This window comes from Triturus cristatus, chromosome 7 (genome assembly GCF_964204655.1).
Source record: "Triturus cristatus chromosome 7, aTriCri1.1, whole genome shotgun sequence".
NCBI lineage: Eukaryota > Metazoa > Chordata > Amphibia > Caudata > Salamandridae > Triturus > Triturus cristatus.
In genome coordinates this window covers 1,805,229,445-1,805,301,533 of record NC_140590.1, presented here as the reverse complement: position 1 = coordinate 1,805,301,533, position 72,089 = coordinate 1,805,229,445, and positions in this window count along the sequence as shown.

The following is a 72,089-nucleotide window of genomic DNA, read 5'->3' as shown; positions in this document are numbered from 1 at the left end:
TGACCCTCCACCCCCCATCGCAAAATGTAATGCCCGTGAAAAGGGTAAGTGGACGCAGTGTTATATAGAACATAGACCTGAGAGCACGATTGAAAATGAAAACTAGATATAGTATATGGTATAAACTATGCAGCAAAAAGTGTGATGTAAGATGAACCGGGGTGTGAAATATAACATGCAATACATTGTGCGCAATGACAGATTCATTGGATAGCGCGAGATAGCACAGGCACTAGCGCGTGCTATGCGATATGCGCCTTGGAGTGTAATATGCACAGGGCAGTGTTGTGTAACCTAACTAGTCTCTAAAGTTGAAATATAAAATATTTGCTGGGGAGTGTAACGTTGCATATGCACTGTGACAAAGATATGGATCCCAGACTGTAATATGTACGGCATGTGTTGTGTAACCTAACTAGTCTCTAAAGTTGAAATATAAAATATTTGCTGGGGAGTGTAACGTTGCATATGCACTGTGACAAAGATATGGATCCCAGACTGTAATATGTACGGCATAGCGCTGTGCGTTATAACATAGGCATCGAGGAAGGCACGTTAGATGGGGAAATATAACCCGTGCGAAGGCAAGTGTGGCATGACATATTCACGAGGTGGTGTTACAGTTCACCTGGGCTAGAGAGTGTCATAGCATACGCACTAGCTTGTGGAACACAACACAGATGTGTGTGGCACTCGGCGGGCACTGGTGGGTGTAACACAGCTCAGCCAGGAGCATGCTGTGACTCTCAAGTGAGGTTTGTCTCCTTTCTAGAGAGTAAAATAAAAAGTATTACGCATCCGGCGGTGGGTGTGTGTTTTATTAACCGTGAGGGGGGTTTCTTGCATAGTTTAGTCGAATTTTTGTCGAATCTCCTTTGAATGGCTTGGTGTGCGTGTGTATTAAATGTGACCGTCAATAGGTACCGATGTTTGTATAAATCAACAACAAGGGTGTCTACTTGGAGAATGCCCACCGGCGGGGGCTCCGGGATTAGGCATGGTAGAGCGTCAGACACGTCAGAGCTTCACTAGCGGTATAAATACATTCCACGTGGATTCATCGTATGCATAGTCGCCTTTTAATGAATATCACGCAAATCGTCATGGTAATAGGTACATACGGTTTGTCCGGCATGTCCTAGGTGTTTCTATAAATATATATTTTTTTAAAATAATAAAAAACAAAGGCCGGCGCCGGGGGATGGGGTCCCCGGGGCCATAAGTGGCCGGAGGAGGGTGCAACGCAGCCCCCCTCCTAAAGAATTAAAAAAAAAAAAAAAGCCCATGACCCGGGAGTTGGGGTCCCCAGGGCTGATTAAGGCCTTGGGAGGGCTAAATTATTTTTTTTCAGCAAAAAAAATGTGGGTGCAGGCCCTTGGGGATGGGGTCCCCAGCGCCAATAAATTAGAAAAAGAAGGGGGGACACACAGCCCTCCTTGTTAAAAAATAAAAGAAATAAAAGACCGGCATCGCGCCGGAGGCCACGCCCCTCCTTGCAGCACTCTGCAAAGGCACCCCCTGGCCAGTTGTAAGTTGGGGAACTAATTCCCCTTCAATACGGAGGGTTCCTGAGGGCCAACTAGCCCAACAGGTATCTCCAGTATGCGCCAGGGAGCTGCGTTGCAGACAGGTGTCCGGAGGCCACGCCCCTTTTTACACCTCTATGCAACGCAGCTCTGTGGCGCTTACTGGAGGTACCTAGTGGGCTAGTTTGACCCTAGGGACCCGTAGGATTCAAGGGGAATTAATCTCTCAACTTAAAAAACGGCCACAGGGCGTGTTTACACAGTGGGGAAGGGAGGGGACGGGGCCTGAGGTGACGTTTTAAGAGGCAGTTTTAATCCCCTGCCCTATTATATACTAGGGGCTTACAGAGAAGGTCATGCTAATCACAGGGGGACCCCAACTCATAGTGTTCCCTAGTGTATGTGGGTGTTTTCACTGTATTCTGAGTATCTTTTAACATAGCACTGGCTCTAGGACTGGTTATTCAGACTCAGTTACCACCAGTATCCGTCTGAAAAAGTTTAGGGTACAGGATGATTTTGCAACCAGGCTTCTTTCTGCTCTTCTGTTTGTTCTTTCTGCACGTTATCCTTCTTCTTGCACTTTTCCTCGTCTTTTAGGACTTCTGTTGCTTCTTTCTGCATTTCTTTTTTTTCTTACTGTTCGTTTTTTCTTCTTTCTTCACATGTCCTATCTCTGTAGGCATAGTTAGAAATTAGCATTTAAAAAACCTTTGAAATTCACTGAAAAAAACATAGGTTTCAGGCACGTTATAGTTATAGTTAGGAATTAGTATTGAAAAAACCTTAGAAATTCACTGAAATAAACAATAGGTTTCGAGGGCGTTATAGTTAGCTGGACATTTCACTTGTTATAGTTAGTTCAGCTAACTATAACTCGCGTGCCCGCAATGCACTGCTGATGACGTCACATATTACATTACTGATGACATCTCAAATGACATCACTGATGACATCATCCTTGTGATAGAGAGGCAGACCTCCTCTCCCCCTAATATAACCTTTAATACACACATTCAAAAATAGAAACTAAAAATTTCAAAACAATGGACATACCAATACCAGTTACAACAACCTATTCAGTAATTCTAAGATCCACATACACTCATTCACCAACAGTCCTATACAGTCACTCATACATGTACTCACTCATCATATGTACTCATACACCTATACACTCTGTTACACAATGCCACTCATCCATAGAGTTAATCACACACATAGTCACTCATGCTAATAAAGAATGAAACATCCATTTACTTGCATATACAGTTATACACACACCACCAAACTTACTTCTACAGAAACTTACACATACTTAGTCTTTTAAACAATCACTTATTCATACAGGAACTCTTTCAATCTCTCCCTCTCACATATACTCACTTATATACACCAATAGTCATATACACTAGTTTAAAACATATGTTGTTACTCATAAATACACTATTGAGACAGTTATTCACTCACTAACACACCCATGCACACACTCATCCAGCCATACAGTCCTGCACACATGCTGTCTTCAACACATACAAACAGTGAGTCACTCATTCATGCACCTATGCACTAGGTAATACCCCCCACCGAACCATACAGACACTCATACTGATACCCAAAAAACCTACTAATAACCTATATAGACACTCATATAGCTACTCACCAACTCATGCAGCCACTTATACACAGGGGGTCCGATTCACAGAACTAACTTAAGACAAAATCCTGAACTTACTACCATTTTGGTATTCACAGAAGGCACTTACTCATTTTGGGATTCACAGAAAGCACTTACTCCTTTCGGTATTCACAGAAGTTAGGAGTCCTAACTTTAGGACTCCTAAATGCCTTCTGTGAATACCGAAAGCCTTAAAATTAGGATTTTTCTCAGTTTCGTAGTATATAGTTAGGACTTCTAACTTTAGAACTCCTAAATGCCTTCTGTGAATATCAAAGTCTTAAAATAAGCATTTTTCTCAATTTAGTAGTAGTAAAGTTAGGACTCCTAACTTTGGGACTCCTAAATGCCTTCTGTGAATACCGAAAGCCTTAAAATTAGGATTTTTCTCAGTTTAGTAGTAGTATAGTTAGGACTCCTAACTTTAGAACTCCTAAATGCCTTCTGTGAATATCGAAAGTCTTAAAATAAGCATTTTTCTCAATTTAGTATAGTAAAGTTAGGACTCCTAACTTTAGGACTCCTAAATGCCTTCTGTGAATACCGAAAGCCTTAAAATTAGGATTTTTCTCAGTTTAGTAGTAGTAAAGTTAGGAGTCCTAACTTTAGGACTCCTAAACTGAGAAAAATCCTAATTTTAAGACTTTCGGTATTCACAGAAGGCATTTAGGAGTCCTAAAGTTAGGACTCCTAACTTCTGTGAATACCAAAGTGAGTAAGTGTCTTCTGTGAATACCAAAATGAGTAAGTGCCTTCTGTGAATACGAAAGTGGTAGCAAGTTTAGGATTTTGTCTTAAGTTAGTTCTGTGAATCGGGCCCAAAGTGAGAGACTGATAGAGATATTTACATATTTAAACATTACTCACCAAGCCATGCATTCACTAAGATACACTTAATCAGTCAGTTATACAATCAATTTTTCAAAAACAAATCATCCACTTAGACATTTATATACCCATTAATTCTTCCATCGACCATGAGATATACATATTTAAAACATATGTAATTTTCAGAAAAACACACATTCACTGGATGATGTCATCAGTGATGTCATCAGTGATGTCATTTGAGATGTCATCAGTGATGCCATGAGTGATGTCACTGACCATGTCATGAGTGATGTAATATGTGACGTCATCAGCAGTGCATTGCGGGCGCGCGAGTTATAGTTAGCTGAACTAACTATAACGGGGGAATATCAATGGTTTTGTACGAGTGAAAAGTCCAGCTAACTATAACGCCTCTGAAACCTATGGTTTTTTCAGTGAATATATATATATATATACATATATTATTTACTGGCGGTCGCCAGTAGATAGTTATAGTTAGGACCTTGTTTCTATTCAAAAAGCGTTTTTTCTTCTCCCAATAACTTTGGCGCTGGTTGACGAAGCTTCGCGAAATTTTCAAAACCTCAGTCCCGCTCCAGTCAGCTCCTATCCAGACAGTTTCGGGGTGATTCACCAAGTGGAGGCTAAGAAAAAAGGGGGGTCCCAAAACACGTTTTCTCCATGTTATTTCCCATAGGAAACTTTAGACATGACTACAGCTCTAACTGCTGAACAGAATTCCACCAAATTTGGCAAAAAGGTAGCCCTTGGTTCAGAATGAGACCTTTTTTTTTAAATGGTGTAAATCCGTTCAGTAGTTCCTGAGAAATTCAAAAAATAAAGATAAAAAAATTAATTTCCCATAGGAAACTTTAGACATCATCACAGCGGAAACTGCAGAACGGAATTACACCAAATTTGGCAAAAAGGTAGTGCTTGGTTCAAAAAGTTACCTTTTTTTAAAATGGTGTTTTTGAGATATTAAAGGAAAAATATCTTTATATATCTGGGCGGGACCTAACTACACAAGCACAAACTTGGCTCTAATTGGCTGTCAACACTTCAATCCAGGAAGTGTTGCCAGCCATCTTGGTGCAATGCTTTTTAGGTCTTGCATAGCGATGCAGCGCATGTGCAGCCACACTACACAAACACAACTGCACTGGCCTAAACCCTAAAACACTACCCCAGCACGACCCCAAGCACTGCCCGAACACCACTGCACTGCCCTAAACCCTGAAACACCACCCTCAGCACAAACCCCTACACTGCCAGAACACCACTGCACTGCCCTAAACACTGAAACACCACCCCAAGAGTGACCCCCTACATTGTCTGAACACCACTGCCCTGCCCTAAACTCTGAAACAACATCCCCAGCACGACACCCTACACTGCCCAAACACCCCTGCACTGACCCAAACCCTGAAACACCACCCCCAGCAATACACCCTACACAGCCCGAAAAGCACTGCACTGCCCTAAACCATGAAACACCACTCCCAGCATGACCCCCTACACTGCCTGAACACCACTGCCCTGCCCTAAACCCTGAAACACCAACCCAGCATGTCCCCCTACACTGCCCGAACAACACTGCTCTGCCCTAAACCCTGAAACACCAGCACCAGCATGACCCCCAACAGTGCCCAAACACCACTGCTCTGCCCTAAACCCTGAAACAAAACCCCCAGAACAACCCCCTACACTGCCTGAACACCACTGGACTGCCCTAAACCCTGAAACACAAGCCCCAGAACAACCCTCTACACTGCCCGCACACCACTGCCCTAAACCCTGAAACACCACCACCATGCAAGATCCCAACACTGCTCAAACACCACTGCACTGCCCTAAAACCTGAAAGACCACCCCCAGCAAGACCTGTTACCCTGCCCGAAAACCACTTCCCTAAAACCTGAAACACCACCCCCAGCAAGACCCCCAACACTGCACAAACACCACTGCACTGCCCTAAACCCTAAAACACCAGCTCCAGCATGACCCCCTACACTGCGAGAACACCACTGCACTGCCCTAAACCCTGAAACACCAACCCCAGCACGACCCCTACACTACCCGAACACCACTGCACTGCCCTAAACCCTGAAACACCAGCCCCAGCATGACCCCCTACACTGCCAGAACACCACTGCACTGCCCTAAACACTGAAACACCACCCCAAGAGTGACCCCCTACATTGTCTGAACACCACTGCCCTGCCCTAAACTCTGAAACAGCATCCCTAGCACGACACCCTGCACTGCCCAAACACCCCTGCACTGACCCAAACCCTGAAACACCACCCCCAGCAATACACCCTACACAGCCCGAAAAGCACTGCACTGCCCTAAACCATGAAACACCACACCCAGCATGACCCCCTACACTGCCTGAACACCACTGCCCTGCCCTAAACCCTGAGACACCACCCCAGCATGTCCCCCTACACTGCCCGAACAACACTGCTCTGCCCTAAACCCTGAAACACCAGCACCAGCATGACCCCCAACAGTGCCCAAACACCACTGCTCTGCCCTAAACCCTGAAACAAAACCCCCAGCACAACCCCCTACACTGCCCGAACACCACTGGACTGCCCTAAACCCTGAAACACAAGCCCCAGAACAACCCTCTACACTGCCCGCACACCACTGCCCTAAACCCTGAAACACCACCACCATGCAAGATCCCAACGCTGCTCAAACACCACTGCACTGCCCTAAAACCTGAAAGACCACCCCCAGCAAGACCCGTTACCCTGCCCGAAAACCACTTCCCTAAAACCTGAAACACCACCCCCAGCAAGACCCCCAACACTGCACAAACACCGCTGCATTGCCCTAAACCCTAAAACACCAGCTCCAGCATGACCCCCTACACTGCGAGAACACCAATGCACTGCCCTAAACCCTGAAACACCAGCCCCAGCATGACCCCCTACACTGCCCGAACACCACTGCACTGCCCTAAACCCTGAAACACCACCCCAGCATGTCCCCCTACACTGCCCGAACAACACTGCTCTGCCCTAAACCCTGAAACACCAGCACCAGCATGACCCCCAACAGTGCCCAAACACCACTGCTCTGCCCTAAACCCTGAAACAAAACCCCCAGCACAACCCCCTACACTGCCCGAACACCACTGGACTGCCCTAAACCCTGAAACACAAGCCCCAGAACAACCCTCTACACTGCCCGCACACCACTGCCCTAAACCCTGAAACACCACCACCATGCAAGATCCCAACGCTGCTCAAACACCACTGCACTGCCCTAAAACCTGAAAGACCACCCCCAGCAAGACCCGTTACCCTGCCCGAAAACCACTTCCCTAAAACCTGAAACACCACCCCCAGCAAGACCCCCAACACTGCACAAACACCGCTGCATTGCCCTAAACCCTAAAACACCAGCTCCAGCATGACCCCCTACACTGCGAGAACACCAATGCACTGCCCTAAACCCTGAAACACCAGCCCCAGCATGACCCCCTACACTGCCCGAACACCACTGCACTGCCCTAAACCCTGAAACACCAACCCCAGCACGACCCCTACACTACCCGAACACCACTGCACTGCCCTAAACCCTGAAACACCAGCCCCAGCATGACCCCCTACACTGCGAGAACACCACTGCACTGCCCTAAACCCTGAAACACCAGCCAAGGCATGACCCCCTACACTGCCCGAACACCACTGCACTGCCCTAAACCCTGAAACACCACCCCCAGCACGACCCCTAAACTACCCGAACACCACTGCACTGCCCTAAACCCTGAAACACCAGCCCCAGCATGACCCCCTACACTGCCAGAACACCACTGCACTGCCCTAAACCCTGAAACACCACACCCAGCACGACCCCCTACACTCCCCAAACACAACTGCACTGCCCTAAACCCTGAAACACCACCCCCAGCACGACCCCCTACACAGCCTGAACACCACTGCACTGCCCTAAACCCTGAAACACCAGCCACAGCACGACCCCCAACACTCCCCGAACACCACTGCTCTGCCCTAAACCCTGAAACACCCACCGAGCACGATCCCCTTCACTGTCCGAACACCACTTCACTGCCCTAAGCCCTGAATCACCACCCCCAGCACGGCCCCCCACACTGCCCGAACACCACTACACTGCCCTAAACAATGAAACACCACCCTCAGCATGACGCCCCCTACACTGCCCGAACACCACTGCTCCACCCTAAAACCTGAAACACCACCCTCAGCTCGTCTCCCTACAATGCCCGAGCAACATTACTCTGCCCTAAACCCTGAAACAACAGCAGCAGTATGACCCCCTACACTGCCAGAACACCACTGAACTGCCCTAAACCCTGAAACACCACACCCAGCACGACCCCCTACACTCCCCGAACACAACTGCACTGCCCTAAACCCTGAAGCAGTACCCCCAGAACGACCCCCTACACTGCCCGAACACCACTACACTGCCCTAAACCCTGAAACACCAGCCACAGCATGACCCCCTACACTGCCGGAACATCACTGCTCTGGCATAAACCCTGAAACACCACCCACAGCATGACCCCCTACACTGCCCGAACACCACAACACTGCCATAAACCCTGAAACACCAGCCCCAGCATTACACCGTATACTGCCCGAAAACCACTGCTCTGCCCTAAACACTGAAACACCACCCCCAGCAAGACCCCTTACACTGCCCGAACACCACTACTCTGCCCTAAACCCTGAAACACCATCCCCAGTACGTCTACCTAGAGTGCCCGAACACCACTGCTCTGCCCTAAACCCTTAAACACCAGCACCAGTATGTCTCCCTACACTGCCCGAACACCACTGCTCTGCTGTAAACCCTGAAACACCAGCACCAGCATGAACCCCTACACTGCTGAACACCACTGCTCTGCCCTAAACCCTGAAACACCAGCACCAGTACGTCTAAATACACTGCTCGAACACACTGCTCTGCTGTAAACACTGAAACACCAGCACCAGCACAAACCCCTACACTGCCTGAACACCCTTGCTCTGCCCTAAACCCTGAAAGGCCACCCCCAGCAAGACCCCTAACACTGCCCATACACCACTGCCCTAAACCATGAAACACCACCCCCAGCATGACCCCCTACACTGCCCGAACACCACTGCCCTGCCCTAAACCCTGAAACACCACCCCAGCATGTCCCCCTACACTGCCCGAACACCACTGCTCTGCCCTAAACCCTGAAACACCAGCACCAGCATGACCTCCTACAGTGCCCAAACACGACTGCTCTGCCCTAAACACTGAAACAAAACCCCAGCATAGCCCCCTACACTGCCCGAACACCACTGCACTGCCCTAAACCCTGAAACACAAGCCCCAGAACAACCCCCTACACTGCCCGTACACCACTGCCCTAAAACCTGAAACACCACCTCCAGCAAGACCCCCAACACTGCACAAACACCGCTGCACTGCCCTAAACCCTAAAACACCAGCCCCAGCATGACCCCCTACACTGCGAGAACACCACAACACTGCCCTAGACCCTGAAACACCAGCCACAGCATGACCTCCTACACTGCCAGAACATCACTACTCTGTCATAAACCCTGAAACACCACCCACAGCATGACCCCCTACACTGCCCGAACACCACTACACTGCCATAAACCCTGAAACACCAGCCCCAGCATTACACCGTATACTGCCCTAAAACCACTGCTCTGCCCTAAACCCTGAAACACCACCCCCAGCAAGACCCCTTACATTGCCCGAACACCACTGCTCTGCCCTTAACCCTGAAACACCATCCGCAGTACGTCTACCTACAGTGCCCGAACACCACTGCTCTGCCCTAAACCCTGAAACACCAGCACCAGTACGTCTCCCTACACTGCCCGAACACCACTGCTCTGCTGTAAACCCTGAAACACAAGCATGAACCCCTACACTGCCCGAACACCACTGCTCTGCCCTGAACCCTGAAACACCAGCACCAGTACGTCTAACTACACTGCCCGAACACACTGCTTTGCTGTAAACACTGAAACACCAGCACCAGCACAAACCCCTACACTGCCCAAACATCCTTTCTCTGCCCTAAACCCTGAAAGGCCACCCCCAGCAAGACCCCTAACACTGCCCATACACCACTGCCCTAAAGCATAAAAAACACCACCCCCAGCATGACCCCCTACACTGCCCGAACACCACTGCTCTGCCCTAAACCCTGAAACACCAGCACCAGCATGACCCCCTACAGTGCCCAAAGACGACTGCTCTGCCCTAAACACTGAAACAAAACCCCCAGCACTGCACCCTACACTGCCAGAACACCACTGCACTGCCCTAAACCCTGAAACACAAGCCCCAGAACAACCCCCTACACTGCCCGTACACCATTGCCCTAAACCCTGAAACACCAGCCACAGCATGACCCCACAACACTCCCCGAACACAACTGCACTGCTCTAAACCCTGAAACACCACCCCAGCACGATCCCCCACACTGCCCGAACACCACTGCTCTGCCCTAAACCCTGAAACACCCCCCGAGCACGACCCCCTTCCCTGTCCGAACACCACTTCACTGCCCTAAGCCCTGAATCACCACCCCCAGCATGACCCCCCACACTGCCCGAACACCACTACACTGCCCTAAACAAAGAAACACCACCCCCAGTATGACGCCCCCCTACACTGCCCGAACACCACTGCTCTGCCCTAAAACCTGAAACACCACCCCCAGCTCGTCTCCCTACAATGCCCGAACAACACAACTCTGCCCTAAACCCTGAAACATCAGCACCAGTATGACCCCCTACACTACCAGAACACCACTGCACTGCCCTAAACCCTGAAACACCACACCTAGCACGACCCCCTACACTCCCCGAACACAACTGCACTTCCCTAAACCCTGAAGCAGTATCCCCAGAACGACTCCCTACACTGCCCTAAACCCTGAAACACCAGCCACAGCACGACCCCCTAAACTGACAGAACACCACTGCTCTGCCATAAACCCTGAAACACCACCCACAGCCTGACCCCCTACACTGCCCGAACACCACTACACTGCCATAAACCCTGAAACACCAGCCCCAGCATTACCCCGTATACTTCCCGAACACCACTGCTCTGCCCTAAACCCTGAAACACCACCCCCAGCAAGACCCCCTACACTGCCCAAACACCACTACTCTGCCCTAAACCCTGAAACACCACCCCAGTACGTCTACCTACACTGCCCGAACACCACTGCTCTGCCCTAAACCCTGAAACACCAGCGCCAGTACCTCTCCCTACACTGCCCGAACACCACTGCTCTGCTGTAAACCCTGAAACACCAGCACCAGCATGAACCCCTACACTGCCCGAACACCACTGCTCTGCCCTAAACCCTAAAACACCAGCACCAGTACGTCTCCCTACACTGCCCAAACATCACTGCTCTGCTGTAAACACTGAAACACCAGCACCAGCACAAACCCCTACACTGCCCGAACACCCTTGCCCTGCCCTCAACCCTGAAAGGCCACCCCCAGCCAGACCCCTAACACTGCCCATACACCACTGCCCTGAAACCCTGAAACATCACCACCATGCAAGACCCAAACACTGCCCAAACACCACTGCACTGCCCTAAACTCTGAAAGACCACCCCCAGCAAGACCCCTTTCAGTGCCCGAAAACCACTGCCCTAAAACCTGAAACACCAACCCCAGCAAGACCCCCAACACTGCCCAAACACCGCTGCACTGCCCTAAACCCTAAAACACCAACCCCAGCATGACCCCCTACACTGCCAGAACACCACTGCACTGCCCTAAACCCTGAAACACAAGCCCCAGCATGACCACGTTCACTTCCTGAACACCACTGCACTGCTCTAAACCCTGAAACACCACCCTCAGCACGACCCCCTACACTGCCCGAACACCACTGGACTGCCCTAAACCCTGAAACACCAGCCATAGCACGACCCCCTACACTGCCAGAACACCACTGATCTGCCATAAACCCTGAAACACCACCCACAGCATGACCCCCTACACTGCCCCAACACCACTACACTGCCCTAAACCCTGAAACACCAGCCACAGCATGACCCCACAACACTCCCCGAACACAACTGCACTGCTCTAAACCCTGAAACACCACCCCAGCACGATCCCCCACACTGCCCGAACACCACTGCTCTGCCCTAAACCCTGAAACACCAGCACCAGCATGACCCCCTACAGTGCCCAAAGACGACTGCTCTGCCCTAAACACTGAAACAAAACCCCCAGCACTGCACCCTACACTGCCAGAACACCACTGCACTGCCCTAAACCCTGAAACACAAGCCCCAGAACAACCCCCTACACTGCCCGTACACCATTGCCCTAAACCCTGAAACACCAGCCACAGCATGACCCCACAACACTCCCCGAACACAACTGCACTGCTCTAAACCCTGAAACACCACCCCAGCACGATCCCCCACACTGCCCGAACACCACTGCTCTGCCCTAAACCCTGAAACACCCCCCGAGCACGACCCCCTTCCCTGTCCGAACACCACTTCACTGCCCTAAGCCCTGAATCACCACCCCCAGCATGACCCCCCACACTGCCCGAACACCACTACACTGCCCTAAACAAAGAAACACCACCCCCAGTATGACGCCCCCCTACACTGCCCGAACACCACTGCTCTGCCCTAAAACCTGAAACACCACCCCCAGCTCGTCTCCCTACAATGCCCGAACAACACAACTCTGCCCTAAACCCTGAAACATCAGCACCAGTATGACCCCCTACACTACCAGAACACCACTGCACTGCCCTAAACCCTGAAACACCACACCTAGCACGACCCCCTACACTCCCCGAACACAACTGCACTTCCCTAAACCCTGAAGCAGTATCCCCAGAACGACTCCCTACACTGCCCTAAACCCTGAAACACCAGCCACAGCACGACCCCCTAAACTGACAGAACACCACTGCTCTGCCATAAACCCTGAAACACCACCCACAGCCTGACCCCCTACACTGCCCGAACACCACTACACTGCCATAAACCCTGAAACACCAGCCCCAGCATTACCCCGTATACTTCCCGAACACCACTGCTCTGCCCTAAACCCTGAAACACCACCCCCAGCAAGACCCCCTACACTGCCCAAACACCACTACTCTGCCCTAAACCCTGAAACACCACCCCAGTACGTCTACCTACACTGCCCGAACACCACTGCTCTGCCCTAAACCCTGAAACACCAGCGCCAGTACCTCTCCCTACACTGCCCGAACACCACTGCTCTGCTGTAAACCCTGAAACACCAGCACCAGCATGAACCCCTACACTGCCCGAACACCACTGCTCTGCCCTAAACCCTAAAACACCAGCACCAGTACGTCTCCCTACACTGCCCAAACATCACTGCTCTGCTGTAAACACTGAAACACCAGCACCAGCACAAACCCCTACACTGCCCGAACACCCTTGCCCTGCCCTCAACCCTGAAAGGCCACCCCCAGCCAGACCCCTAACACTGCCCATACACCACTGCCCTGAAACCCTGAAACATCACCACCATGCAAGACCCAAACACTGCCCAAACACCACTGCACTGCCCTAAACTCTGAAAGACCACCCCCAGCAAGACCCCTTTCAGTGCCCGAAAACCACTGCCCTAAAACCTGAAACACCAACCCCAGCAAGACCCCCAACACTGCCCAAACACCGCTGCACTGCCCTAAACCCTAAAACACCAACCCCAGCATGACCCCCTACACTGCCAGAACACCACTGCACTGCCCTAAACCCTGAAACACAAGCCCCAGCATGACCACGTTCACTTCCTGAACACCACTGCACTGCTCTAAACCCTGAAACACCACCCTCAGCACGACCCCCTACACTGCCCGAACACCACTGGACTGCCCTAAACCCTGAAACACCAGCCATAGCACGACCCCCTACACTGCCAGAACACCACTGATCTGCCATAAACCCTGAAACACCACCCACAGCATGACCCCCTACACTGCCCCAACACCACTACACTGCCCTAAACCCTGAAACACCAGCCACAGCATGACCCCACAACACTCCCCGAACACAACTGCACTGCTCTAAACCCTGAAACACCACCCCAGCACGATCCCCCACACTGCCCGAACACCACTGCTCTGCCCTAAACCCTGAAACACCCCCCGAGCACGACCCCCTTCCCTGTCCGAACACCACTTCACTGCCCTAAGCCCTAAATCACCACCCCCAGCACGACCCCCCACACTGCCCGAACACCACTACACTGCCCTAAACAATGAAACACCACCCCCAGTATGACGCCCCCCTACACTGCCCGAACACCACTGCTCTGCCCTAGAACCTGAAACACCACCCCCAGCTCGTTTCCCTACAATGCCCGAACAACACTACTCTGCCCTAAACCCTGAAACATCAGCACCAGTATGACCCCCTACACTGCCAGAACACCACTGCACTGCCCTAAACCCTGAAACACCACACCCAGCACAACCCCCTATACTCCCCGAACACAACTGCACTGCCCTAAACCCTGAAGCAGTACCCCCAGAACGACCCCCTACACTGCCCGAACTCCACTACACTGCCCTAAACCCTGAAACACCAGCCACAGAACGACCCCCTACACTGACAGAACACCACTGCTCTGCCATAAACCCTGAAACACAACCCACAGCATGACCCCCTACACTGCCCGAACACCACTACACTGCCATAAACCCTGAAACACCAGCCCCAGCATTACCCCGTATACTGCCCACACACCACTGCTCTGCCCTAAACCCTGAAACACCATCCCCAGCAAGACCCCCTAAACTTCCCGAACACGACTACTCTGCCCTAAACCCTGAAACACCACCCCAGTACGTCTACCTACACTGCCCGAACACCACTGCTCTGCCCTAAACCCTGAAACACCAGCACCAGTACCTCTCCCTACACTGCCCGAACACCACCGCTCTGCTGTAAACCCTGAAACACCAGCACCAGCATGAACCCCTACACTGCCCGAACACCACTGCTCTGCCCTAAACCCTGAAACACCAGCAGCAGTACGTCTCCCTACACTGCCCGAACACCACTGCTCTGCTGTACACACTGAAACACCAGCACAAACCCCTACACTGCCCAAACACCCTTGCTCTGCCCTCAACCCTGAAAGGCCACCCCCAGCGAGACCCCTAACACTGCCCATACACCACTGCCCTAAACCCTGAAACACCACCACCATGCAAGACCCAAACACTGCCCAAACACCACTGCACTGCCCTAAACTCTGAAAGACCACCCCCACCAAGACCCCTTTCAGTGTCCGAAAACCACTGCCCTAAAACCTGAAACATCAACCCCAGCAAGACCCCCAACACTGCCCAAACACCGCTGCACTGCCCTAAACCATAAAACACCAACCCCAGCATGACCCCCTCCACTGCCAGAACACCAATGCACTGCCCTAAACCCTGAAACACAAGCACCAGCATGACCACGTACACTGCCTGAACACCACTGCACTGCTCTAAACCCTAAAACACCACCCCCAGCACGACCCCCTACACTGCCCGAACACCACTGCTCTGCCATAAACCCTGAAACACCACCCACAGCATGACTCCCTACACTGCCCGAACACCACTACACTGCCATAAACCCTGAAACACCAGCCCCAGCATTACCCCATATACTGCCCGAACACCACTGCTCTGCCCTAAACCCTGAAACACCACCCCCAGCAAGACCCCCTACACTGCCCGAACACCACTACTCTGCCCTAAACCCTGAAACACCACCCCAGTACGTCTACCTAAACTGCCCGAACACCACTGCTCTGCCCTAAACCCAGAAACACCAGCACCAGTATGTCTCCCTACACTGCCCGAACACCACTGCTCTGCTGTAAACCCTGAAACACCAGCACCAGCACAAACCCCTACACTGCCCGAACACCCTTGCTCTGCCCTCAACCCTGAAAGCCCACCCCTAACACTGCCCATACACCACTGCACTAAACCCTGAAACACCAGCACCATGCAAGACCCAAACACTGCCCAAACACCACTGCACTGCCCTAAACTCTGAAAGACCACCCCCAGCAAGACCCCTTACAGTGCCCGAAAACCACTGCCCGAAAACCTGAAACACCACCCCCAGCAAGACCCCCAACACTGCACAAACACTGCTGCACTGCCCTAAACCCTGAAACGCAAGCCCCAGCATGACCACGTACACTGCCTGAAACCCACTAAACTGCTCTAAACCCTGAAACACCACCCCCAGCATGACCCCCTACACTACCCGAACACCACTGCACTGCCCTAAACCCTGAAACACCAGCCCCAGCATGACCCCCTACACTGCCTGAACACCACTGCACAGCCCTAAACCCTGAAACACCAACCCCAGCATGACCCCCTACACTGCCCGAACACCATTGCACTGCCCTAAACCCTGAAATACTAGCCACAGCACGACTCTCCACACTGACCGAAAACCACAACACTGCACTAAACAATGAAACACCACCCCCAGTACAACCCCCTACACTGCCCAAACACCACTTCTCTGCCCTACACCCTGAAACAACCCCCAGCACAACCCCCTTCACTGTACGAACACCACTTCACTGCCCTAAGCCCTGAAACACTACCCCCCAGCACGAACCCCTACACTGCCCGAGCACCACTGCTCTGCCCTAAACCCTGAAACACCACCTCCAGCACGACCCCCTACACTGTCCGAACACCACTTCACTGCCCAAACCCTGAAACACCACCCCCACCATGACCTCCTACACTGCCCGAACACCACTGCTCTGCCCTAAACCCTGAAACACCACCCCAGCTCGTCACCCTAGAAATGCCCGAACACCACTACTCTGCCCTAAACCCTGAAGCACTACCCCCAGAACGACCCCTTACACTGCCCGGACACCACTAAACTGCCCTAACCCCTGAAACACCAGCCACAGCACGACCCCCTACACTGCCAGAACACCACTGCTCTGCCCTAAACCCTGAAGCACTACCCCCAGAACGACCCCTTACACTGCCCGAACACCACTACACTGCCCTAAACCCTGAAACACCAGCCACAGCATGACCCCCTACACTGCCGGAAAACCACTGCTCTGTCCTAAACCCTGAAACACCACTCACAGCATGACCCCCTACACTGCCCGAACACCACTACACTGCCATAAAGTCTGAAACACCAGCCCCAGCATGACCCCGAACACAGCCCGAACACCACTGCTCTGCCCTAAACCCTGAAACACCACCCCCAGCAAGACCCCCTGCACTGCCCGAACACCACTGCTCTGCCCTAAACCCTGCAACACCACCCCCAGTACGTCTCCCTACACTGCCCGAACACCACTGCTCTGTCCTAAACCCTGAAACACCAGCACCAGCATGACCCCCTACACTTCCTGAACACCAATGCTCTGCCCTAAACCCGGAAAGACCACACCCAGCAAGACCCCTTACACTGCCCGTTCACCACTGCCCTAAACCCTGAAACACCACCACCATGCAAGACCCCAAAACTGCCCAAACACCACTGCTCTGCCCTAAACCCTGAAACACCAGCATGACCCCCTACACTTCCCGTACACCAGTGCTCTGCCCTAAACCGTGAAAGACCACACCCAGCAAGACCCCTTACAGTGCCTGAAAACCACTGCCCTAAAACCTGAAACACCACCGACAGTAAGACCCCCAACACTGCCCAAACACCGCTGCACTGCCCTAAACCCTAAAACACCAGCCCCAGCATGACCCCCTATACTGCCAGAACACCACTGCACTGCCCTAAACCCTGAAACACCACCCCCAGCATGACCCCCTACACTACCCGAGCACCACTGCACTGCCCTAAACCCTGAAACACCAGCCCCAGCATGACCTCTATACTACCAGAACACCACTGCACTGCCCTAAACCCTAAAACACTACCCCCAGCACAACCTCCTACACTACACAAACACCACTGCACAACCCTAAATCTATCCCAAGCATGATCCCCTACACTACACAAACATCACTGCACTACCTTAAACCCTAAAACACTACCACCAGCACGACCCCCTACACTACACAAACACCACTGCACTATCTTAATCCCACAAACACTACCCCCAGCCCAACCCCCTACACTACACAAACACCACTGCACTGCCCTAATCTAAAACACTACCCCCAGCATGACCCCCTACACTACACAAACACCACTGCACTACCCTAAAACCTAAAACACAACCCTCAGCACAACCCCCTACATTACTCAAACACCACTGCACTACCCTAAACCCTAGAAAAGTAACCATCACCCCATGCCCAATCACCCTTACCTCTCACTCCTCGTGTTTCCACTCTCCTCATGGTTCCTGCTTCAGGTTGTCTGTGAGGGGGGGTGCACATCGTTGTGAGGAAACAGAACAGACTCTGTTTCCTTACAACAACGACTTTAGATCATCTAAATTTTTTTAAAAATCATGGTCATTTACCCTACATACCTTTACAACAAAATTTGTTGTAAAGGTATGTGTTTTAAAAGACCATGCGTTCTAAAAAATGCGTAGTAATGACTTAGGGATGTACAACGCATGCGTGGTAATGCATGCATTGTAATGGTATCGCAAAGTAAAAAATTTGTTGTAACGGCTGTTTATCGATCAAAGCTGGCCCCTGTTCTTCATTGAGTCATTTTTTTGATAAATTAGGAGGAAGGATTTTGTTGTTTTTTTTACGGAAAAGTGCATTCCTGGCTGTTGTATTGTGAAAGTGTCTGCGTGGCCTGGTTTCACTTCCGGTGAGAGAGTGGAAGAGTCTGTTTGGATCTTAAGGGGTTTTACTGTTGGACGGGGCTGGCCCGACACATCACACAGCTAATGTAAAGCGTTGTCCCCGAAGTGTGGAACAGTGCCATGAGAGGTGAACGAGTGTGCGTCCCACCACAGTATTAATGTACCGCGTGACCCATGTGCCGCCTCCAGTGTACGGAAGGCAGAAGCAGCATCCATCGCAGGTCCTTTTGAAGACCGTTGTAGCACTAATTCTACATTTTGGAACTAGGGCATTTTAACCTTGTTGTTCCCGCCAGATACAAAGAGAAGATCCTTTGTTATTCACTGCCCTTTTTACCTTTTATGTGGGTAGGTGTTCTTGTCACTAAGCTGCCCTGCCAGTGCACACAACTGGGCTCCCCACCTCGTGTGCCATCTGCAGGGCCTCTGCCCTCGGATCACCTGTTTCGGTTTCTGGAGTGGTAACATAAACAGTTGCTCCCAAAGGCCTAGGCTAAACACTTAGGTGAATATCCTCTGCACCAGCATTCCTAGCTCTCCCACGTCGACGATGATGTCATAATAGCACGGCTCCACTTGTGACACCATATGATGTCATAGGAGCCATAGGAGGACCTCATCGGCGTGCTGACATCAGTTCCACCCATTTTTTCTGTGCCACCGAGGTAAACAGGTGGACTGAGACATTTTTACGTGTATACATAGTATACTAAATAAATAAATATATATTATCTACTGGCGGACGCCAGTAGATAGTTATAGTTAGGACCGTGTTTCCATAGGAAATCCGCAACATTCTATTTGGAATAACTTTGGCGCCGATTGACGAATCCTCGTGAAATTTTAAAAAATAGGTGGGGCGCTCCGCTCCTTCCCTAAAAGTCTCGGGGGGATTCGTCAAGCGGGGGCTGAGAAAAAGGGGGGGTCCCAAAACGCGTTTTCCCCATACATTTTTCCATAGGACCTTTAGCCCAAGCTACAGCCCGAACAGCTGAACAGAATTACTTGAAATTTGGCAGAGAGGTAGTCCTCAGGTCAGGGATGTGCCTTTTGCAGGTCTGGTGTAAATCTGTTCAGTATTTCCTGAGAAAATAGCATTTAAAAGCGTATATATATCTATAGGCGCGCACCGTGTGCCAACGCGCTTCTGATTGGTTGTTAGATCTTAGTAAACATTCGAATCGGTCGAAACCAGGAAGTGTCGGCTGCCATTTTGTCTCTCGCAGTCAGGGGGGGAGAAAAACAAAGGTGGAGAACATGAAAAGGGGGCAGGGTGGACAGTTCCTGACCCCCTAGCCTTTGTCAGGGGGTCCCAGAAGGATCCACAAGGGCCCAAATTTTTTTTTTTTTTTTACGAAAAGTCGCGGGGTGCGCGCAGAGTGCGCATACTGTAGAAACGGAAAAATGACGCGAGCTGCGTAACGCGAAGCGCACCTTGCGCGCACCGTGCGCGCACCGTGCGCGCACGGTGAAAAACCTAAAAAATAATAAAATAAATAAATACATAATTTAGCATTTAAAAAACCGTACAAATTCACTGAAAAAAAACATAGGTTTCACACACGTTATAGTTAGGAATTAGCATTTAAAAAACCTTGCAAATTCACTTAAAAAACCATAGGTTACACACATGTTATAGTTAGCTGGACATTTCACTCGTGAAAAACCATTGAAATTCCCCCGTTATAGTTAGTGCAGGCAACTATAACTCACGCGACCGCAATCCTCTGCTGATGACATCAGATATTACATCACTGATGACATATGTGTCTTTCTGAAAAAAAAAAAATTGTAATATATGTATAGCTAAAAATTAATTGAAGAAGACATGGGTAAATAAGTGTCTAAATACAGTGACGTAATATCTGACGTCATCAGCAGAGGAAATCCGGTCGCGTGAGTTATAGTTGCCTGCACTAACTATAACGGGGAATATATATATATATATATATATATATACATACATACATACATGTATGTATATATATATATATATATATATATATATATATATATTACCTAGTGGCGGTCGCCAGTAGGTAGTTATAGTTAGGACCGTGTTTCCATAGGAAATCTCAAAATTCTATTTTGAATAACGGTTGACGAATCCTCGCGACATTTTCAAAACTAATGGGGCGCTCCGCTCAGCTCCTACCCTGAAAGTCTCGGGGTGATTCGTCAAGCAGGGGCCGAGAAAAAAGGGGGGTCCCAAAACGCGTTTTCCCCATGCATTTTTCCATAGGGACTTTAGTCGCAGCTACAGCCCGAACGGCTGAACAGAATTATGTGAAATTTGGCAGAGAGGTAGCCATAAGGTCCATGAAGTGCCTTTTGCAGGTTTGGTGTAAATCTGTTCAATATTTCCTGCGAAATTAACATTTAAATCAATATATATATCTGTAAGCGCGCAGCGCGCGCGCACTGAGCAAGTACTGTGCGCGCACCTTGCCGTGCACGAGCGCACTTCTGATTGGTTGTTAGATGTCAGTAAACATTCGAATCGGTGGAAATCAGGAAGCGGCGGCTGCCATTTTGTCTCTCGCATAAAGAGGGGGTGATAAACAAAGGGGGAGAACTTGAAAAGGGGGCAGAGTGGGGAGATATTGACCCACTAGGCATTGTAAGGGGGTCACAGTAGGACCTTGTAGGGCAAAAAAAAAGATTTATATTTTGAAAAAAAATATCGCCGAGTGCGCGCACTCAGCGCGCACCCGAAAAAAAACTTTTTAAAACAAATAATTAAAAATCGCATTTAAGTGTTTAGATATAAGGTGGCTCTAAAAAGAGCCCTTGTGTTTATTGTTTGTTTTTTGGTACCTACAAGTAAGTACCGATGCAGAGTCTAAAGTTCAAGAGGAAGACTCTGTTGCCTTCATCAGTGAAGTGTACACCGTCTCCTCTATAAATGTCTTGCATGTTGTAACGCAAGTTGTTGTGGTATATAGAACCCATACCATAGTCTCTGAGGAAAGCAGAAATAGATTTGTTGACGTGCTTCCTTGCTTTGTCAATCTGCGGACAAAATTGGTTGGACCAGTTCCACTTTTGCCTTTGGCATATGTTAGAATATACGAAGGCAGTTTGTGGAAAAAGTGACATCAATTGCACAAAGGTGTCCTTAATAAGCATTTCCAGACCTACCCCAGTTAAAGTGCCTAGGTCATTTCCACCACAGTGCACAATAATAAGGTTAGGCTGTGGGAGATGTAGAAAGGTTTTCACCAAAGGCATTAATTGGTGCCACTTTAACCCTCTCTGACCAATCCATTTGATGTCTACATTTGGCAAAGCAAGGTCTCTCACATACCTCTTTTTTCTGCAAATGTTTCACTCCAGAAGACATAGCTGTGACCTACAATCCACACTGTGAACATCTTCAAAGGAGATCTGGATGCACTCAGGAGGTGTCTTTCAGTAGAAAGTTGAAAAATGGGGGCACACATACTTTTTTTTATAAAAAGAACTCATTGGCTGTTTCAAACCATTCTACACTAAAAACTAGGCTGTATGTTTAAATTTTAAAAAGCATGTATTGTATTGGTTCAGAAAAATGTGTGAACAAAGAACATTAGTTTGGATTTGCTGTTAGGTTTGAAAAGTCAAGCACTCTTGCTCTTTGGAAATGAAACATTGTCTGTTGAACTTCTGACCTCTCTGCTCACACCTGTGTTCCATGACCTGTTGCTATGGTAGCAGGCAGAAGTCAAGTTGGGGGAAGGGTACATTTGGAAAGGGGTTGAAGTTTTCAACCAATAGAAATGTGTGATTTCATTTGAAAAAATGTGGGAAGCACTGAGATTTGAAATTAACATGTATATGTGTGAAAAAATAGAGGGAAACTGTGCCATTAACTGGTTCTGCTGAGAGGAGAGAGGTGTTCAGCTCAGAGATTCTGGTCTGATAAACTGCTGTGTGACTGCCACATTTCTTTCACAACTAACTAATTTTAAAGGTGAGTTATGAGTTTGAGAGGGGGTGTTTGTGGTTAATTTTGATATAAATAAAAGAATTATGATTATTTGTTTAAAGTTGTGATTTACATTTTCTGTTTTGCGAGATATTTAACTGTTTTGAATATGTAAAATATTATGGAGTATGTTTTCACCATAAGTTAATGTGTACTGGTAACAATGAGGAATACTGTTTTGTGCCTACCATCAAACCATGAGTCTGTGTGCAGAGAAGAATTGTTGACAGAGATTTAATTTGTGTTGCTGTTGAAAAGTAAGACTTGCAATTGAAAGAAAAGGACCGCTTCTTTTTAATTGTGATGGTTAGCATTTAGCAGAAATCACTTTGAAAGAAAAGAGAGGAAAATGGCAGCACATTTGAAAAAAGCATTAGTTCTGTTAGAATTGATAACCCAGGAAAGGGGCAGCCTGTGTTTTGTGCCTACCAACACAGCATGAGTCTGTGTGTATATAGGAATTGTTGTCTGAGATTTAATTTGTGAAGTTGTTGTTCAGTAAGAAATGCAGTCCTAGGAAAGGGGCAGCCTGTATTATGTGCTTAAAATGATGACATGAGTCTGTGTGCACACAGGAATTGTGGGCAGAGATTTAATTTGTGAAGATGTTGTTCAGTAAGAAATGCAGTCCCATGAAAGGGGCAGCCTGTGTTATGTGCCTAAAATGATGGCATGACTCTGTGTGCACACAGGAATTGTGGGCAGAGATGTAATTTGTGAAGATGTTGTTCAGTAAGAAATGCAGTCCCTGGAAAGGGGCAGCCTGTTGTGTTTACACAAATTATCCCTTAGCACACATGCACTGTTACATACATCCCTGCAGTCTTCATGCAGTTCTGGAAGTCTCTTTGCTCATCTGTCTTGCACCAGACAATACACAGTGTTAAGAAACACACTCTTGGCACACACGCAGCAGCTTCTCCAACACTCTCATGTGTAGTACTCAGCTCTGTGTGCTGTTTCAGATAGCACTGTGTAATGCAAACACATTCAACGTCAGCAATGCCTCATTTAAATTGATCTAGTCTAATCACTCACTCTGTAACACATGGTAAATGTCTTAAGGAGCTGTTAGGACATGTGCTGTTTTCTGCTTCTGTAAATGATAAGGGAAATTTATCAGGCTGTAACAGTAATTTGGTACTATTCAGGGACACTGTTTTGTTCCAAAAAACATAGCATGAGTCTGTGTGCGCACAGGAATTGTGGGCAGAGATTTAATTTGTGAATATGTTGTTCAGTAAGAAATGCAGTCCCAGGAAAGGGGCAGCCTGTGTTATGTGCGTACAAAGATGGCATGAGTCTGTGTGCACACAGGAATTGTGGGCAGAGATTTAATTTGTGAAGATGTTGTTCAGTAAGAAATGCAGTCCCAGGAAAGGGGCAGCCTGTTGTGTTTACACAAATTATCCCTTAGCACACATGCACTGTTACATAAATCCCTGCAGTCTTCATGCAGTTCTGGAAGTCTCTTTGCTCATCTGTCTTGCACCAGACAATACACAGAGTTCAGAAACACACTCTTGGCACACACGCAGCAGCTTCTCCAACACTCTCATGTGTAGTACTCAGCTCTGTGTGCTGTTTCAGATAGCACTGTGTAATGCAAACACATTCAACGTCACCAAGGCCTCATTTAAATTGATATAGTCTAATCACTCACCCTGTAACATATGGACATGGTCTTAAGGAGCTGTTAGGACATGTGCTGTTTTCTGCTTCTGTAAATGATAAGGGAAATGTATCAGGCTTTAACAGTAATTTGGTACTATTCAGGGACACTGTTTTGTTCCAAAAAACATAGCATGAGTCTGTGTGCGCACAGGAATTGTGGGCAGAGATTTAATTTGTGAAGATGTTGTTCAGTAAGATATGCAGTCCCAGGAAAGGGGCAGCCTGTGTTATGTGCGTAAAAAGATGGCATGAGTCTGTGTGCACACAGGAATTGTGGGCAGAGATTTAATTTGTGAAGATGTTGTTCAGTAAGAAATGCAGTCCCAGGAAAGGGGCAGCCTGTTGTGTTTACTCAAATTATCCCTTAGCACGCATGCACTGTTGCATACATCCCTGCAGTCTTCATGCAGTTCTGGAAGTCTCTTTGCTCATCTGTCTTGCACCAGACAATACACAGTGTTCAGAAACACACTCTTGGCACACACGCAGCAGCTTCTCCAACACTCGCATGTGTAGTACTCAGCTCTGTGTGCTGTTTCAGATAGCACTGTGTAATGCAAACACATTCAACGTCAGCAAGGCCTCATTTAAATTGATCTAGTCTAATTACTCACCCTGTAACACATGGACAAGGTTTTAAAGAGCTGTTAGGACATGTGCTGTTTTCTGCTTCTGTAAATGATAAGGGAAATGTATCAGGCTGTAACAGTAATTTGGTACTATTCAGGGACACTGTTTTGTTCCAAAAAACATAGCATGAGTCTGTGTGCGCACAGGAATTCTTGGCAGAGATTTAATTTATGAAGATGTTGTTCAGTAAGAAATGCAGTCCCAGGAAAGGGGCAGCCTGTGTTATGTGCGTAAAAAGATGGCATGAGTCTGTGTGCACACAGGAATTGTGGGCAGAGATGTAATTTGTGAAGATGTTGTTCAGTAAGAAATTTAGTTTCTGGAAAGGGGCAGCCTGTTGTGTTTACACAAATTATCCCTTAGCACACATGCACTGTTACGTACATCCTTGTAGTCTTCATGCAGTTCTGGAAATCTCCTTGCTTATGTCTCTTGCAGCTGACAATACATAGTCTGCAGAAACACACTCTTGGGACACACGCAGCAGCTTCTCCAACATTCCCATGCGTACTACTCAGGTCTGTGTGTAATGCAAACACATTCAACGTCACCAAGGCCTCTTTTTCTTTGCTCTACTCTAAACACTCAGCTAGGTTGCAGATACTTATGGTATGAAGTAGCTGTTAGGAAATGTGCTCTTTTCTGCCTCTGTGATTTTCCAGGTAAAATGTGTAAGGCTGTAACAACAATTATCACTTGATCTACCAGAGTAGTAAATGTGCTTTGAATTTGCAAATCAAATTCTCTTTTCTGCTTAGAAGCACACCATGAGGCTGTGTGTGCACAGAAATTGTGGCCACAGATATAATTTGTGTTGCAGTTGTTCTGTTAAAAAATGCACTTGCAGGAAAGGGGCAGCTTGTTTTTTTTCAACTGTGGTGGTTAGTACTGTGCACAAATTAGTAAATCACAAATGAGAGACAAATGGAAAAACATTTGAAATAAATGAAAAGTAAAAAAAAATATTTAAATGAATTATAATTACAAAAAGGATTTTTTTTTAGTTCCTTGCAGGTATTGCTGAGCAACAGTGAAAAAAAAATGCCTTTAAGGACAAGAAAAAGGAAAGAAAAGCAACAACAAGTATAGCTGGACAAAACTGGGAAAAAAAATAGCAGGAGAAGCTGGTGATGGCAAAAAGAAAAAGTCTACTGGTAAGCAGAGCAGAGATTTCATAAAAAAGATTTTCAAAAAACAAAAAAATGGCAAAAATAACTGTAAAACAAAGAGAGTTTTATGTACAAAGCCACAACACAGTCAACAGCAGTATGTCAAACAGATTTAACACGAAAATTAGATTTTAAAAACATTTGTCGAAAAATGTTTCAGAGAAGAGTGATGTTAAATTTGCTAAAGGATGTGAAAAAATATAAGAAAAGATCTAAATTTATTAAGTAAAAAAATGTATAGAAAATATTGTAAGTAAGGCTTTGGAAATAAAAAGAAAATTTTTTATTCTAATTTTGAATGGGATGCGTAGATTAGAAAAATTAGTGAATGCAATGAAGTCACAAAGCAAAAGGAAAAGAGAAGTGAAAAAAAGTAACTTTTGTAAAGTGTTCTTGGGAGAATGGAAACACAGTTCAAGTACTGAACCATTTTTTAATGAAGAGAGTTATCTTCAAAGTAATAGTTTGTTGCATGCAGTTGACACTAATGGTAGAGCATATGAAGTTAAGGATGGTTGTGTGATGCAAAAAGAGAAAATGGTCCCTAGAAATGAGGAAGAAGTAATGGCTGTTGAGGCTATGGGGAGACGTCCAAAAGCCCCAGTGTACACTTGGAACTGTAGTAGTATTTGTACTGTGCGTCAGGAATCTATTGATAAATTACGTGACTTTCTAAGAGAATATAGTAAAAAGAGTGTAAAACAGAAGATGAAGGTGCTTCAAACACTAGATCCATGCAGAGTGAGAGAAAATACTGGTTTGCAGGGACATTCTCTGGCTTGTCTATCTAGAAAAGTGTGTAAAAGTGTTTTTCATCATTTTAGGATGCTGGCTGTTCATCATACTGAAATGAGAAAGTTTGTGAGAACATTGTATTTTGCTAAAAGTCCAGCAGTAAAGTTGAATGAGTTGAATAATGCTCTGTTCCGTGGATCTGTATCAGATGTAGTGAAGGTTACTGATGAGATTCAGTTTTGTTACTTTGGTCCAGAACAAGAAAGTGCAGAAAAGGACACAGTAAATGAGGAAAATGAGGAACAGAATGTAGAACTCATTATTACTAAAAATTTTGAGGATGAAATGACAAAATTTACTATCACCTCTAATGAAAGTCCAAATATTACTTGTATTTGTTGCCGCAGAAGTCATTATAAAATTCAAACAAGGAGTGTTGATCTGTATAAAAAAAGTGAAAATGAAGATAATTATAAGTGGAAGGATTTTGCAACATATATATTTCTTGAAAATTGTTTTGAATTGGGTGAAGATCAGCGTATTTGTAAATACTGTTATAATAAATTAGAAGAAAATAGAATGCCGACCAGAGCTACATAATAATTTAGAATTGGATGCTATTCCTGCCGAACTTTCTGAATTAAATACATATGAGTCTATACTTATTCAATGTGTTCATCCGTTCCAGACCATAGTACGTATGGAGCCCAAAACTGGTAAATTACCTCCTTCTGATTTACTGAGAGGTTTAAAAGGAAGAGTGGTGTATTTGCCCTTGGATTTGAAAAAAAATATGGAAACTATTGATGCAGATACTTTGGAAACTGAACCATTAGTAATTCTGGTTAATGGTGTACCTACAAAGAATAAGAAGATTTGGCAAGAGCTGGTGGATGTACGAAAAGTACAAAGAGCAAATTTGTATTTGAAAAAAAATAATAAATGGTATGAATCAATTTATATAGAAGAAGAAGAAGAAGAAGATTTACAAGAAGACACAGAAACACCAACTGGTCATATTGAAAAAGTGGACAAGTCAAAGGAAGAAGAAATTTATGAACATTTTAGCATACATCCTCTTCATTCAAAAGAAGGTATGGGAGACACTATTGATCTGTTTCAGATGAAGAAAGCAAATGGAACTCCCGTGAGTGTATGGAAGGAGAGCTTGGAAGCTCGATGTTTTCCCCAGCTGTTTCCTACAGGAAAAGGAGGACGATACGATGAACGTCCAGCTTCTGAGTATCGGACTACAAGACTATATGCAGAAGATCCAAGATTTCATCAAAGTATTCCTTATTTGTTCCATCTTTTATTTGAAAGCGACTTGTCTGCATTATCATATGCAGTAAATCACATTATAAAAAGTGGAGTACATTTACAAAATGTGTCTGCTAAGGATTTTATGGAGAAAGTGCAGCACCGAGATGATCATTTGGAAACACAACTGATCAATCTGATGGCTTGTCAGCGTGGGACAAATGAATATTGGTACTGACGCCATGGTGAATTAAAATGCATGTTACGGACTTTAGGAACTCCAACATGGTTCCTAACCCTAAGCTGTGCCGAGTACGCTTGGGATGATTTACTGGATTTTCTAAGAGAGGCAAATTCAAACATTAAAAACATTGAATACAAGACAGCTGGAGAACTGTGCTCTTTGGATCCAGTTAATGTTTGCAGATATTTCAATCATAGATTTGAGGCTATGATGTCCTTCATCTGCAATAAAAAAAATCCACCTCTTGGAGAAGTAGTGGATTTCTTTTGGAGAAAAGAGTACCAGGCAAGAGGTGCTCCTCATATTCATATGCTGTTGTGGATCAAGGATGCCCCAAAGTTTGGAACAGATACTGATGAGGCAGTGTTATCTTTCATTGAAGAATATGCAACATGTGCTATACCTAAAAGCACAGAAGAGAAAAAGTTAAAAGAACAAGTTTTACGTTTCCAAAGTCATCGGTGTGGAAAATACTGTCAACGGAAGTACAAGACCAAAGATAAATTCTACACAAAGTGTCGATTTGGATTTCCTAGACCTGTTCTTTCAAAAGGAAGAGTCAACAGTTTTATGTCAGCTGTGCGACATACTATAACCAGAAAATCTCCCAAAAATACCTACAACCTAAAAAGAAATGAAGAGTCAAAATTTATAAATGACTTCAACCCAGTCATTTTAACCATGTGGAATGCTAACATGGATATTCAGTATGTGGCAGACAATTCTATTGCTGTTGCTCGGTATGTGACATCTTACATCACTAAATCTGAGAAAACAGAATTGAAGGAAATGTGGGAAGAGATTTCTCACGAGAAGACTGTCAGTAAGAAGCTGTACAGTTTCAGTTTAAAGATGTTATCGCATCGAGAAATTGGATCCTACGAATGCTCAGATAGGTTATCATCTGCAAGTCTTAACTCGAAATCCAGAAGAATAATTTGGGTAAGCTTAGGCCTTGCAGGAATGAGAAATCGGGTACTGAAATCTGTTGGAGAAATTGAATATTTGGCCGAGAATGACCCAGAAAGTACAGATATTTTGAAATCAAACATGTTGGACACATATTACCCAAAGAGAAGTCATCATCTTGAGAACATGTGTCTCTATGAAGTGCTGCAGAACTACATTTATTCACGGAAAGCCAAAGAAGACATCAACAATGGAAAATATAAAGTCATTGGTGAGGAAGGATGTTTGGTGAAGCAAACAAAAGGAAGTTTGATAAATCACAGGAAGCTGAGTTGCGACACTACTGACAAAAAGGAATTTTCTACTTGGCTCTTTTACAGCTCTTTAAACCATGGCGTTCAGAGGACGAACTACTGGGAGAATTTCAAAGCTATGAAGATTCTTTTAATGCTAGCAAAGACAGCATAGAATGCAGTACTTTCACAACTTATGTCCAAATGTTAAATGAAGAAAATGAACAGGAAGCAAAAATTGCAGCTGAAGTAGCTAGAGACAGTTCTCAAGACAGCCAAAGTTCAGGAACACTTAGTCATGATCCCCTAGGACAACCGATCATAGAAAATGAAGCTGCAGTAGCCATGACTGAAGTAGAAACGGCTATGAATCAAGCACAGGAAGATTCAATTGACTTACTAAATCTGGAAGAACAACTGAATGAAGAACAAAAAGAAATTTATGAAGAAGTCATCAAAAAAATTGATCATGGATTACTACATGAAAAGAAAGAGTGCTCATGCACATCATTTGAACCAATCAGGATGTATGTGAGTGGACAAGCTGTAACTGGTAAAAGTTTCTTAATAAAAGTCATCAGAAGCTACCTACAGCAAAAAACAGCTTCAAATTTGTCTTGTGTGGTAACTGCTCCAACTGGGTTAGCAGCCTATAACATAAAAGGAATTACCTTACATCGCTTGCTAATGTTACCAGTAGAGCATGAGAACAAAATAGAATACCACAAACTAACTGGAGAAGCATGCCTCGAAGTTTCAAGAGTGTTGAAGAAGATGCAAGTTCTCATTATTGATGAGGTGAGCATGGTTTCAAATGTAATGCTTGCCTTTGTGCATTTAAGAATGCAACAAATACTTAAGAGAGACTATGACGTGTTATTTGGAGGTAAACACGTCATAGTTTTTGGGGAGCTTCTGCAGCTCACTCCAGTTAAAAGACAACCAGTGTTTAATACTGTGACACATGAAGACACGAAGAAGTCATTAGGAAGCCTTGGTAATGCGAATATTTGGTCGTTCTTTGAGTACAAAGAACTCACTACCAATACGAGACAAGCAAACGACGAAGATTATGCAAGTATTCTGAAAGATATCAGAATTGGACTACTCACAGAAGTTGGTAAAAAAGCATTACAGAGTCGGTTGCTACATAACTTATTTCCAAATGAAGAAATAGTTGCAGAGAAAATATACCAGAATATTGCAGAAAAAAATACTGTAATCTGCTTAATGCCAACACTACGTGAGTGCTCAATATTCAATGAGGAACTTTTGAAATTGGAAAACGAAGAGATTAAGAAAATGGAAGCAGAGGACAAAATTCAGCATGAAAGAATTACTTTTACATTAACAGGCAAACTGAAAAATAAATTGGATTCACTAGAGAAGAATATTTCCAAAACAGCTGGATTAGAAAAAAATCTATATGTTTGCATGAATTGTCGAGTGATTTTAAGGAGAAATTTGGATGTAGAAAAAGGTTTAGTGAATGGAGCTATGGGAAGAGTTGTGGGTTTTATTAATTATCAGAAAAAAGAAGGAATTGAATGTTTAAAAATAAAATTTGATCAGATAGAAGAAGTTAAAGACATTTGTTGTTTTTCAGTTCATTTCATGCTTGTGAAAGACTTATATGTGCGTAGAAAGCAGTTTCCATTTTCTCTAGCATATGCTGTAACTATTCACAAGTCTCAAGGATTGACTGTAGATAGTGCTTTTGTAAACATTGGTTCTACTGTGTTCAAAGAAGGTATGGCATATGTTGCTCTGTCACGAGTAAAAACATTTTCTGGTTTATTTATGATAGACTTTGATGACTCAAACGTTAGTGCTGATACAAACTGTGTAAAGGAGTATAATAGATTAAGAAGAACCTATGCTCATCATTTAGGTCAGTATCCTGTGATTGAAAAACATGTTGTTTCTCGGAAAAGGAGATTTGAGAATATCTGTAATGTGGATGAACAGAACAAAAAAAAAAGGACCATGATGTGATAGCAAGGAAAAAGAAAAAGGACAGTGTTGAAGAGGTTGTTGGTTGCCATTTTGAAAATATCTCTGGTGTCAACTGCTATGCAAATGTAGTGCTGAATGTTGTATTTTATCTTGAAAAGTTGCTAGAACAGATAATAGTAAATCATGGAAAAAGATTGTGGTCTCTGCTGAGTCTCCTTTTTGAGAAGCTGAGTACTGATAAAACTGAAATAGAAAGTGCTACTGATGTTAGAAATCTTTTAGATGTATGTTCTGGTTCTACACAGTTTAAAGAAAATGTCCAGAAAGATGCTCAGGAATTCTTAATATATATTTTGAGTGTACTAGAAGATGAAGGAGTAGAAGTAGAAAACTTATTTGGTGTCTCTTACAAGTGGGAACATTGCTGTGAAAACTGTATGAACACATGTAGTAGTAATGTTGATTCAGAAAGGTTCATATTTTTACCATTACCACAAAGTAAATCAGTGACTTTTAGTAAATTAGTTAAAGATGCCAATCACAACATGGAATGTTCTGAATGTAAATCAGACATGTTTTCTACATTATTTTTACAGAAATATGGTCAGTATGTAATTTTAATGATGCAACGTGGTAGAACTGATGGTTGAAAATTGGACACTTTAATAAAGAAGTTTACAGGACAGCAATTATCAATTTCTGGAAAAACTTTTGTTACAGTTGCAATAATTTTTCATGAAGGACCTACTGTAACTTCTGGACATTACACAGTTTATCTTAAATGTGAAAAAGGCTGGACACTGTGTAATGATTCCCAATTGATTTTCAAGCAACGTTTGCCTTATGATTTACCCAATTCTTACTTAATTTTTCTGAAACCTAAATTTTGAAAACTAAAAACTGCATCTGAAGGAAGCATTTTTTTGTAATTTTAAAGGATTATAATTGAAGATATCACTTAAAAAGGATTTTGAAATTACTATTTGGCCTAAAGGAAAAGTAATAAAAACAATTGTGGACTCCTTTGACAGAAATTATTTTGGCATGTGTGCTTTTGCGACAAGGTTTAAAGACGGTTTGTCTAGAAATGTTTTATTCATCTAGAGAAGTAGTTGTAATATATATGTAATATTTCTAACAAGGTATATTTTAGTGAGGATAGTTTTGGGGCTTTTTTTAAGCAATCTTTCAGATTGTTTTTTTTTTGCCCGCTGTTAAATGATGAATACAATTGTTTTCACTATTTTAAGTGAAAAATAAAAAATTCTGAAAACAGCAAAAAAAGGGCAAAAAATTGCTTAGTAAAATATGTAAAAACATGTAATGCTTTTTGTAATGTATGATTGAATATTAATACTTTTTTTCTTTTTTTATCAGAACTGGAAAGAAAAAAAAAGAAAATTCTGTTCCCTTGCAAAATACTTTTTAAAAATTTTTTTTCGAAAAAAATATTTTTTAAAAAAAATAAGTGAAAAATATTAGTATTATTCAATCCTCTCTTTTCATGCTTCCATTTCTTCACCTCTTTTTGTACATTAAATTTAAAAAAAAAAAAAAAAAAAAAAAATTAAAAAAATCCCTCAAAAAATGTTTTGGGGAGTTTAGTTTATAAGTGGCTCTTCAAAGAGCCCTTGAGTTAATGGAGGGAAACAGGAAGAGAAAAACTAAAAAAAAGAAAAAACATCTATGGCCTACTTGCACTCATGTGCATCAAATTTTCTCTGAATGAGATCAAGACTGGTCTCACCCACAGAAATAAGTTTACCGCAATCAGTGCAGCATGTGGACAACCTAGCCAAACAAGGTGGTCCAAAAAAAGGTGTAGAAGAAGGCAAAGGCACCACTGCAGAAGAAGTGCTCAGCTGAGCTGCCGAAGATGTGCTCGGCTGAGCGGCTGCAGATGTCGTCGGTAGAGCAGGTGGAGGGTTTGCTCCAGAAGCTCGACGAAAAGTTACTGGATGCATTTTGTTAACATGTCTCAACATAGTGTGAATGCTAAAAGAATATTTCTTGTTAGGATTCCCACGAGATAAGACTTTATCACAAAGTACACATGTAACTTTAGGTGCATTTACCTTTTTTTGTCCCTCTGGAAAAGTGAACAACTGCCATATAAAGCTGTCTTTCTGCTTCCTGCTCCTCTGCCTCTCAAGAGTGTCCAGATCACTGTCTGAAGATGGTTGCTGTTCAGCCAGTGTCTCTCAACAACAGAATAGCTCCTTCTCCAAAGGAATCAGAACTAATAATGAGGGGAGTAGGTGTGGTTTGGGAAAAATCTGGAACTGAAAGTACTTCAAACCAATCAAAAGTGATGATTCTTGATCACATGACTTGCCATGAGGGGATTGGGTGTGGTATTGAAACAATTAGAAACTGAAAGTAATGATAACCAATAAGAAGTACTGTTTTATTATGCATAAACCCGAGGTGCGCGCACTGCGCAAGCTCCGAGCGCGCACCTCGTGATTACGTATGCGCGAACGCGTAGGAGCGCATGTGCATACGTCATATGCGCGTACCTAGTGCGCATACGTTGAACACGTGTATACGCGACCGTTATTGCTCGTAATTTTATCGTATGCACTGAAAAAACCATAGGTTTCACACATGTTATAGTTAGCTGGACATTTCACTCGTGAAAAACCAATGAAATTCCCCCGTTATAGTTAGTTCAGCTAACTATAACTCGCGCACCCGCAATCCACTGCTGATGACGTCACATATTACATCACTCATGACATGGTCAGTGACATCACTCATGACATCACTGATGACATCTCAAATGACATCACTGATGACATCATTGATGACATCATCCTTGTGATTGAGTAGCAGACCTCCTCTCACCCTAATATAACCTTTGATACACACATTCAAAAATAGAAACTACAATGTTCAAAACAATGGACATACCAATACCAGTTACAACAACCTATTCAATAATTCTAAGATCCACATACAAATCCACTCATTCTCCAACAGTCCTATACAGTCACTCATACATGTACTCACTCATCATATGTACTCATACACCTATACATCCTGTTACACAATGCCACTCATCCATAGAGTTACTCACACACATAGTCACTCATGCTAATAAAGAATCAAACATACATTTACTTGCATATACAGTTATACACACACCACCACACTTACTTCTACGGAAACTTACACATACTTAGTCTTTTAAACAATCACTAGAAATACATACTTATTCATACATGAACTCTTTCAATCTCTCACTCTCACATATACTCACTTATATACACCAATAGTCACATATACTAGTTTAAAACATATGAAGTTACTCATAGAGACACTATTGAGACAGTCATTCACTCACTAACACACCCATACACACACTCATCCACCCATACAGTCCTGCACACATGCTGTGTTCAACACATACAAACAGTGAGTCACTCATTCATGCACCTATGCACTATGTAATACCCCCCACCGAACCATGCAGACACTCAGACTGATACTCAAAAAAACAACTAATAACCTATATAGACACCCATGTTGCTACTCACCAACCCATGCAGCCACCTATACACAAAGTGAGAGACTGATACAGATATTTACATATTTAAACATTACTCATAAAGCCATGTATTCACTATGATACACTTAATCAGTCACATAATCAATTTTTCAAAAACAAATCATCCATTTAGACACTTATATACCCATTTATTCTTCCATCGACCTTGAGATATACATATATAAAACATATTTAATTTTCAGAAAAACACACATTCACCTGATGATGTCATCAGTGATGTCATCAGTGATGTCATTTGAGATGTCATCAGTGATGTCATGAGTGATGTCACTGACCATGTCATGAGTGATGTAATATGTGACGTCATCAGCAGTGGATTGCGGGTGCGCGAGTTATAGTTAGCTGAACTAACTATAACGGGGGAATTTCATTGGTTTTTCACGAGTGAAATGTCCAGCTAACTATAACATGTGTGAAACCTATGGTTTTTTCATTGAATATATATATATATATTCACTGAAAAAACCATAGGTTTCACACATGTTATAGTTAGGAATTAGCATTTAAAAAACATTGCAAATTCACTTAAAAAACCATAGGTTTCACACATGTTATAGTTAGCTGGACATTTCACTCGTGAAAAACCATTGAAACTACCCTGTTATAGTTAGTGCAGGCAACTATAACTCACGCGACCGCAATCCTCTGCTGATGACGTCAGATATGACATCACTGTATTTAGACACTTATTTAACCATTTATTCTTCCATTTACCTTTAGCTATACATATATTACAAATATTTATTTTACACATATGTCATCAGTGATGTAATATCTGACGTCATCAGCAGAGGATTGCGGTCGCGTGAGTTATAGTTGCCTGCACTAACTATAACGGGGGAATTTCAATGGTTTTTCACGAGTGAAATGTCCAGCTAACTATAACATGTGTGAAACCTATGTTTTTTAAGTGAATATATATATATCTATATCTCCTGGAGAGATTAGGTGCTTCCATCAATGCTCACTGCTCCCATAGCGGAGTTCCGTGTATCAGAACCCCCAGGCCCCCCTAATTAGGGGTGGTGCAACCCTCCGGCGGGACAGCCGTTAAACATCAAGTTACAGGGGGATTGTCCAAAATCAGAGTCGCATTCGAGGCTGTCCCGCCGGAGGGTTGCACCACCCCTAATTAGGGGGGCCTGGGGGTTCTGATACACGGAACTCCGCTATGGGAGCAGTGAGCATTGATGGAAGCACCTAATCTCTCCAGGGGCTCACGCAGAGCCAGATTTGCATTTATTTGAAAGCGCTGCCATTTGGATTGTTATTATGGACTGCAATTCCCAGAAACCACGCAGAGTCCCATACAGTGCAGCCAATTGGGGCTTGCGATGTTGCATAAAGGGAGCGGCATTCACCAACGCGCTGTTCGCCCGCAAAACCCTCTGATGAAGAGATTGCTCGAAACGCGTCAGGGAGCGGACGCTTGCTATTAATCTCCTGGCGAGTGTGGTTGCTTGGTTTGAATAAAGCTTTGGGGAAAAGCTTCTCTCTACTCGAGTGCGACTCTGATATTGGACAATCCCCTGTTTCTTGATGTTTAACGGCTGTCCCGCCGGAGGGTTGCACCACCCCTAATTAGGGGGGCCTGGGGGTTCTGATACACGGAACTCCGCTATGGGAGCAGTGAGCATTGTTGGAAGCACCTAATCTCTCCAGGGGCTCACGCAGAGCCAGATTTGCATTTATTTGAAAGCGCTGCCATTTGGATTGTTATTATGGACTGCAATTCCCAGAAACCACGCAGAGTCCCATACAGGGCAGCCAATTGGGGCATGCGATGTTGCATAAAGGGAGCGGCATTCACCAATGCGCTCTTCGCCCACAAAACCCTCTGATGAAGAGATTGCTCGAAACGCGTCAGGGAGCGGACGCTTGCTATTAATCTCCTGGCGAGTGTGGTTGCTTGGTTTGAATAAAGCTTTGGGGAAAAGCTTCTCTCTACTCGAGTGCGACTCTGATTTTGGACAATCCCCTGTAACTTGATGTTTAACGGTTTAACGGCTGTCCCGCCGGAGGTTTGCACCACCCATAATTAGGGGGGCCTGGGGGTTCTGATACACGGAACTCCGCTATGGGAGCAGTGAGCATTGATGGAAGCACCTAATCTCTCCAGGGGCTCACGCAGAGCCAGATTTGCATTTATTTGAAAGCGCTGCCATTTGGATTGTTATTATGGACTGCAATTCCCAGAAACCACGCAGAGTCCCATACAGGGCAGCCAATTGGGGCATGCGATGTTGCATAAAGGGAGCGGCATTCACCAACGCGCTGTTCGTCCGCAAAACCCTCTGATGAAGAGATTGCTCGAAACGCGTCAGGGAGCGGACGCTTGCTATTAATCTCCTGGTGAGTGTGGTTGCTTAGTTTGAATAAAGCTTTGGGGAAAAGCTTCTCTCTACTCGAGTGCGACTCTGATTTTGGACAATCCCCTGTAACTTGATGTTTAACGGCTGTCCCGCCGGAGGGTTGCACCACCCCTAATTAGGGGGGCCTGGGGGTTCTGATACACGGAACTCCGCTATGGGAGCAGTGAGCATTGATGGAAGCACCTAATCTCTCCAGGGGCTCACGCAGAGCCAGATTTGCATTTATTTGAAAGCGCTGCCATTTGGATTGTTATTATGGACTGCAATTCCCAGAAACCACGCAGAGTCCCATACAGGGCAGCCAATTGGGGCATGCGATGTTGCATAAAGGGAGCGACATTCACCAACGCGCTGTTTGCCCGCAAAACCCTCTGATGAAGAGATTTTTTGAAACGCGTCAAGGAGCGGACGCTTGCTATTAATCTCCTGGCGAGTGTGGTTGCTTGGTTTGAATAAAGCTTTGGGGAAAAGCTTCTCTCTACTCGAGTGCGACTCTGATTTTGGACAATCCCCTGTAACTTGATATATATATATATATATATATATATATATATATATATATTATCTACTGGCGGTCACCAGTAGATAGTTATAGTTAGGATCGTGTTTCCATAGGAAATCCGCAACATTCTATTTGGAATAACTTTGGCGCCGATTGACGAATCCTCGTGAAATTTTCAAAATAGGTGGGGCGCTCCGCTCCTTCCCTCAAAGTCTCGGGGGGATTTGTCAAGCGGGCGCCGAGAAAAAGGGAGGTCCCAAAACGCATTTTCCCCATGCATTTTTCCATAGGACATTTAGTCCAAGCTACAGCCCGAACGGCAGAACAGAATTACTTGATATTTGGCAGAGAGGTAGTCCTCAGGTCAGGGATGCGCCTTTTGCAGGTCTGGAGGTAATCTGTTCAGTAGTTCCTGAGCAAATTACAGTTAAAAGCATATATATATCTATAGGCGCGCTCCGAGCGCGTACGGTAAAACATACCGTACGCGCACGCAGCCGTGCGCGAGCTTAATTTTGATTGGTGGTTACATGACTGTAAACATTCAAATCGGTCGAAATCAGGAAGTGTCGGCCGCCATTTTGTGTGTCTCACACTAATAAACAAAGGTGGAGAACTTGAAAAGGGGGCAACGAAGAGAGTTGCAGACCCCCTAGCGTTTGTCAGGGGGTCAAAGAAGGACCCAAAAGTGTGAAAAATACATTTTATATTTTTTTTTTAAAAATCGCTACGTGCGCGTACGTTAAAATCGCTATGAGCACGTACGGTAAGCTTACCGTACGCGCACGGCGGTAAAAAATCATTAAAAAAAATAGAATTAAAAATCACATTTAAGTGTTTAGATATTAGGGGGCTCTAAAAAGAGCCGTTGTGTTTATGAAGTGTTTTTTTGTGGTACCTACAAGTAAGTACTGATGCAGAGTCTAAAGTTCAAGAGGAAGACTCTGTTGCCTTCATCTGTGAAATGTACACCGTCTCCTCTATAAATGCCTTGCATGTTGTAACGCAAATTGTTGTGTTATATCGAACCCATACCATAGTCTCTGAGGAAAGCAGAAACAGATTTGTTGACGTGCTTTCTTGCTTTGTCAATCTGTGGACAAAATTGGTTGGACCAGTTCCACTTTTGCCTTTGGCATATATTAGAATATACAAAGGTAGTTTGGGGAAAAAGCGACATCAATTGCACAAAGGTGTCCTTAACAAGCATTTCCAGACCTACCCCAGTTAAAGTGCCTAGGTCATTTCCACCACAGTGCACAATAATAAGGTTAGGCTGTTGGAGATGTAGAAAAGATTTCACCAAAGGCATTAATCGGTGCCACTTTAACCCTCTCTGACCAATCCATTTAATGTCTACATTTGGCAAAGCAAGGTCTCTCACCATACCTCTTTTTTCTGCATACTTTTCACTCCAGAAGACATAGCTATGGCCTACAATCCACACTGTGAACATCTTCCAAGGAGACCTGGATGCACTCAGGAGGTGTCTTTCACTAGAATAGCAATATGAAATGAAAGACAGTTGTAAAATGGAGGCATACATACTTTTTTTTTAATAAAAAGAACTCCTTGTCTGATTCAAACCAATTTACAGTTAAAACTAGGCTGTATGTTTACATTTTTAGAAGCATGTCTTGTATTGGTTCAGAAAATTGTGTTCTCACAGAAGATTAATTTGGATTTGCTGATAGGTTTGACAGGTCAAGCACTCTTGCTCTTTGGATTAGAAACATTGTGTGCTGAACTTCTGACCTCTCTGCTCACACCAGTGTTCCATGACCTGTTGCTATGCTAGCAGGTAGAAGTCATGTTGGGGGAAGGGATCATTTGGAAAAGGGTTGAAATGTGCAACCAATAGAAATGTGTGATTTCATTTGAAAAAATGTGGGAAGCACTGTGATTTGAAGTTAACATGTATATGTGTGAACAAAGAAAGGTAAACATTGCCATTTACTGGTTCTGGTGAGAGGAGAGAGGTGTACAGCTCTGAGATTCTGACTCTGATAATCTGCCTTTTGAGTGCCACATTTCTTTCTCGACTAACTAATTTTAAAGGTGAGTTATGAGTTTGAGAGGGAATGTATGTGGTGAATTTTGATATAAATAATAGAATTGTGATTCTTCTTTTAAAGTTGTGTTTTACATTTTGTGTTTTGGGAGATATTTAACTATCTTGAACTTGTAAAATATTATGGAGTATGTCTTCACCATAAGTTAAGGTGTACTGGTATCACTGAGGAATACTGTTTTGTGCCTAGAATCAAACCATGAGTCTGTGTGCACAAAGGAATTGTTGTCAGAGATTTTATTTGTGTTGGTCTGGTTCTGTAAGAATGGCATTTGTAGGAAAGGGTCAGCTTGTTTTTTGGAACTGTGATGGTTTCCATTCAGCATAAATCAGTATCACACAAATGGGAGGCAAATGCTAACACATTTGAAATTGATAAAGTAGATTTTGCTTGTAATCATGAAATGGGTGAGGTTGGTCCTACATATACAAAACTCCAATTAACCCTTGCCACACATGTACTTTTACATACATTACTACAATGTGTATGCTGTTATGGATGCATCCATGTATATGTCTCTTGTAACTGAAAATACACAGTCTGCAGAAGCAGACTCTTAGCACACACCCAGCTGTTTATCCTGTAGTATCATGCTTAGTATTCACAACTGAGTGGTGTTTCAGGTAGCAGTGAGTAACGCTAATATATTCAACATCACTAAGGCTCATTTCCTTTGCTGGAGTGTAGTTAGTCACCCAGGTTACACATGTTCATGGTCTCAAAAAGCTGTTTGGACATGTGCTCTTTTCAGTTTCTGAAAACTGTAATGAAAATGTGTCAGACTGTTAGAGTACTTATCACTTGCAAAAAAACTGTAGTAAGTGTTCTTTCAAATTGGCAATCAAATTTCGTTTTCTGCATAGAATCACACCATGAGTCTGTGTGCACACAGGAATTGTTGTCAGAGATTTATTTTGTGTTACTCTCGTTCTTTTAGAATTGCATTGGTAGGAAAGGGGATGTTTTAATTGTTGTCAGAGATTTTATTTGTGTTGGTCTGGTTCTGTAAGAATGGCATTTGTAGGAAAGGGTCAGCTTTTTTTTTGGAACTGTGATGGTTTCCATTCAGCATAAATCAGTATCACACAAATGGGAGGCAAATGCTAACACATTTGAAATTGATATAGTAGATTTTGCTTCTAATCATGCAATGGGTGAGCTTGGTCCTACATATACAAAACTCCAATTAACCCTTGCCACACATGTACTTTTACAAACATTACTACAATGTTTATGGTGTTATGGATGCATCCATGCATATGTCTCTTATAACTGAAAATACACTGTCTGCAGAAGCAGACTCTTAGCACACACCCAGCTGTTTATCCTGAAGAATCATGCTTAGTATTCACAACTGAGTGGTGTTTCAGGTAGCAGTGAGTAACACTAATACATTCAACATCACCAAGGCTCATTTCCTTTGCTGGAGTGTAGTCAGTCACCCAGGTTACACATGTTCATGGTCTCAAAAAGCTGTTTGGACATGTGCTCTTTTCAGTTTCTGAAAACTGTAATGAAAATGTGTCAGACTGTTAGAGTACTTATCACTTGCAAAAAAACTGTAGTAAGTGTTCTTTCAAATTGGCAATCAAATTTCGTTTTCTGCATAGAATCACACCATGAGTCTGTGTGCACACAGGAATTGTTGTCAGAGATTTATTTCGTGTTACTCTCGTTCTTTTAGAATTACATTGGTAGGAAAGGGGATGTTTTAATTGTTGTCAGAGATTTTATTTGTGTTGGTCTGGTTCTGTAAGAATGGCATTTGTAGGAAAGGGTCAGCATTTTTTTTGGAACTGTGATGGTTTCCATTCAGCAGAAATCAGTATCACACAAATGGGAGGCAAATGCTAACACATTTGAAATTGATATAGTAGATTTTGCTTCTAATCATGCAATGGGTGAACTTGGTCCTACATATACAAAACTCCAATTAACCCTTGCCACACATGTACTTTTACAAACATTACTACAATGTTTATGGTGTTATGGATGCATCCATGCATATGTCTCTTGTAACTGAAAATACACTGTCTGCAGAAGCAGACTCTTAGCACACACCCAGCTGTTTATCCTGAAGAATCATGCTTAGTATTCACAACTGAGTGGTGTTTCAGGTAGCAGTGAGTAACACTAATACATTCAACATCACCAAGGCTCATTTCCTTTGCTGGAGTGTAGTCAGTCACCAAGGTTACACATGTTCATTGTCTCAAAAAGCTGTTTGGACATGTGCTCTTTTCTGTTTCCGAAAACTGTAATGAAAATGTGTCAGACTGTTAGAGTACTTATCACTTGCAAAAAAACAGTAGTAAGTGTGCTTTCAAATTGGCAATCAAATTTTGTTTTCTGCCTAGATTCACACCATGAGTCTGTGTGCACACAGGAATTGTTGTCAGAGATTTCATTTGTGTCACTCTGGTTCTTTTAGAATTGCATTCGTAGGAAAGGGGAAGCTTGTTTTCTTGAACTGTGATGGTTAGCATTCAGCAGAAATCCCTATCTCACGAATGAGAGGTAAATGCTAACATATTTGAAATCAACATGGTAGATTTTCCTTCCACTCGTGCAATGGGTCATGTAGTTGCTACATGTTAAAAACTCCTATTAACTCTTACCACACATGTAGTCTTACATACATGTTTCCAGTGTTTATGCAGTTATGTAAGGGTCCATGCAGATCTCTCTTGCACCTGACAGTAGACCGTCTCCAGAACCACACTCTTAGCAGAGAGCTAACTGTTTCTCCTGTACAGTCATGCTTACTAATCAGCACTGTGTGGTGTTTTAGATAGGAGTGAGTAACGCTAATACATTCATCATCACCAAGGCTCATTTCCTTTGCTGGAGTGTAGTCAGTCACCCAGGTTACACATGTTCATGGTCTCAAAAAGCTGTTTGGACATGTGCTCTTTTCTGTTTCTGAAAACTGTAATGAAAATGTGTCAGACTGTTAGAGTACTTATCACTTGCAAAAACACAGTACTAAGTGTGCTTTCAAATTGGCAATCTAATTTCGTTTTCTGCCTAGAATCACACCATGAGTCTGTGTGCACACAGGAATTGTTGTCAGAGATTTATTGTGTGTTACTCTGGTTCTTTTAGAATTGCATTGGTAGGAAAGGGGATGTTTTAATTGTTGTCAGAGATTTTATTTGTGTTGGTCTGGTTCTGTAAGAATGGCATTTGTAGGAAAGGGTCAGCTTTTTTTTGGAACTGTGATGGTTTTCCATTCAGCATAAATCAGCATCACACAAATAGGAGGCAAATGCTAACACATTTGAAATTGATATAGTAGATTTTGCTTCTAATCATGCAATGGGTGAGCTTGGTCCTACATATACAAAACTCCAATTAACCCTTGCCACACATGTACTTTTACAAACATTACTACAATGTTTATGCTGTTATGTATGCATCCATGCATATGTCTCTTGTAACTGAAAATACACAGTCTGCAGAAGCAGACTCTTTGCACAGACCCAGTTGTTTATCCTGTAGAATCATGCTTAGTATTCACAACTGAGTGGTGTTTCAGGTAGCAGTGAGTAACGCTAATACATTCAACATCACCAAGGCTCATTTCCTTTGATGGAGTGTAGTCAGTCACCCAGGTTACACATTTTCATGGTCTCAAAAAGCTGTTTGGACATGTGCTCTTTTCTGTTTCTGAGAACTGTAATGAAAATGTGTCAGACTGTTAGAGTACTTATCACTTGCAAAAAAACAGTAGTAAGTGTGCTTTCAAATTGGCAATCAAATTTCGTTTTCTGCCTAGAATCACACCATGAGTCTCTGTGCACACAGGAATTGTTGTCAGAGATTTAATTTGTGTCACTCTGGTTCATTTAGAATTGCATTTGTAGGAAAGGGGAAGCTTGTTTTCTTGAACTGTGATGGTTAGCATTCAGCCCAAATTAGTATCTCTCAAATGAGAGGCAAATGCAAACATATTTGAAATCAACATGGTAGATTTTCATTCCAACCGTGCAATGGGTCATGTAGTTTCCACATGTTCAAAACTCCTATTAACCCTTACCACACATGTAGTCTTACATACATGTCTCCAGTGTTTATGCAGTTATACAAGCGTCCATGCAGATCACTCTTGCACCTGACAGTAGACAGTCTCCAGAACCACACTCTTAGCAGAGAGCTAGCTGTTTCTCCTGTACAGTCATGCTTACTAATCAGCACTGCGTGGTGTTTTAGATAGGAGAGAGTAACGCTAATACATTCAACATCACCAAGGCTCATTTCCTTTGCTGGAGTGTAGTCAGTCACCTAGGTTACATATGTTCATGGTCTGAAAAAGCTGTTTGGACATGTGCTCTTTTCTGCTTCTGAAAACTTTCATGAAAATGTGTCAGACTGTTAGAGTAATTATCACATGCACTACCACAGTAGTAAGTGTGCTTTCTATTCGCCAATCAAATTTCGTTTTCTGCCTAGAATCACATCATGAGTCTGTGTACACACAGGAATTGTTGTCAGAGATTTAATTCGTGTCACTCTGGTTCTTTTAGAATTGCATTTGTGGGAAAGGGGATGTTTGTTTTTATGAACTTTGGAGGATAGCATTGAGCCCAAATTAATATGTTAAAAACGAGAGGGCAATGGTAACACATTTAAAATCAACATGGTAGATTTTCCATTCACTCGTGCAATGGGTCATGTAGTTCCCATATGTTCAAAACTCAAATGAACCCTTATGACACATGTACTCTTACATATATCTATCTAGTGATCAGGCAGTTGTGCAAGCGTCAATGCAGATGTCTCTTGCACCTCATAATAAACAGTCTCCAGAAGTACACTCTTAGCACACAGCCAGCAGCTTCTCCTGCACAGTTATGCTTACTAATCAGCACTGTGTGGTGTTTCAGTTTGGAGTGAGTGACGCTAATACATTCAACATCACCAAGGCTCATTTCCTTTGCTGGAGTGTAGTCACTTACCCAGGTTACACTTGGTCATAGTCTCAAGTAGCTGTTAGGACATGTTCCTTTTTCTGCTTCTGAAAACTATAAGGAAAATGTGTAAGACTGTTACAGTAATTATCACTTGTAAAAAAACAGTAGTGAGTGTGCTTTTGAATTGCAAATCAAATTTTGTTTTCTGCCTAGAATCACACCAAGAGTCTGTGTGTACACAGGAATTGTTCTTAGAGATTTAATTTGTGTTGGTTTTATTGTGTTTTTCACGCGTAGGAAAGGGGTAGATAGTATTATAAGATTTGAAAAGCTCATAAAAAATATAGTAATATATTTAAATTACATAAAGGTATTTTTTTTTAGTTTCTTTCAGGTATTGCTGCAGTGAAGTAAATTTAAGATGCCTATAAAATCAAGAAAGAGAAAAGAACAGAAAAAACACGTATATTTGAAGACAACAGGAGGACCCAAATTAGTTGAAGATGCTCATGTTGGAAAAAAGAAAAAGTCTTCTGGTAAGCAGACAAAGGATTTCTTTAAAAATATCTTCAAAAAAAGGAAAAATTTAAAAAATGTCCCCACTGGAAATACTGTGTCAAGTAGAAAACAACAGGACAAAAGTGCGAAATTACTAAATGGTAATGTACAATCAGAAGCAATAAAGATTGACTTAAAAAGAAAAACAGCATTTAAAGAGATCCGTCGAATAATGTTTCAGAGAAGAGTGATGTCAAATTTGCTAAAGGATGTGAAAAAATATAAGAAAAAAGCGAAATTTTATAAGAGAAAAAAATATATTGAAGCCATTGTAGCTAAGGCTTTAGACTTAAAAAGAAAACTATTCATTTTAATTTTGAACAGGATGCGTACATTAGAAAAAATGGTCAATGTAATGAAGTCACAAAGCAAAACGAAAAGAGTAGTGAAAAGAAATAACTTTTGTAAAGTGTTTTAGGAGACTGGATGCATAGTTCAAGTACTGAACCATTTTTTAATGAAGAGAGTTATCTTCAAAGTAATAGTTTGCTGCATGCAGTTGACACCAGAGGTCGTGCTTACGAAGTTAAAGATGGTTGTGCAATGGAAAAGGAGAAAATGGTTCCAAGAAATGAGGAAGAAGTGATAGCTGATGAGGTTATGGGGAGACGTCCTAAAGCCCCAGTGTATACTTGGAATTGTAGTAGTATTTGTACTGTACGACAAGAATCTATTGATAAATTACGTGAGTTTCTAAGAGAATATAGTAAAAAAAAGTATTGAACAGAAGATTAAGGTGCTTCAGAGACTAGATCCATGCAGAGTGAGAGAGAATACTGGTTTGCAAGGACATTCTCTGGCTTGTCTTTCTAGGAATGTTTGTCAAAGTGTTTTTCACCATTTTAGGATGCTGGCAGTACATCATACTGAAATAAGAATATTTGTGAGAAGATTGTATTCTGCTAAAAGTCCAGCACTAAAATTAAATGAGTTGAATAGGGCTCTGTTCCGTGGATCTGTATCAGATGTAGAGAAGGTTACTGATGAAATTCAGTTTAGTTACTTTGGTCCGGAACAAGAAAGTGCAGGTAATGACACAGTTATTGAAGAAAATGTGGACAAAAATGTAGAACCCTCCGTAAGTAAGAAATTTGAAGATCAAGTGACAAAATTTGCTATCATCTCTAATGAAAGACCTAATATTACTTGTATTTGTTGCCGGAGAAGCCATTATAAAATTCAAACAAGGAATGTTGATCTCTATAAAAAAAGTGAAGAAGAAGATAACTATAAGTGGAAGGATTTTGCAACATATATATTTCTGGAAACTTGTTTTGATTTGGGTGAAGATCAGCGTATTTGTAAATACTGTTATAACAAATTAGAAGAAAATAAAATGCCAGCTAGAGCTGTACATAATAATTTAGAATTGGTTGATATTCCTGCAGAACTTTCTGATTTAAATACGTATGAGTCTATACTCATTCAATGTGTTCATCCGTTCCAGACTATAGTACGTATGGAGCCCAAAACCGGTAAATTACCTCCTTCAGATTTACAGAGAGGTTTAAAAGGAAGAGTTGTCTATTTGCCGTTGGATTTGAAAAAAAATATTGAAACGATTGATGCAGATAGTTTGGAATCTGAACCATTAGTTATTCTGGTTAATGGTGTACCTACAAAGAATAAGAAAATTTGGCAGGAGCTAGTAGATGTACGAAAAGTACAAAGAGCAAATTTATATTTGAAAAGGAATAATAAATGGTATGAATCAATTTATATGGATGAAGATGAAGACGTTTTACTAGGAGACACAGAAACACCAACTGGGCAAATTGAAAAAGTGGACAAGTCGAGAGAAGAAGAATTTTATGAACATTTCAGCATACATCCTCTTCATTCAAAAGAAGTTATGGCAAACACTATTGATCTGTTTCAGATGAAGAAAGCAAAAGGAACTGCTGTGAGTGTATGGGAGGAGAGCTTGGAAGCTCGTTGTTTTCCCCAGCTGTTTCCTACAGGAGAAGGTGGACGATATGATGAACGTCCAGTACAGATTCCTGCTTCTGAGTATCGGACTACAAGATTATATGCAGAAGATCTAAGATTTCGTCAAAGTATTCCTTATTTGTTCCATCTGTTATTTGAAAGTGACTTGTCTGCACTATCTTATGCAGTAAATCATATTTTAAAAAGTGGAGTAAATCTACATAATGTGTCTGCAAAGGATTTTATGAACAAAGTGCAGCAGCGAGATGATCATTTGGAATCACAATTGATCAATCTGATGGCTTGTCAGCGTGGGACAAATGAATATTGGTACCGACGCCATGGAGAATTGAAATGTATGTTACAGAATTTAGGAACTCCTACATGGTTCCTTACCCTAAGCTGTGCCGAGTACGCTTGGGATGATTTACTGGATTTTCTGCGAGAGGCAAATTCAAACATTAAAAACATTGAATACAAGACAGCAGGAGAATTGTGCTCATTGGATCCGGTTAATGTTTGCAGATATTTCAATCATAGATTTGAGGCTATGATGTCCTTCATCTGCAATAAAAAAAATCCACCTCTAGGAGAAGTTGTGGATTTCTTTTGGAGAAAAGAGTACCAAGCAAGAGGTGCTCCTCATATTCATATGCTGTTGTGGATCAAGGATGCCCCAAAATTTGGAACAGATGCTGATGAAGCAGTTTTATCTTTCATTGAAGAATATGCAACATGTGCTATACCTAAAAGCACAGAAGAGAAAAAGTTAAAAGAGCAAGTTTTACGTTTCCAAAGTCATCGGTGTGGATAATACTGTCGGCAAAAGTACAAGAGCAAAGATAAATTCTACACAAAATGTTGATTTGGATTTCCAAGACCAGTTCTTTCAAAAGGAAGAGTCAATAGTTTTATGTCAGCTGTGCGACATACTATTACAAGAAAATCTCCCAAAAATACGTACAACCTAAGAAGAAAAGAAGAGTCAAAATATATAAATGACTACAACCCAGTCATTTTATCCATGTGGAATGCTAACATGGACATTCAGTATGTGGCTGACAATTCTATTGCTGTTGTTCGGTTCGTCACATCTTACATCACTAAATCTGAGAAAACGGAATTGAAGGAAATGTGGGAAGAGATTTCTCACGAGAAAACTGTCAGTAAGAAGCTATACAGTTTCAGTTTAAAGATGTTATCGCATCGAGAAATTGGATCCTACGAATGCTCAGATAGGTTATCATCTGCAAGTCTGAACTCGAAATCCAGAAGAATAATTTGGGTCAGTTTAGGCCTTGCAGCAATGCGTAATCGGGTACTGAAATCTGTTGGAGAAATTGAATATTTGGCAGAGAATGACCCGGAAAGTACAGATATTTTGAAATCAAACATGTTGGACACGTATTACCCAAAAAGAACTACATGAAAATAAAGAGTGCACATGCACATCATTTGAACCAATCAGGATGTATGTGAGTGGACAAGCTGGAACTGGAAAAAGTTTCTTAATTAAAGTCATCAGAAGCTACCCACAGCAAAAAACAGATTCAACTTTGTCTTGTGTTGTTACTGCTCCAACTGGGTTAGCAGCATATAAAATAAAAGGAATTACCTTACATCGCTTGCTAATGTTACCAGTGGAGCATGAGAACAAAATAGAATATCACAAGCTAACAGGAGAAGCATGCTTCGAAGTTTCAAGAGTGTTGAAGAAGATGCAAGTTCTCATTATTGATGAGGTAAGCATGGTATCAAACTTAATGCTTGCCTTTGTGCATTTAAGAATGCAGCAAATTCTAAAGAGAGACTATGACGTGATATTTGGTGGAAAACATGTTATAGTTTTTGGGGATCTTCTACAGCTTACTCCAGTTAAAGGACAACCAGTGTTTAATACTGTGACACATGAAGACACGAAGAAGTCATTAGGAAGCATTGGTAATGCGAATATTTGGTCGTTCTTTGAGTGCAAAGAACTTACTACCAATATGAGGCAAGCAAACGATGAAGATTATGCAAGTATTCTGAAAGATATCAGAATTGGACTACTCACAGAAGTTGGCAGAAAAGCATTACAGAGTCGGTTGCTACATAATTTATTTCCAAAGGAAGAAATAGTTGCAGAGAAAATATACAAGAACATTGCAGAAAATAATACTGTAATCTGCTTAATGCCAACACTACGTGAATGCTCGATATTCAATGAGGAACTTTTGAAATTGGAAAAGGAAGAGATTAAGAAAATGGAAGCAGTGGACAAAATTCAGCATGAAGGAATTACTATTACATTAACAGGCAAACTGAAAAATAAATTGGATTCTCTAGAGAAGAACATTTCAAAAACAGCTGGATTAGAAAAAAATCAATATGTTTGCATGAACTGTCGAGTATTTTTAAGGAGAAATTTGGATGTGGAAAAAGGTTTAGTGAATGGAGCTATGGGTAAAGTTGTGGATTTTGTGAAGTACCAGAAAAAAGATGGGATTGAATTTTTAAAAATAAAATTTGATCAGATAGAAGAGGTTAAAGACATTTGTCGTTGTTCAGTTCGTTTCTTGCTTGTGAAAGACTTATATGTGCGTAGGAAGCAGTTTCCGTTTTCTCTAGCATATGCTGTAACTATTCACAAGTCTCAAGGATTGACTGTAGATTGTGCATTTGTGAACATTGGTTCTACTGTGTTCAAAGAAGGTATGGCATATGTTGCTTTGTCACGAGTAAAAACATTATCTGGTTTATTCATGATAGACTTTGATGACTCAAAAGTTAGTGCTGATGCAAATTGTGTAAAGGAGTATAATAGATTAAGAAGAACCTATGCTCCTCATTTAGGTCAGTATTGTGTGTAGTAAAACGTGTTGTTTCTCGGAAAAGGAGATTTGAGAATATCTGTAATGAGGATGTACAGAAGAGAAAACAAAAAGAGAGTCATGTGATTGCAAGCAAAAAGAAAAAGGACAATGTTGAAGAGGTTGTTGGTTGTCATTTTGAGAATAGCTCTGGTGTCAACTGCTACGCTAATGTAGTGCTGAATGTTGTATTTTATCTTGAAAGTTTGCAAGAGCAGATAATAGTAAATCATGAAAAAAGATTCTGTTCTGTGCTGAGTCTCCTTTATGAGAAGCTGAGTATTGATAAAACTAATATAGAAAGTGCTACTGAAATTAGAAAACCTTTAGATGTATGTTCAGGACGTACACAGTTTACTCAAAATGTCCAGCAAGATGCACAGGAATTCTTGATGTATATCCTTATGGTACTGGAAGATGAAGGCATAGATGTTGAGAATATGTTTGGTCTCTCTTATAAATGGGAACATAGTTGTGAAAACTGTTTCAACACATGCAGCTCTAATGTTGATTCATAAAGGTTTATCTATTTAACATTACCAGAGAGTAAATCAGTGACTTTTAGTAAATTAGTTAAAGATGCCAATCACAACATGGAATGTTGTGAATGTAAATCTGACATGTTTTCAACGTTACTTTTAAAGAAATATGGACAGTATGTAATTTTAATGATGCAACGTTGTAAAGCTGATGGTTCAAAATTGGATACTTTAATAAAGAAGTTTATAGGACAGCAATTATAAATTTCAGGAAAAACTTTTGTTACAGTTGCAATAATTTTCCAACGATGGACCTGCTGTAACTTCTGGTCATAACACAGTTTATCTTAAATGTGAAAAAGGCTGGACACTGTGTAATGATTCTCAATTGTTTTTTAAGCAAAGTTTGCCTTTTGATTTAGCAAATTCCTATTTAATTTTTCTGAAACCAAAATTTTAGATAGAAATTGCAACATCGGAACAAATCATTTTTGCGATTTTATTGGATTACCATTGGAAATTTCATCAAAAAAGAATTTAAAAATTACCATTTGGCCTAAAGGAAAGGTAACAATTTCTATAGTGGACTTCTTTGACAGATAATATTTTGATGATTATGCTTATCCAACTAATTTTTCAGATGATATTTATTGCAAATAGTTATTGTTCTTAGATGATATTTTTATTGAATATGTTACATTTCTATAAAGGTATGTTTTACTGAGAAGAGATTCTGGGCTTTTTTTAAACAATCTTTCAGATTGTTATGTTTTTTTTGCCCGCTGTTAAGTGATGAATGCAATTGGTTTCACGATTTACAGTGAAATGCAATATATTATGAAAACAGCAAAAAAAGGGCAAAATATTGTTTTTTTAAAAATGAAAATGGGTGTACTGTATTCTAAAATGTATTGTTAAATATTAATACTTTTTTTCTTTTTTTTCAGATTGAGAAAGAAAATTCAGGAAAATTAATACTTTTTTTCTAGCATTTTAAAAAAAACCTTCAATGATAATTAAGTTGGTCAGGTAAGTTTGAAATATCTGTATTTATCACACATTTACTTTCGTAGTCCCTTGTTTTCACTTCTCCTCACTCTGCTTTTGTCATTTCCCTTGTGGTCCTTCAAGTACATTGTAGGGTGAAATAAATATTTTATTTAAAAAAAAAAAAAAAAGATGTGCTTACCGTACGGTAAAAAATAAAAATTAAATAAAAAAATGATAAAATAAATTTTAAAAAAATTGTGAGGTAGGGTGGCTCTTAAAAGAGCCCTTGTGTTAATACAGGGAGAGAGGAAGGAAAGAATGGGAATATTACAAGGGTCTTCACTTGTGCTGCGCAATCCTATTGTCTATTAGAGGAATACTAGATCCCCCCATAGCAATAAGAGAGTAACAAGTGTTGCACCTTATATGTACTCTCTGAAACCGAGGGTAGATGTCCAGAGGAGCTGAAGAGGTTGATGCTCCCACCGCAGAGGAAGGGCTCTGCTGAGCTGCCTAAGATGTACTCGGCTGAGCTTCTGCGGATGTGCTCGGGTGACTTACTGGAGAGTTTGCTTCAGTATGTCGAGCAAAAGTCCTGGGGATGTACATCCCTAATGTGTCTAAACATAGAGAAATTTCCAAAGGAATACTTCTCCCTTGGATTCCCTCTAGATAAGACACGGTCACAAAGTGTGCAGGTGACTAATGGAGCATTCACCTTTTTCTGCCCCTCTGGAAATGTGAAATATTCCCAAACAAAAGAATTCTTCTGTTTCCTCCTTCTCTGTCTGATGATGCTGCTGCCCGGCTCACTCTCAGAAGAGGACTGCTGCTCTGCCATTGTATCTCAAAGACAATTCAGCTCCTTCTCCTAGGGAATCACAAGCAGTAAGGAGGGGATTGGGTGTGGTGTTGGAAGTTTCTGGATATGCAACAACTTTAAACCAATGAAAAGTGTTGTTTCTGGATCACATGACCTACCGTACGCGCTCGCTAAGCTTACGGTACGCGCTCGAAAAAAAGTACGCATGCGCTTCCGTAAGACGTACACATGCACGTACGGAGCACGCACGTACGACGCATGCGCGCATGCGCATTACAGGCAGTCGCGTAAACGCATACGTCGGTTTCGCGTAAGGAGCGAGCACGCGCATGCGCGTAGGACGCCAGCGCGTACGCGGCGATGACGAAGTACGCATGCGTACGTAAATCGCATACGCATGCACACACGGAGCACACATATTACGAGCCTGTACGGTACTTATAACGTACGGAGCGCGTAGCGTAAGCGCACGGTAAAAATCCATAAAAAAAATAAATAAAAAGTTGAAAGGTTTGTAGAAGATATTAACTATGATGTTCAACTATATCTAAACATTTATTTTAAAAGGGTGAACCATTCCATATAGCAGGATACAGTAAATTTATGATTATATATATAGGTAGGCTATCTCCAAAAAATTAATAAATACAAAAATTAGCTTTTAAAAGACCTTGCAAATTCACTGAAAAAACCATAGGTTACACACACGTTATAGTTAGGAAATAGCATTTAAAAAACCTTGCAAATTCACTGAAAAAACCATAGGTTTCACAATTCACACACGTTATAGTTAGGAATTAGCATTTAAAAAACCTTGCAAATTCACTGAAAAAACCATAGGTTTCACACATGTTATAGTTAGCTGGACATTTCTCTCGTAAAAAAACATAGAAATTCCCCCGTTATAGTTAGTTCAGCTAACTATAACTCGCACGCCCGCAATCCACTGCTGATGACGTCACATATTACATCACTCATGACATGGTCAGTGACATCACTCATGACATCACTGATGACATCTCAAATTACATCACTGATGATGTCATCCATGTCATAAATTACCGCATCTTCTCACACCCTCATATAACCTTTGATGCACCAACTCCAAATTTCAGAGTACCATTGTCAAAGCCATTCCATTCTCCACTTATTAACTCTTAGGTCTACATACACCTCCACTCATTCACCTGTACAGTCACTAATACTTACAGTGACTCCATACAAGACTATCATATGCATTTATACACCTATATAGACACTCACACACCACCAAGTATCCATTGAGCTACTCTTACACCTACTCAGTCATGCAAATAATCACACTCCCATTTACTCACCTATGCGGTTATACACACTCAAGTTCACTTACTCATAAAAATAGTATAACATTCTTACAATCTTATAGAAACATTGATACAAGGATGCACACATCCATACAGTCACTTTCACAGCTACCCACTTATATATATAGTCTTATACGCACATATACTGCATTCAACATTAGTCACAAATGTACCACTGAGATATACATTCAATCCCTAACACACCCATACATACACTCACTGAACCATATAGTCCATCACAGATGCACTCTTAAAACCATGCACCCATAGAATCACCCACTCACACATCTATACATGGAGTCACACACACCCTACCCACACAAACACTCAGGAACCCATACAGATACTGAGACAAGCAATCAATAACTTATATAGACACTCATATAGCTTTTCACAAAACCATGCAGCCACTTATACAACAACATACAGACGCATACAGACATTTATTCAGTTTAGTTACTAGTCTGCAGTAAGATATATTTAATGACTCACTTATAGAATCATGTTACGCACCACAAAAAATCATCAATTTACAAACTTGTACAACCACTCATTCTTCAAGTGGCCTTTCCCTATATATATTAAACATATTAAAACTGTCCAGAAACGCATACTCAATGCATGACGTCATCAGTGATGTCATTTGAGATGTCATCAGTGATGTCATGAGTGATGTCACTGACCATGTCTGACCATGTCATGAGTGATGTAATATGTGACGTCATCAGCAGTGGATTGCGGGCGCGCAAGTTATAGTTAGCTGAACTAACTATAACCGGGGAATTTCTATGGTTTTTTACGAGAGAAATGTCCAGCTAACTATAACATGTGTGAAACCTATGGTTTTTTCAGTGAATATATATATATATATATATATATATATATATATATATATATATATATATATTTGAAGAAAAGAGTTGCCCCTCGATTGGACCAGCACACACAGAGGGATACACGCTGTTAGAGGCAAAGGCAGCTTTCACAAACACCTCCTCAGCTCCTCCACCACTGCCGACGCGTTTCGGGTAAACACCCTTCTTCATGGGCAGCATAACAGCAAATGACGGCCAACAACGGAACAACAGTTCATCCCCTTCGTTTATTTCAAATTTTACGATTAAGCACAGGTGAGTACGTGCGTTGCATCATGGGGTTTGTAGTTCCAAAATAAACTACCCAAGTGGGCTGTGTGCCGTCAACTGCCTTATTCAAACGTTCTCCCCAAGGAAACAGTAGTTGGTGAAACCACCCTTGCAATTCATTCCAGCACCCGCTGCTCCGTGTAAGCGGCTACATTGTACCGCAACGGACCCGCTTGGATCTCGCGGCAGTGCTAGTCCGTGGCCGGGCAGGCCACCAATATTTGAAGAAAAGAGTTGCCCCTCGATTGGACCAGCACACACAGAGGGATACACGCTGTTAGAGGCAAAGGCAGCTTTCACAAACACCTCCTCAGCTCCTCCACCACTGCCGACGCGTTTCGGGTAAACACCCTTCTTCATGGACAGCATAACAGCAAATGACGGCCAACAACGGAACAACAGTTCATCCCCTTCGTTTATTTCAAATTTTACGATTAAGCACAGGTGAGTACGTGCGTTGCATCATGGGGTTTGTAGTTCCAAAATAAACTACCCAAGTGGGCTGTGTGCCGTCAACTGCCTTATTCAAACGTTCTCCCCAATGAAACAGTAGTTGGTGAAACCACCCTTGCAATTCATTCCAGCACCCGCTGCTCCGTGTAAGCGGCTACATTGTACCGCAACGGACCCGCTTGGATCTCGCGGCAGTGCTAGTCAGTAGGTAATATATATATATTACCTACTGGCGGTCGCCAGTAGGTAGTTATAGTTAGGACCACGTTTCCATAGGAAATCCGCAACATTCTATTTTGAATAACTTTGGCGCCGGTCGACGAATCCTCGCGAATTTTTCAAAATAGGTGGGGCGCTACGCTCCGCTCCTACCCTGAAAGTCTCGGGGGGATTCATCAAGCGGGGGCTGAGATAAAAGGGGGGTCCCAAAACGCGTTTTTCCCATGCATTTTTCCATAGGACCTTTAGACAGGGCTACAGCCCGAACGGCTGAACAGAATTTAATGAAATTTGGCAGAGAGGTAGTCCCCAGGTCAAGGAAGTGCCTTTTGTAGGTTTGGTGTAAATCTGTTCAGTAGATTCTGAGAAAATAGCCTTTAAATCAATATATATATCTGAGCCAGCTTACGGTGCGCTTACGGTACGCTTACCGTACGCGTACGGTGGCGTGCGCGAGCGCGATTCTGATTGGCTTTTAGATCTTAGTAAACATTCGAATCGGTCGAAACCAGGAAGCGGCGGCCGCCATTTTCTCTCTCACTTCCTGAGTTGGGCAGCAAAAACGAACCCCAAAAATGTGTAAAGAGGCAGTTTCATGAGATCCTAACCACCCAGCATTGATACAGGGGTCCCCAAACAACCCCCAAGCCCAAAAAAAAAATAATTTTTTTTTTCGGAAAATCGCCGATTACGCTTACCGTACGCGTACGGTAAAAATTTTTCAAAAAAAATATCCACATTCTCCCCACCCCGTGTGCAAATGGTGCCCGCAGGGCACCATTTCTGCATGGCTTATTTCTGCTAAGAAGTTAACAAAGAATACATTTCACAAAGATGCGCAAAATATGTCCCCCATGTGCGCACGGTGCGCGAAGCGCATCGTGCGTACATGGCCCATCCCGCTTAACGTGGGCACGCGGTGCGCGCAGCGCACCGCGTGACCACTGTGCGTGCACGGCACTAACTGCGTAAAGTGGGTGCGCGGTGCGCAAAGCGCACCGCGTGCTCACTGTGCGCGCACGGTGCGCGAAGTGCACCGTGCGTGCACGGAACGAACTGCGTTAACTGGGCGCGCACGCCACGAATGGCGTAAAGTAACTTAGCATTTAAAAAACCTTGCAAATTCACTGAAAAAACCATAGGTTTCACACATGTTATAGTTAGCTGGACATTTTACTGATAAAAAAACCAATGAAATTCCCCCGTTATAGTTACTGCAGGCAACTATAACTCACGCGACCGCAATCTTCTGCTGATGACATATGTGTCTTTAGGAAAAAAAAATATTTGTAATATATGTAAAGCTAAAATTTAATGGAAGAAGACATGGGCAAATAAGTGTCTAAATACAGTATTAGCATCAGCAGAGGATTGCGGTCGCGTGAGTTATAGTTGCCTGCAGTAACTATAACGGGGGAATTTCATTGGTTTTTTATCAGTAAAATGTCCAGCTAACTATAACATGTGTGAAACCTATGGTTTTTTCAGTGAATATATATATATATATATATATATATATATATATATATATATATATATATATATATATATATATATATATATATATATATATATATGTGTATATCACAAGAAACAAAAAGTCCATAACGTACGCTCTCAGGATAAAAGGAAGGCACAACACAGAATCCAAGTCCAGGTTTATTGCACGACGCGTTTAGACTGTAAACAGTCTTGATCACGTGTCAAGCATACATCACCATCAGTGGTTGATAAAGTTTCAACAGGTACATACAATAGAAAAAGGACTACAATAATCGTCTTAGAATATAGCAACCATCTTGTAGTGTTAGACAAAAGTATTATTCAAGCCAGCATGTATGACAGTACTAAGTGTAAGTAAACAAATATAGAGATCAGTCATAGTAAAATATACACTGCATAATTTACAAGTATCAGGATACATATTTCATAAGCATAACATTACCAAGTGGGCAAAAGAAATGCGTGTAGTCTGAGCGTTGCCTCATAAGACAAAGTAAGAATGTTACCTAGGGGCTGCTATACACAAAAATCATCACAAAGGTAAACAGGAAGTGCGAAATGCAACCGAGATGACCCTCGCCTCACAGTAAACGTAACTAGATTGTTCCAATGGAAATCAAAATCGAGTAGCCACATAATAAATAGAATGGGCCACAGGTACCATCCCCAAACCTGCAATTAAAAGGTGAATCACAGGTGTACATCGTGTACATCGTGGTGGTAGACGAGGCCAAAAGTGCTTCCACATAATGGAAAACAAAACAGACCACAGCAAAGGTGTGCGCAAGTGCGCAAGTCAAATGCATAGAGCCAGAGTAATAAACATCCGGCACGTGTCGGGCAGACCTAATAAAATAAAGGGCAAGTGCCCTGCCACTCTGGGTATGCTGGCAAGAAAAAGTCCAATTACCTGTGACCCAAGCAGTAACCTACTGGTGAAAAAAGAATTTCTCAGTTGAAGTGGAGAATGTGAAGTGAAGAACTGCAGTGAACCGAAGACTGGGGAAAAGGATAGGTTGCCCGTGCCGGTGAATATAAGTGAGTGGGCCCCTTCCTTTTCACCTGCAACAGAAACACACAAAATAAAAAGTTACAATTGAAAAATTGAATCTAAAACATATTAAAAACATGAGCAGAAAGTTCATAAAGCGGGTTCTAATACTGTAGAGAGAGGAAGCATACAGACCCAATGAGGGTCATGCTGGTCTAACATGGCCAATGAAAGTAATACACAGGAAAAGTCAAGGAAATAAGAGAAGCTTAAGACCCTGCTTTCAAATGAATAGACAGTTCCTCATCCATATTTAAACCTCCCGGGCTCTTGGTTTGGAAATCAATGATGTATCTAGATTCTCTTTGCCTAAGAGACAACACTCTGTCCCCCCCTCTGGGATTTTTGGGGATTTGTTCCAGAATCACATAGCTGAGGTCAGTCGTATTAGCAAAGTGTTTGTCCTGAAAATGTCGTGCCACCGGATATTTAGGGTCGTTGTTGGTGATGGCTCTAAGGTGCTCCAAAACCCTTTTCTTAGCTGTGCAATTGGTGCTCCCAATGCACCATAGTTTAAAAGTACATTCTATAGCATATATAATGAAACTGGTACGATATGTACGGAACTGAGTGATCTTTTTGGTGATACCATTATACTCCAGGACACCCCTGAATTTGCTGTTTCTGCATGCCTTGCAATGGCCACAGGGAAAAAATCCTTTCAGGCCATGGTCCGTCATAGTGGGGTAGTTGGTGATATCGTTTCTAATCACCAGATCACGGATGATTTTGTCGCGCCTATATGTTATATTAGGTATCTCAGTTATGGTTTCTCCTATGACCCCATCAGTTTTCAAAATATCCCAGTGTCTGGTCAGGATATGCTTGATTTTCTGTGAATCAGAATTGAAGGTAAGAATTAAGTGTGTGTTGTCTACATCTTGGTCAGTGGCAGTCAAGGGGTTGTCCACCAGGGTAAGTGTTCTATCTACCTTGTCCGCTCTCTCCTTGGCTTTATTCAAAACCCAGTTAGGATAACCTCTGACCTTGAATCTACTGAGGATAGTGTCACACTCAACCATGTAGGCTTCAGTGTTATTACAATTCCTTTTTGCCCTCAGCAGCTCTCCATACGGTATACTCCATTTGAGTGCCTCAGGGTGACTGCTGAGGGCATGCAGGACACTGTTCCCTGCTGTCGCCTTCCGAAAGAGGGAAGTACACATACTACCCTGCTTAATCTCAAGGCAGACGTAAAGGTATTCAGCCTTGTCCACACTGATGCCACCAGTGAGGAGGATATTGTATTTGTTGGTATTCAATTTATCAATGAATGTTTCCGCTTCACCCCTTAAGCCCTTCCAAATGATAAATAAGTCGTCTATGTAGCGAAACAACATGGCGATATGTTCCAACTCTTTCTTGAGGGAAGTGCTGGCAAAGATTTCCTCCTCCCAGTGGCCCATGAACAGATTAGCAAAGTGTGGAAGCGCAGGTCTGATAAACAGGCGAGGAGGCTGAATATAGGTTCCAAAAGGACGAGTTTTATTAGAGAAATTAGAACTGGGTGATAGTTCGGTTGATGTTTCTTCTTGCTCCTCTCTCGATTGGGTTGGACTTGGCGGGGTTGTAGAGGTTGATTTCCCGGGCTCCTCCTCTTCTGGACAAAGGTGTTTTCCCCGGAGTCTCATAAGAGAGGAAAAAGGGAGCCGTCATTTTATTGTTCTAAATTCGTTATTGTTAATTAACCGTCACCACACCTGGAAGTGCTTTTACAAACTAGGGCTTTGAGGTCGTTTTCCAGTTGTTGGGTTTCCCCTGGGAAGTCTATTGCTGCCTGAACGGAAGTGTAGCGGGAAATTAAAGTCATTTATATGCCACGCTAATTTATGCTCGTTTAAGGAGGTTGTGTACATCCAAGTTATAGGTCAGGCTCATGCTACTGGAAAAAAGGGACGCTAACTAAGGAAATCTGAGGCACACTAAGACCACGGCGCTCTACGTGAAGGAACAGATCCAGTAGGGGACATGCCACTTATGCAGGGAACAGGGCGCGCAACATCCACATGGGCGTTTAAAGGTAGAAACCCCGCTATCCGTGGCATACCGTGCTCACCACCCACCTCCCTCGAATCCTCCCCCATGTCCCTCGAGACGCTACCACTCAGCGGTCCTGCCGCAACTCTCCTGAGTTGCGGCCGCTCTCCAGCATCCTCAGGCGGACACCACCACTCCTCACACCAGCATTCGCCCGGTTCCTCGTCTTCATCTCCCAGGTTGTCTTCGGTCTTCGAGTTTTCTTCCGGCGTATTCCCGTCGTATTCGTCTTCTCTCGTAGGTCTCTCTTCTTCCCTCGGTCCCCTTCCTGCAATCTCCTCGCTGCCAATCTCTGCCCACTCCACTATGACGTCTGCCCTTTTCATTGGGCGGCTGCCAAACCCTCCGGTGTCACGCCCGCCTACTTCCGGGGTCACGTCAGCGTCTCTCTGTGAAGAGACATGAGAGGGGAATGGGTCTCGTAGTCAGTTATGGCCCCTCCTACGTCGATCGGAGGAAGCAGTATGTGTCCTACAGGGAGGATCATCCCATGGCGTTATCCAGGTGGGCCCCTCGTGCATTTCCTCACATCCCTTTTCCCTAGCTGTCCTTCTACTGGGGTTGGAGTCTTGGGGAAACCTAGACAAGTAATCCACATTTCCTTGATCACTCCCTTTTTGGTGTTTTGTTTGAAATCGGTAGGGTTGTAGGGACAGAAACCATCTAAGGATTCTCTCATTGTGGCCCTTGTTCCTGGCTAGCCATTCTAGAGGGGCATGATCGGTGAATAAGGTGAACTCCCTTCCTTCAAGATAGTAACATAAAGTATCTACGGCCCATTTAATGGCTAGTGCTTCTTTTTCGATAGTGGCATGATTCTTTTCTCTTGGGAAAAGTTTGGGGCTGATATATTGGATAGTTTTTTGTCCCTGCAGTGTCTCTTGCGACAGAACAGCCCCAAGTCCTTGATCTGATGCATCAGTTTGAAGCACAAAGGGGAGAGAATAGTCCGGACTAACTAAGAAAGTATCAGAGGTCAGTGAGGTTTTCAGAGTCTCAAAGGCCTGTATTATGTCCGGGGTGGGGCGTTTTAGTATCTCTTCAGTTTTGACATTTTTTTGTAGTAGATCCGTTAAAGGAGCTGCTTTTTGGGAAAATCTAGGGATAAACCGGCGGTAGTATCCCAGTAGCCCCAAGAAAGCCCTTAGATCTTTCTTGGTTTGTGGAAATGGTATTCGGGAGATTGCTGATAGTTTAGACACTTGCGGTCTTATGACTCCTTCCCACAAGAGATACCCGAGGTATCGCACCGTTTGGGCTGCTAAGTGGCTTTTCGCAGGATTTATTTTAAGACCGTGGTGCACTAAGGTCTGTACCACTTGGGACAGATGCAGTAAGTGTTGTTCCCAGGTATCGCTATAGATGATGATATCAGCAATATATGCTTCTAAGTATTTCTCATGGGGTTGCAAAATCACATTCATAGCTCTTTGAAACGTGGCGGGAGCCCCATGTAACCCAAAGGGTAGGACCTTAAACTGATATAACCCATCCGGGGTAGAAAACGCAGTCTTTTCTCTATCCTGTTTTCGGAGGGGAATCTGCCAATACCCTTTACAGAAATCCAAGGTACTGATATTTTTAGCCCGTCCTATTCTCTCAACCATTTCATCCACCCTGGGAAGGGGGTAGGTGTTGAATTCGGAGATTTTATTTACTTCTCTGAAGTCGATACAGAAGCGTACCGAGCCGTCTGGCTTTGGTACAAGAACAATGGGTGAATTCCATTCACTTACAGATGGTTCAATTATATCCATCTGTATCATCTTTTGGACTTCCTCTGTTAAGGTTTGGCGACGAGCCTCGGGGATACGGTAGTGTTTCAAACGAACCTGTTTCCCCGAAGGGGTTTTTATCGCATGTTCAAGAAGTGTGTTCGACCTGGAGAGGTAGAAAAGGTGTCCTGAAGGGGTTGCAGTACATGTAGCAGACTATCCCGTAATAGAGGAGGAAGATCCGGATCGATACTTTGGTTGAATAAGGGAGCCGGGTTATCTGCTAAGTTCACGGATGTCGGCAAAGGCCCCTCCCACTTTTTCAGCAAATTAACATGGTATATTTGGGAGGTATGTCTAATCGGATCAATCTCAATGCGGTACGTCACAGGCGTTACTTGTTCAACAATAGGGTATGGACCCTGCCACTGTCCCAATAACTTATGATCAGAAGAGGCCATCATAAGCAGCACTGAATCCCCCACTTGGAAGTTTCTCTCTTTAGCTCTTTTATCGTACTGCCCTTTTTGGGCTGCCTGTGCTTCTTCTAGGTTGTTTCGAACGATGTACCTGATTTGGGCCAAGTGGTTACGTACATTTGTTACATATTCTGTCAAGGGTTTGGAATTCTTTGGTTCTGCTTCCCCCCCTTCTTGGGCCATTTCTAACAAGGTACAGGGTTTATGGCCATAAAATAATTCAAAGGGGGAATATCCGGTACTTTTTTGTTCTTTACACCGGATAGCAAATAAGGCCAAGGGCAGCATGTCTTCCCATTTCCTTGATTCCAACGCTAAGAGTTTTTTTAAGGGTAGTTTTGATAGTAGCATTACATCTTTCAACTAACCCGTCTGTCTGTGGGTGATACGCCGCTGTCCTAATCTGTTTGATTCCTAACTGTACACAGACCTGTTTCATCAAGCGGGACACAAAGGGTTTCCCTTGATCGGTTAAGATCTCTTTTGGGAATCCTACCCTTGAAAAAACAGTGATCATGACCTTGGCTATGTTAGAGGCATCAGGTCGTCGTAGGGGTATGGCCTCTGGAAATTGGGTGGCGTAGTCAACCAAAACGAGGACATATCGGCACCCACTACGGGAAGGCAACAAAGGACCTATGATATAAATACCTATACGACGGAAGGGCTCGTCTATAATGGGTAGGGGTTGAAGAGGTGCTCGAGGAGGATGATATCTACTATTTCGTTGACATACGGGGCATTCCCAACAGTATTTCTTTATATGTTGGTATATCCCTGGCCAATAGAATCATTCCATAATCTGCTTCTCTGTTTTGTCTACCCCGAAATGTCCCCCCAGTAGGTGGCTGTGTGCTAGGTACAATACTTTTTCCCTAAATGGGCCGGGAATCAATAGTTGTGCTTTCTGAGAGGGGATTCCTTTTCTATATAGCAACCCATTTTTCTTAAAGAAGTAAGGACCTACGTGGAGTGGGTCCTCATCCTCTAGGGCCCGATTCCATGCTTCTTGCAACACTGGGTCTTCTCTTTGTGCAGCATGGTAACTCCGGTCCGTTTCCAAGGGATTCTCGACCTGCAGTATGGGCAATACCAATAGGTTACTTCCTTTCTCTGCCCTTCTCTGCTTTCTGCTCTTTCTCGTTTTTTCCGGTGGCCACTCTTTATCCCTGTCTTGAGAAAATGGTGCGGTGGCCCACCACTCCTCATCCTTTGAACTGGTACTATGCAATAATTGCGACAACTCAGGGTAATCATTCCCCAGGATAACTTGTTCAGGTAGGCTGGGTATTAGGCCAACTGTTAGAGTGGTCTCTGGGTCATGGGAATGTAGGATTTGTACTCGGGTTGTAGGGTATGGTTTTGTGTCCCCATGAACACACCGTATGGCTACAGTCCCCTCAGTCGGGCCGACCAGGGATCCCAGATCTTGAGGTCGGACTACACTGTGTAGACACCCTTTATCAGCTAGAGCGGTCACGGGACGTCCATTTACTGATACCGTGCAACGATAGGGTGGTGGTTTTTGTTCCAAAGGAGAGCAATAGTAGTTGCGAGCCATCCCTATTTCCATTGGTTCTTCTTTCTGGGGGCAGAAACGGGCGATATGTCCCATCCCTCTGCACTGAAAACATTGGGGTCCCATAGAAGGGGGTCGTAGCATTGGGGTTCTGGGTACAATAGTTAGGGCCTCAGGTTTCTTGACCTGTGGTGGACGAGAAGGACGATGTGTTCCGGGGCCCCCTGTTTTCCCTGGGTGTTCCCCTCGCCCTTTCTGTAGCTCTTGGGCTCTGTTGTATGCACTGGCAATTTCCACTGCAGTCTCAAGGGTTAAATTAGCCTGTTGGTGTACCCACATTTGAATGGGTGGATGGAGCAAGGTCAGGTATTGCTCCAAATATATTTTAGCCATAATCCCATCCTTATCTGTGGTGGCTGGTTTTAACCAGCGATCAGCCATATCCTTTACCCTGAAGTACAACGCTCTGGGTGTCTCTTGGGGACCTTCCTTCATTTGTCTCAGTTTCAGCCTGTAAGTTTCATCATCCACGCCTAACCTCTCCATAATGCATTGTTTTATGTCTACATAGGGAACCACCCCTTGAACGGTCGCTGCCTGGTAGGCTGCCTGTAAATCCCCGGACAGTAGATGTCCTAAGTATTGGCCCCACTTCTCGACAGTCCAAGAGGCCGCATTTGCCATCCGTTCAAAACTGTTAAAGAAATAGTCAGGGTCTTCCCCACTCACATATCATTGTAGAACAACGAAGGGCAAGGTGGTGGAACCTAGCCCTGGGCCAAAATTCCGTTCCGTTGGCGGAAATTGCGATAATTTGGAATTTTCGCGTTCTGCGGAAAGCGCAAAAATTTAAAAATTTCCGCAATCCGCAGTTTAGCGGTAATTTGTATCTTGCTCGCGCTGTAAAAAAAATACATTCTCGCGTGCACGCGACCGCCTTACCTGAATACCCGCACTCGCTGACAAGTTTTCTCCACGAGATATTGGATTGTTGGTAGCCATTTTGCGCTTCTCGTAACAGTTCGCACTTGCATGATTGATTGTCACTTGTCACGCGATCACGTCATTTGTCGCGCGATCACGTCATTCTTCTCGCGATCATGCACCGCGCAAGTATGAGAAGATTGAGATCTCGAACACGTCATTCTCCACCGCGAGCGAGAGAGTGAGGACGCGGGCACGTCTAATTGAACGCGAAAAGGAGAAAGAGACCCCGAACAAGTCATATCCAACGCGACAGGGAGCAAGAGAACGCGATAAAGTCATCTTGGACACGCCATCGACATCCGGCGGAAGAATTGTGAAGCTCGAGAACTCGAACATGTAAAATTTTCAATTTGGAGAAGAATATCAGCTCTAGCAGCATGAAACCTTCTGCAAATGATGATTTTGGATGAAACAATAGATTGACATTTGCCTACCTTTTTTTGTGCAAGGAGTCCTTTTTTAAAAAGGTGGGGAGAGGGAGGAAGTGACACAGAATGTCCAGCTTCCTGTTCCTGTCCAGCAGGCTCCTCCCAGTGCTTTGTCCATCTCCTGCTCATTCTACCCTTGGATTTTAAGCAGGAAAGATCACTCTTTTTATCTGCTGCATCATTGCAATTGGATTTGAGGATTTTTTGATTTGGATATTTTACAAGTAAGTGGTTGTTGTGTCTGTTTGATTTTGGGCATTGCAGTTGTTCTAACTACTATTTATTTTTGGTAACTATCATCATTCCTTTTTTTTTTAAATGTTGTGGGTAGTAGTAGTCAGTAGTAGGCCCGAGCTAGTCATTGGCATGGCCTCATGGGTGTGTGCATGAAGAAGCAACTGTTCCTTTGGTGTTTTTTTAATGTATTTCAATTTCAAGCATCATTTAGGGCATGGATGGCATTGGATTGAGTTTGGGAAGTGTGTTTTTTTGGGGTGGGCTTTCTGATGTTGTTGGGCCTGGCCATGTGGTTGGTGGCCATTTTGAAGCCTAGGCCTACAAGCTTGCCTGGCCTTGTCTGCCAACAGGCCTGCTTTCATTCACTAGGATCAGAGCAGGTAGCCACAGCATTATTAATCAAGTGTTTTCTGTGTGGTCTGTTGAATTTAGACATCATTTAGGGCATGGATGACATTGGATTGAGTTGGGGAAGTGTGTTTTTTTGGGGTGGCCTTTCTGATGTTGTTGGGCCTGGCCATGTGGCTGGTGGCTATTTTGAAGCCTAGGCCTGCAAGCTTGCCTGGCCTTGTCTGCCAAAAGGCCTGCTTTTTCATCCACTAGGATCAGAGCAGGTAGCCACAGCAGTATTAATCAAGTGTTTTCTGTGTGGTCTGTCGAATTTAGACATCATTTAGGGCATGGATGGCATTGGATTGAGTTGGGGAAGTGTGTTTTTTTGGGGTGGCCATTCTGATGTTGTTGGGCCTGGCCATGTGGCTGGTGGCCATTTTGAAGCCTAGGCCTGCAAGCTTGCCTGGCCTTGTCTGCCAACAGGACTGCTTTTTCATCCACTAGGATCAGAGCAGGTAGCCACAGCTTTATTAATCAAGTGTTTTCTGTGTGGTCTGTTGAATTTAGACATCATTTAGGGCATGGATGGCATTGGATTGAGTTGGGGAAGTGTGTGTTTTTGGGGTTGCCTTTCTGATGGTGTTTGGCCTGGCCATGTGGCTGGTGGCCATTTTGAAGCCTAGGCCTGCAAGCTTGCCTGGCCTTGTCTGCCAGCAGGCCTGCTTTTTCATCCACTAGGATCAGAGCAGGTAGCCACAACATTATTAATCAAGTGTTTTCTGTGTGGTCTGTTGAATTTAGACATAATTTAGGGCATGGATGGCATTGGATTGAGTTGGGGAAGTGTGTTTTTTTGGGGTGGCCTTTCTGATGTTGTTGGGCCTGGCCATGTGGCTGGTGGCCATTTTGAAGCCTAGGCCTGCAAGCTTGCGTGGCCTTGTCTGCCAACAGGCCTGCTTTCATCCACGATCAGAGCAGGTAGCCACAGCTTTATTAATCAAGTGTTTTCTGTGTGGTCTGTTGAATTTTTAGACATCATTTAGGGCATGGATGGCATTGGATTGAGTTGGGGAAGTGTGTTTTTGGGGTGGCCTTTCTGATGTTGGTTGTTTTATAGACATGCTTTTGTTGTATGTGTCTGGTGTGTTGGTGTGCAATGCATGCACCCTGCTTGTTTGTGATTTGTGAGTGTCCATGTGGCTGGTGGCCTTTTTTTGGGTTTGGACTGGGAGTTGTTAGTGTCCTGCTTTTGCCATAAACCTGCATGGTTTTCCTATTGGCTATTTGGCTTACTGCTTCCATCCATCCACCCCCTTTGCCAGCAGCAGCTCCTTGGATGCTGAGATGCACAAATAATTTAATGGCAAATAGGTTCCACCCCACTTCCATTACATTTTTATTTTGGTGGTTATTATTAACTTTCCGATCCTTCCTGAGAGTGTTGTGTGTGACTGTACACAGTAGTATAACATAGCCCTTGTTAAAAAAAGTCATAAATGGCTAGACTATATCTTTTGTTTGCACTAGTACAGTACTAAGTAACTGATCCACATCAACAAATGCAACATTTCACTGATTTCCTTCCCCTGGCTTATTTGCTTTTAGGTGCACAAAAGACAGAGGAGGAGGTGTCATCAGCATCACCCCGCTACCCGTTGTACTGCCAGCCAGACAGAAGTCCTGCTGCGCATCACGTCCACGTGTGACCAGAACTTGTTGTGCATCAGCATCCTGCCTGACAACTGAAGAAGATGGCCCCAAAGAAAGGTACCAGTACCAAGAAAGTTGTCGGTGAGAAGAAGGAACAGAAAAAGGAAGTGCCATTAACCACGACTGGTGGTGTGCTGGCCAATGTTTTTTTTGGCACCAAAAAAGTTACCCCAGCAGCAGCGTTGTCCGGGAACCAAGCTGGGAACAGCAGAGCGGTCCAACCCCACCAACCTAGGCCCAAGGGCTTTAGTGTTCCAGAGGTAGCCAGTCTACTAACGAGCAGCGATGTTAAAGAAATATCATTACTGCAAAGTAGTACACAATCAAGTTCAATGCAGGCGCAAACTCAGCAGATAAGTGTGCAGCCGCAACAAGAACAGCCGCAGCCGCAACAAGAACAGCAGCAGCCGCAACAAGAATAACAACAGCCTCAACAAGAACAGCAGCAGCCGCAATAACAACAGCAACAGCCGCAACAAGAACAGCAACAGCCGCAACAAGAACAGCAGCGGCCGCAACAGCCCACCATAGTAGTTGTTGCTCCTGATATAGCGGCATTTCAGGAAATCAAGCTTCCTGCAGACAAAGTGGAGCAAAGTCAAACCACTGTTTCAGAAGATCTATTGTCTTCCAGACCACCAGCAAGGAAAAGGAGGCTTAGTCCATCATCTTCTTCTTCAAGCCCCGCTTCTGATGATCGTGATGCCACTTGGCTCCCACCAGCTCAGTCTGAGAGTGATATATGCCATAAGACAATGCTTCTGAAAAGGAAGGTCCCAGAAAAACTTAGAGTTATGGAGGTAGATGTAGAAGAGGGGGGTGATGATGTTGATGAAGACGAGCCAGTCATCACGCACATTACTCCCGCCCCAAAGGGATTGGAGACCAACATTCTCACCCTATCCAGAAAGGCTGCTACTGAGCGGGATGTAGCACGGATATCAGCAACACAGGTTACAACACCGCTACCTCCAGCTGCCATATTTTCCAAGGCCTGCCAGGGACCTACATCTAGCTCAACTATCTCAGTAGGTAGTGGTAGTAAAAGTCACAGTCTAGGTGCACAGGGTCACATTTCAAGCACACTCTCCAGTTCATCTGGTATTGAAAGTAGCACATCCAGCAGTGCCAGAAAGTTCTCCTCCCCAGTTTGGGACTTCTTTTCTGGTAGCGCCAAGGAGGAGAACGTTGCCATATGCTCAATTTGTCGGCAAGGTGTTTGGCGAGGTAAGCTTGGTACAAACTATGGTACCGGAGGACAAGCAAGTCATCTCAGAATACACCACACTATCGTGTGGGAGGATCACCTACTTAAGTTAAAAGAAAGTAGAAAAACTCAACCCATTGAAGTTGGTCAGGATGAATCAGGGAGCGATATTATTGCGGTGAAAGGTGAAGAAGAGGGAGGCATTTCTAGCCCTGTTCCCAGTAGTGCAGTGGTAACGCCCACATCCTCCTCAGTAACATCAGAGTGGCACCGCAGTAATAGCCATTCTCTGAGTCAGGCTGAGAGTGAGACACCAAGGCGACCGAGTACCGCAATGAGACAATCTGTGTCGTTGAGCCTTAGTGGGTTAATGAAAACAGCACCACAAAGGAAAGTAATCCAGCCTCCCATTAAGAGCATGTTTAGGTTGGAGGGGCAGTTCCAACGCAACCACCCAACGGCACGATTGTACAATGCGAAGCTGGCTAAAATGTTAGCGCTGGACCTTCTTCCTTTTTCATTTGTGGAAGGGGTGGGTATCCTTGAATTTGTGTCAGCCATCTGCCCTAAATGGAAGGTTCCCAGCCGGTCCTATTTCGCAAGAATTGCTGTTCCGGCACTACATCATGATGTGCTGGAATTGGTTGGACAAGCTTTGCAGCAGAGTGCTGTTCACAATATCCACCTGACAACAGACATGTGGACCAGTTGCCAAGCCACAGATTACATGTGCATCACTGCACACTGGATCTCTTTTGTGGGGGTTAGAGATAAGCTATCTGCACGAGGTGCTGTTGACACAGCTGCGATTTTTGAAGGTACTCGGAAACATGCAACTGTAGCCATGTTCGCCATGGAGAAATGTCATACGGCTGAAAACATTTTACACGAGTTTCGCAGCAAGGTTTTGGAATGGCTGTGGCCAAGAGGGCTTGGTATTGGTTTTGTTGCCACAGACAATGGCAGTAATGTACTTCAGGCCATGGAACTTGGTTTCTATTTCAGGGTTCCGTGTTTGGCGCACTGCATAAACATTATAGTTCAAGACTTTCTGAAAAAAGAACCCATACTCAGCAATTTACTGGCCATCTGCCAAAGAATATGCACTCATTTCAGCCATTCTGTTAAAGCTCGGAAGCAGCTGAGGATCATCCAACGTGAACATTGAATGCCAGTCAAGGCACTCATCCAGGAGGTGGCAACACGTTGGAACTCAACGTATTACATGCTTGATCGTCTGTATGAGCAGTACAGGTCACTCCATGAATATGTCTGGAACAGAAGAGGGGATGCTACTGTTAAAGGCATGGACCTTGACATGGAGCAATGGAGCCTAATTAAATGCCTGACTTAGATGCTTTGTCCTTTTTAGGTCTTCACACGTGAAGTCAGCAAGGAGGACTGTACAATGGGCCAAGCTATCCCATTATCGCAAATGCTAGAGCATCAGCTGAATAATTTGTCTGAATCATACAAAGGTGTAGAGGACAAAAGGCAAGCTCATGACTTGGTGGAGAGCTTATACCGTTGCTTAGCTAAAAATGTAAGGATACAAAATAAAATTTGTCACAAGAACATTACATTTGTGCCACAATTCTGGATCCACGTGCAAAACTTGGACTGAAGACATTCTTTGCTTTTTCCGAGCTTGATTTTGCCCGCTACAAAACTTGTCTAGCTGAGGCAGCCAGTAAGTTGGAAAAAGAACGTCTGCTAATCAAAAGCCCGCAAGATCAACCCACAAGAAGGAAAGCAGCAGGCCATGCAGGATCAAGTGCAACTTCGTCGGCTGAGCGCAGTGCGTTTGGATCACAACACTCACCATCACTATCGACCACAGAAACAGTAACTGGATCATTAGGCCGAGTACAATCATTACACGATTGGTTTGTAAAGTTAGGCATTAATAAGCACAGTGCAGATGCACAGAGAAAAGAGCACAAAAGCTTACCAGCAGCAACCTTGAACATTGATCGGATGGTCCAGGCCTATCTGGATATCCCAACAGAGGTGTACATTGATCAAAACCCATTGCAGTATTGGTATAGGAAAAGGTCTGAATGGCCACAGCTCAGCAGGCTGGCTATAAGCTATCTGGCTTGCCCTGTCGCAATGTCTCTTCCGAACGTGTTTTCAGTGCTGCTGGTTCCATTGTAACATTGAGAAGGACCAGTCTCTCACCCAAAAAACGTGGAGAGGTTAACAATGATCAAAATGAATCAGCACTTCATACCACCGAATTACACAATACATGAAGCAATGATGAGAACAGCGGCTCAGGTGACAGAAGTAGTGTGTCACATGATGATTACCTACTACTGGCTGACCCCCCAGAGTTTGAGGACGAGCTATACTTCCCTGACAATTAGGCTTGCACTTACTCTCCTCCTCCATTTTTTCCCACCGTTATTTTGTGTCTGTCGTTCCGGTTACAAACTTGTGAATCACAACAAATCCATTACCACCGTCTTCTACGCTTCTTATTTAATATACAATTTTCAGGTGTCTGCAATTTGACAGTACAGTCCTCCGAATCCAGCTCCTCCGCTCCATCATACTGAATCTCCCGCCCAAATCCATTGCCCTCATGAATGATGAAAAAATTCAAACTTTCCTAGTCCTGCCAAAAGAAGTGGAGCATGAATCACATGACTACTATAGCTATCCTCCTTTCAGAGCTGAGAGAGACTGGCCATTAACTGAAAATAAGATGCAGCAGGTAATGATTGATGCCATGCATTGGACGCAGAGTCGCAGAATGAATGATTTTGTTGTGTTTGTTGTGCATGAATTTATGTAATTGTGCACTGCCACTAATCAACTTTCTACAGAACACACTAAATTTAACTCAAGGGGAATTCAATTTTCCCCTTCTTGCAAATAAGAAATTTGTACTTCTCCTGCAGCTTGGTGATACATTGCTTTTAATTCAATACAGGAAGGGGACTCACTCTAT